This window comes from Oratosquilla oratoria, chromosome 29 (assembly GCF_046742065.1).
Source record: "Oratosquilla oratoria isolate Oo_2021 chromosome 29, ASM4674206v1, whole genome shotgun sequence".
NCBI classification, from domain to species: Eukaryota; Metazoa; Arthropoda; class Malacostraca; order Stomatopoda; family Squillidae; genus Oratosquilla; species Oratosquilla oratoria.
The window spans coordinates 23,967,009-24,027,956 of record NC_134805.1 but is presented as its reverse complement, the minus strand read 5'-3'; the positions used below and the strand labels follow the sequence as shown (position 1 = coordinate 24,027,956).

The 60,948-nt window shown below is 38.4% G+C and overlaps 2 protein-coding genes across 2 annotated transcripts; one reads left to right on the top strand and one right to left on the bottom strand.

Annotated features, from left to right (window-relative positions):
* Positions 1–409: 409 nt before the first annotated feature.
* LOC143040671 (ADAM 17-like protease) lies at positions 410–20,852 on the bottom strand. Its single transcript, XM_076211938.1, has 13 exons — positions 20,685–20,852; positions 17,228–17,381; positions 16,887–16,987; positions 16,562–16,683; positions 15,346–15,490; positions 14,524–14,720; positions 14,143–14,337; positions 9,326–9,464; positions 8,616–8,851; positions 7,810–8,251; positions 7,106–7,221; positions 5,051–5,247; positions 410–1,947 (listed from the first exon to the last, which is right to left on the bottom strand). The coding sequence occupies exons 1-13, from the start codon at positions 20,758–20,760 to the stop codon at positions 1,800–1,802; spliced, it is 2,268 nt and encodes a 755-aa protein (XP_076068053.1). The 5' UTR covers positions 20,761–20,852; the 3' UTR covers positions 410–1,799.
* A 390-nt stretch (positions 20,853–21,242) lies between these two features.
* LOC143040670 (ADAM 17-like protease) lies at positions 21,243–54,418 on the top strand. Its single transcript, XM_076211937.1, has 13 exons — positions 21,243–21,430; positions 26,592–26,745; positions 27,521–27,621; positions 28,235–28,356; positions 30,636–30,780; positions 31,163–31,359; positions 31,549–31,743; positions 38,030–38,168; positions 38,642–38,877; positions 39,100–39,541; positions 41,872–41,987; positions 43,498–43,694; positions 53,419–54,418. The coding sequence occupies exons 1-13, from the start codon at positions 21,355–21,357 to the stop codon at positions 53,672–53,674; spliced, it is 2,376 nt and encodes a 791-aa protein (XP_076068052.1). The 5' UTR covers positions 21,243–21,354; the 3' UTR covers positions 53,675–54,418.
* Positions 54,419–60,948: the final 6,530 nt, after the last annotated feature.

Here is a 60,948-nt window from a genome sequence, read left to right as displayed (position 1 = left end):
CACTACCAGGTCCATATGCACTTACAAAGACCCACATCTCCCTTCTCAGTTTCACCTTCATCCACATTAACCTTGAAGAAACCTCCTTCCACTTCACCACAAGCTTACCTATCTCTTCACTTACTAATATAGCCACCCCTTCTCTCTCTCCTCCTGACACCCCATTAGATTCCCAAACTCAAACTCACCAGCTAGTCCACCATCACTATACCTCCTTTATTTAGACACTCTGCATGACACCCATTTAATCCATATATCTGTAATGCCTCCCACAGTTCCTTCCTGTCTATCCTGTCATAAGCCTTTACCAAATCTATAAAGTAAAATATGTCAAAAAAGAATACTGTTTAACTCAAATCACACCTGAGTATCTTGATCTATGGCAATTACACAAATAAAACAAATCCAGAAAATTTCTATACAGTTATGTTGATTAAAAAAACAGTTTTATGAAAGCACAAAATAACAGTAATATATCTACTGGTGAATTCCTTACCGATATTTTCAAATTTGGCACAATGGTTATAACAATACAAAAGAAAATTTCTTTACATCACATGAACATGTTCTATAGATTTTTATCTATTCTTATGAAACAATAATATATTTCTCTTTTGAAAATTTCTGAAAAATTATGGCATGTGTGTTGAAATTAACTTTTTTTTTAATATAGAATTATTTTTGGGGGAATTTTTATGACTATTAATATTCATATGTAAAGCTTTGTTATCAGCAGCTCCTTTGATTTTTTTTTTTTTTTTTTTTTTGTATGCCATTTCCTACAAAATGAGGTAGCTAGACATAGGAAAGAAAAATCCTTCCCTTTAATTCCAATCTCATGACCATGAAAAGGATATTTTACTCTCCCACATATAGCTAAAATAGATTTGAATAAAACAATATAAACTGAGGAAAAGTTCCTTAAAACAATTTTTACATCGGAATTTTTTAAACTAATCTCTTCAATACAAGTCAAATTTTTGTGCGTAGCATCGGATGCCTGATGTATGATGATTTGATGATATGTCACAATACTTGGGTTACCAGATATAAAGTTACTGTTGTTTACTCACTCTCCTTCACACAGGAAATGTGATCAAGCCAGTTCACAGAATTCGGGGGTCACTGAGCTAAAACTACAAAATAAATATACAGTGAGACCTCTCATTAACGGACGTTAATAAGCTGTGTTTGCAGTGTTTTCGGTGTTTTGGAGTGGCTTTTGGGTGGCATAGTGATTGCACGCACTAAACAACAGCACCAAAAACACAGCGAAAACACCGCAAACACAGCTAATTAACGTCCATTAATGAGAGGTCTCACTGTAATCAGGGTGCAAAGGCCAACATCCTCGTATACCCAATTGTGCCTCGTGACGCCTACATAGTATGAAGAAGTTAAGACAAAACAGGATTTTTTTTTTTTCAAAAGTAAAAAGTATTGGGAAAAATAAAGTGAAATCTAATTCCCTCATTCAGAGGCATTTCATCGAACTATAACTCCAAAAAAGGTTATAAACTGTACAAAAGACTGTTTATTGACAGTATGTAACTCCATAATGAAGAGTAAGCTAACATAAGACCTACTGGTCCATAACACTGCTAGGTGAAGAACAGATATATAATATTTTTTTTCTCATTTGTAGCACACTACCTTATGAAGGAGCTCACTCATCCAGCCACAATTGATGGGTTTATAATCCCCAAGAACCAAAAGGAAATAGGAAAGCAAAGTGGGACCACTTTAATAAATAATAAATACATCTGTATTATCCAACAATGCTTTCTGCTCCTTGACATTCAAAAACACTTGCTAAAGAAAATCAATCTCCTCCAAACCTTGCAATAAAACTCAGTTTCCAGGGTGATGGTATTGCAGATTCCATGTATTCTTTCAAAGACCTTTTTTTCCCATCTCCAAATGAATTCTTCATACTCCCAAAACTTCCTGTAAAAGATGGAAAAAAAAAAAAAATAATAATAAATAAAATAAAATACACAATAATTCTACATGTGACTAGTTAAAATGTGTACCATTTCCATAGAAATGTGATTTCATGTATCAATTTCCATATGAAATCAATATGGCCACCCTCCTCACAAGGTTAGTGTCCATTAGTACATACATATACCAAAGGCTCTTTCCCCCTTACCAGGGGGGGTAGCCAAAGTTAAAATGCTTGTAGCAGGATCAGAGGAGGGATTGAGGAAGTTAATGACAGAGTTTGGGAAGGTGTGCAAAAGAAGGAAGTTGAAGATAAATGTGGGTAAAAGTAAGGTGATGAGATGTACAAGGGGAGAAAGTGGCAGCAGACTGGAGTGAGTATTTATGGAGAGAGACTGGAGGAAGTGGATAGTTTCAGATACTTGGCTGCAAATGTGGCAGGAAAGGGAGGAGTGGAAGTGGAGGTAGAATGTAGATTGAGAGAAGTAAGCCTTGGGGGATTAAAAAGTGTAATGAGAAGTAGACATTTGGGAATGGATGCTAAGAGATTATACGAAGGAGTAATTGTGCTGACAGCACTGTATGGGGCAGAAACATGGAACATAAGACAGGAAGAGAGGAGGAGTTTGAATGTGTTTGAGATGAGGTGCCTGAGAAATATGATAGGAGTTACTAGGCTGGACAGAGTGAGAAATGAGGAGGTGAGGAGGAGAGTGGGGGTGGAAAGGGAGTTGGGAGATAGGGTTGATGAAAGAGTATGGGGATGGTTTGGATACATGGAAAGAATGAGATAAGAAAGATTAGTAAAAGAGGTGTGGAAGGCAGAGGTGGGAGGAGTGAACATGAGGGGGCAACCAAGGATGAGATGGATGGGGTAAAAGGGGCATTGGGAAAGAGGGGAATGTCTATTGAGGATGGACGGGAGAGGACAGAAGATAGGGGTGAATGGAGAAGGGTTGTGTATGGATGATGCTGTGATGCATGAAAGGGAGTGGGTGGGGGATGGGGGGTGAGGGAGTATGTGTGAAAAATAAAGTGATGCAGCCTTAGGGATTTCCCCCAGTTTTCTCCATTTCTGCATGAGAGGATGGAGAGGGGGGGGTCACCGATTTAATGAAGTGGCCTTGCTGTGGATGGACTGTGTCTTGCAACACTGCTTCTGACCCAGGGCAGTGGACGAGATGCAGGGATGACGCATCATCCAGGAAGAGCCAAGATAAGAGGGAGGGAGGGGTGGGTGGGTGTGAGTGAAGTATATGGGGAAAGAATGGGTGGGAGTGGATTTTATGCCTTTGTTTTTTGGCTACCTCCTTTGTAAGGGGGAAAAGCCTTTGGTATATGTATGTAAATACGAAAATGTAAAAGTGTTAGGAATATTAAATCAAGGTCCAGAGAGAGTAATCGAAAGGGAACCAGAGACACATAGGAGTTATCACGTGGGTTAAGGCATCATTTTAATGGGGACAGTCTTAACCAACAGGTCAGTAAATCTGTCTCTCTCCCCCATTTCTCTTTTTTTTTTGTCTTTTCTTTCTTTATGTGGATATATTGTGAATAATAAAACAGTGTAGATAGAGTAGTTTAGGTAAGTGTGATTACTGATGTAATTGGTGAGTGAAGGATAATTTTTTACGGGGACAGTCCTGACCAACAGATTGTTAACTGGACATCTAAGGGAGACAGCCCACTGAAGTGTAGAATAATCAGACATACACATTAATTAATAGAAATAATGAGGGGAATGAGAGCAGTGTGGCCAATGTTGGGTCAGAAATTAGTGATAGGAAAAGAGATTGAGGCCTAAAGATGCTCATCCATACTTAGTACTATTGTGTCGAAAACACTTTTTTTTTTTTTTTTTTTATGTATTGCCCCCTATACTCTCATAACCCAGACAACTCAACAAACTCTCTTCCATGAATGCCTTATGGGTCGGACCTAGCAACCATGACCAGAAACCTTGAGGATGTAGGTCTATGTGAGAGAGGTTCTGGCAATAGACGAGTTAATTTCTGCAAGGAGGCACAGGAAAAGAGAGGTCCAGTTCAAATGCTCTTCTCTTTTATCTGTAAAAATTTTTACCAGCTGCCTGGGAGCCATAAGTCTCCCACAGAGGGACCCAGGGCAACAGATTGATTGAATAACGAAACATGCAAAGAAAATAGAACCTATAAAAACTAAGACTAAAAAGTTACACTTACCGTCTCCGTAATCCACACAAGGAAGGCATAAGAAACAATTGTCTTATAAAGTAAGAGAGTATCTGAAGAAAAAGTATCCTTGATCTAAGACAATACTGTGCACAAAGGCATGCTGGCACAATCAATTCAAAGTGTCTTTAATTACATGGTCTGCATTTTGGAGAGAAAAAAAAAAAAGTACATATCATATGCTCTTCTGTCAAACACGCATACCAACCTAACCTTAGGCTAGAGCCAATACATGTAAGAAATTCACCAAAGTCTGAAAATAATCTTTTCACAACCAAAGTAACATTCACAGAACAAAGAAAAATGTTATGAAGATGAGGATGAAAATTAAGATTGTTAACATATATTTAAATTTCTTTTTAAAGATCATGTTAAAATATATACTTCTGAAAAATTTATACTGAACTTTTTGCAAAGCCCAACCAGCAAAGCACATATTCTAGGCAACATTATTATCTTCTACATCAATCCCGTTATCTAAACTTGTTTCCCTCGTTTAAAATGAATTTGTGATATAATAGATAATGCTGAGGAAAAAGTTGGTATTAACAAATGGAAATGAAATGTGCATTATGTTTAAATGGTGGAGGGTGACTGCCATTTTGATATACAGATTTCTCTCTCTAATAACTACAGTTTAGGAAATCATATGTATATCTTTGTATGAATGAAAGACGCCAGCTGTATCAAATCATGTATGACTTCAAATCGCACTTGCATAACGGTGTGTTGTCGGAGCACATTGAGGAGCACCAAGAGTCTGTCTGTTATCAACTTCAGGTCTTTCTTGTGTGCTATGCTGGCAAGGAATAGGGAGTCTGCTACGTTTACTGTCAATTATCCTAACAGTGTCTGTAGGGTGCACTAACTGATTACTGTAATACCACTGAACGTACTTCCTGTATTCTTCCTGCCGTCTTCTATCCACGTAACTGAAGATGCACGATGCAGGAATCCAAATGATGACTGAGATGATGATAACAGTTCCAACAATATTGTCACGTAAGAATCTAAGCACAGTATTGATATTAATATCTTCAATGATGTCCCAGAAGTGTTTTACCACATCTTGGGCAGTCTTCTCGCATTCTCCCTGTCAAAAATGATACATAAATTAAATTGAAAATGAGTGAAAAGAAATGAGCATGTGAAAATATGTATACAGCAAAACAGGATGTAATGAAATAATTTGCTGTTCTTCTACTAATGTATTGTGTGGTGGAGATCAAGGAGACTCTTCATCCCTGAGGTGCTCAGATGGAAAGGATGGTTAAAAAGGTTTTACTTGTTTATAATGCGGGGGTGTGCTTTGACTTGGCCAACCTCCTTATGTCAGGGGCAAGGGCCTTTGGTATATGTACGTGATTGATTTGATTTAACATCACAAACTCTCCCCCTATTGGAAGGCTAGGACGGTGCCCCTCACAGAGGGCTTTGTAGTGTGGAATTTAATGAACCATGCCCTTGGTTCAACTTCGCCGGTGGCAGGATTCGAACCACCACCCCCTCGACTTTTGCCGCAAGTAACGAGGCCCCAACCTACTCAGCCAGCAAGCTTCCTATATGTATGTGATTTGGCTTAACGTCACTGAACATCCTATCTTAGAGAAGGGACATTCAATTTCCTCACCTTCAACACTTATCTTCCTCCTTCACTTTTCTAATTTCTCCACATAACCTTTACTCTGAATATCCCTTTCATCAGATAATGATCTGAAGCTCATTCTTTCTCCTTTGAACACATTTACATCCACAATTCTTTCAATTCACTACAGAATCCATTAATACTCACCCGACTACTCTCCCACCAATCACACCTCACCAACATATACTTATGCTTATCTTTCTTTTTGAACACTAATTGCTATCACTATTTCCCTTTCAATACACAATTCTAAAAATTTGTTCTGCTATTATTCCTTACTATCATCAACTCATCTCCTACTCTAGCACCAAGATCCTTTGACACCACTCTTTACATTTCACCCAAAATTCTCTACGCACTTCTTTAAATAAATCCAAAATGCTTCCCTTGCCTCCTCACCTTTCTTACTACCAGGGCTACATGCACTCATATCCTAATCTCATTTTCACTCATATTATACTCAATGACACTTCTCTCTACTCCACCATATGCTTGCCTACCTCATTGCTTACAGCCATTCCTTCCCTCCCACTATTAAAACTTCCTACCAAACTCCCAAACTCAAATTTACCTTTCCTCTACAATTTCGCTTCAGTACATGTACAATCATCTTTCTTCTCCCAATACGCATCTTTTCCTAATTGCTCACCTGTACCACATCCATGCATATTCAATGATCCAAATAGCAGGATTCTAGTTGAAATCTTCTTACCTGACCCTCTTATTTCTTAAATTTTTTGTAATAGAAAAGTGCAGAGTCCCCTCACTCTGTCCCATTTAATGATATGGCTATCAGAAGGCTATGACGGTGCCCCTCACAGAGGACTTTGTAGCATAGAATTCAATGAACCATGGCCTTGGTTCAACTTCGCCAGTGGCAGGATTCAAACCACCATCTCCTTGACCTTCGCCACAAGTAACGACGCCCTAACCTGTTCAGCCAGCAAGGGGTAACATACAGAAATTGCCCATTTAGTGCTCTTCTATAAAATGCATAGGGACATGGTGCCAGCATTTTCCCTTGCTGTGGGGAAAAATATAAATGCATAAATACAACTACCCCTCCCAGCTATCAGCTTTCTAAGGGGGAAGGGTCACCCTGTTCTCAGCTTTATTGCTTGGGTCAAGTACAATGTAGCAGGGCCCAATTCTCCCATATAAAGGCCCAAGTTGGTTTACCTCCACTGCTTCACAAGCTTGTGAGAAATTATACTATTAAGCCGAACAGATTGAATTTCTAAGATTAAAACTTAATGAGTAAGTACTGTTATGATAATCAAATTGACAAGATAGAAATATTTGATACCTTATTGCAGAATCCATGAATGCAAGGTGTGCCATCTGGTAAAATATCTGGTGGCTCTACAGGGAAGCAGGAATCATTCAATGTCCTTCTGCAGCACCGCTTGCATGCATTTTCAACTGGAAAGAAAATGAAACAGGTACAAATTTGAACTTTGGGGAAAAAAAAAAAAAAAAAAAAAAAAAGTTTGACACAGCTTTAAAAAATTAATTCAAAGGAAAATATGTATAGCCATTATTTAAGTTCATGTAAATACCAGGATGATTTTCTTTATATATATAACAGAGCCACCTGGATAACCCTTTGAAGAGTAAAGGTTTCATCCAGCTGGCTAAAAATGTCTAGTATTTGACAGGGACTTTGTAATGACAGTCAGCTAGTTAATTTAACATACATATGTACACATACCAGAAGGCCTTTTACCCTTATAAGCAAGGTGGCCAAGTCAAAGTACACACCCACCCTAAACCTATCTAAAAATCACCTGTTAACCCTCCCCCCATCTCACACACACACACCACAGTTTCTTGTGGATATTAAGTCATTCCTGTTCTCCACACTGCTAAGGTTAAGAGAAAATGCTGCAAGATAAAGCACCTCAACAGTAGGACCCAACATTACTTAGCAACTTTCCCATCATCCATTAACTAAAACTGCCTAGTGGTAGCCAAAAAACAACATCTACTTTATGTGTATAGTATCCTTACTTGTGTCACACATACAGCTCTGCAAGTTCCGAGTCTCGCAGAAAGGTAGACATTTTCCCTGGAAACATTTGCCCCTTTCAATGCATGGTGTGCCATTGGGCATTGGACTTGCTTTGGGACACTCTGCCTCAACACCAGTACACCTTGATACATTTTCACATGTTGCAAGCTGCTCCTCTCTGCATTCAACACCACCACTCATAAACTGACACCCTGTGCAACATGGGGAGTTACGATCACTGCACTTAACATCTGGGCGCAGTTTGCAGTTCTTGTCACAACACGGATCCTCATTATCTTGTCCAACAAGCCCAGCATCACATTCTTCCTGCCCTTCAACACGCTGGTTTCCACAGTAGGACTCCTCTGGTTCAGTAAAGCACCTTGATGATTTTGCAAGTAGCACAGCTCGAATAGCTCGTAAACTACAAGGTGAAAATTGCTGTAATGTGAATTCATGTACATGAGCAAAGATGTGGCAAATGGAATATATATATATATATATATATATATATATAAAATCACTAATCATAGCTATAAAAACAAAATAACAATGCATGATATATTACTCTTTTATAATACAAAGATGCATTCACTATGTAACTATCCATTTCATGCAATTGTAAGCCTTCTAGCAGCTGTACAATATCAAATTCCACAGTAATACATATATGTAAAGGCTTTTGCTCCTTAAAAGGGGTGCTGGCTGAGTAATACTTAATTAATTTGAGCAAATCTTAATCTTCTCCATAAAAACCCTATGTGATGTACTTCTTGACAGTGTAAATACTATATGATGCTCAAACCTTGTTGTTGATATCATATCCTGACACAGAATATGTATACATCAAGTATGATCCGCCATGGCTGGCACTTGGGCTGCAGTCTGGGAGGTCAGGATCATGTTCTGAACCCCAGTTGTGTCCAAACTCATGAGCAGTGACCAAATCTGCTTCTCGAGTGATGACACGCTGGCCATAGTGATTTCGGGATGAGCTGAGACCTGAGTTCAGGTAAAGAGTGTGGCCATTCTTGAAGTATTCTGAAAACAGAGAAACATGTACATATAATTTTGAAATAACAGTGCTTTTTATGCTGTATAAACTTAAAATTCCACACTATTATGTCAACCCTCAACACAAATACAGCTATGTACGTCCCTCTGCAGGTACATATTGTATCAGCACATGTGCAACCATCAATAACAATAAATAATATTGTTTCCAATTTCACTGTCTAGAAACCTGCAGCCCAATTATGGCTGGTAATGGTCCCTAAACCCACCCATCAATCTCTCTGGGAAGAAACTTTATAAAATATTGTCTGTTCTGTTAATGTTCAACTGTTTCTATGCCACTGGCTGAAAAAAGTCAGAGAAGTGAACCAACTCCCAGCTGTCAGTCTTCTATATGTGAAATGGTGGAAATACAGTTGAAAATGACAGAGATCTTAGGTCCAATTACGAGACCGAGTATGAGCCCCCACTATATGAAATGTATATTGTGTATCATCTTACCAGGTGTACATATGCCTCCAACTGAATTTCTTCTGGGTGACCCAACATATGCCAACCCCAAAATGCCACCCTCAAATTTGATATCTGTGAATAGGTGGGCTAAGCAGTAATCCTTGTGGGAATATTCTCTGCTGAAAACCTGTCAAGACAAAATTACAAATTTCATTTTCACTGTGCAAGTATAATAGTGTATGAGTACTAGAAAATAATAACAAATATGGTAGAACTGTCAATGATGATATAAAGGTAATATTGACTTGCATTAAAATAAACATCAACAAAATATTCAGAGTATATGGGAAACTTTGTACATGCTATACATGGTCAACTTTAAACCATTATTGCAAACAAGTGCCATATTTATTACATATACTGGCTCTTCTTTGTTCTATTCATGGAATTCCCACAACCTCTAGAATGCTGGCTACAACTACTAACTGGATACAGATGTCATTGTTATTTGTATTGTACAAGGGACAGTGGGAGAGGATGTGCTATGTCTGTAGTGTGATGTTAGCATCTTGGGCATCTGATGTCTGGTACGACTGATTTTCAACTGTTTTTTGTACCGAGTGGTGTCCTTAGCAAAGGCTTACAAGTGCCAATCATGTATGTCTAGGTAGGCTTTTCTTAAGTCTGTCAAAAGGTGGGTATTTATGGACCAAAGTGTTGATTCTGTTCTGCAATCTGAGTTTTATGATTTTGGTGAAAATATGCTTTTTTGATTTTGGGAGCAGGAAAAAGGTTTTGGTACATTTTATATCAAGTCTATCACCAGAGTAGTTTATTTGATTTCTTATTCTTCAAGTTAATTTACCACCTGTGTGATGAAATGTACAGGATGCCAGGTTTCAAGAATTCTAGTATAAATAGAATTTTTCAGCATGCTAATGCGAGTTCAAAGTTGGAAAAAATACTCAAAGTATTTAGCATTGTTGAAGAAAGGAGGAGTTTGAATGTGTTTGAGATTTGGTGCCTGAGAAGTATGACAAGGTTACTAGGCTGGATAGAGTGAGAAATGAGGTGAAAAGGAGAATGAAGGTGAAAAGGGAATTGATGAAAGAGTATTAGGATGGTTTGGACACATGGAAAGAATGAATTAAGAGAGATTAGTAAAAGAGGTGTGGAAGGCAGAGGTGGAAGGAACGAACATGAGGGGGCGAACTAGGATGAGATGGATGGATGAGGTAAAAGGGGCACTGGGAAAGAGGGGAAATGTCTGTTGAAGAAGGAAGAGAGAGGAGAGAAGATATGGGTGAATGGAGAATGGTTGTGTATGGATGATGCTGTAATGCATGAGGGGGAGTGGGTGGGGAATGGGGGAGTATGTGTGAAAAATAAATTGATGCAGCCCGAAGGGATTTCTCCCCATCTTCTCCATTTCTGCATAAGGAGATTGGGGGGGGGGGGGTAATGAAGTAGCCTTGCTATGGATATGCTGTATCTTACGACACTGCTTCTGACCCAGGGCAGTGGACAAGATGCAGGGATGACCCCTCATCCAGAAGGAGCCAAGATAAGAGGGAGGGAGGGGGGTGAATGGGAGTGGAGTATGTGGGGATGAAATAGGTACATATGTATTTAGTTCCTTTATGGTTTGAAGACAACAGGCTGCTGGAAACACCAGAACACACACACACACACATACACATACATGAGCTCGAGTTCTAATCCAGGAGGGTAGTAGCTGTCAATCATGAGTCCAACATGTGATCCAATACCATGGTGAATTACACAGTCAAATGAACCTGTATACATACATGTATACATATAAAGACACACACACAGGCAGACAGCAAATGAGGAGAAAGATTTGGGAGTGGTGATAAAAGACAACCCGTCACCTGACAGATATATCAGTAGGACTGTGGGAAAGACATACAGGCTACTGCTGAAGATTAAAGTTGCTTTTCACTATATGGATTTTATATTGTCGTGATATTCTTTTTTATGAGAAAAATTTGCTGCAGCCCAAAGGGATTTCTCCCCGTCTTCTCCTTTTCTGCATGAGGGGACGGATGGGTTCGCCGATTTAATGAAACGGCCTTGCTGTGGATGTGCTGTGTCTTGTGACACTGCCTCTGACCCAGGGCAGTGGACAAGATGCAGGGATGACCCATCATCCAGGAGGTGCCAAGATAAGAGGGAGGGTAGAGGGTGGAGGGGAGTGGAGTGTGTTGGGGATGGAATGGGTGGGAATGGTTTTTGTGCCTTTTCTTTTTGGCTACCTCCCTTGTAAGGGGGAAAAAGCCTTTGGTATATGTATGTACTTTCTTTAGTAGTTTTGTGTCATCTGCAAAGAAGCACATGCAACATTTCACACCTTCATCCATGTCATTTACATATACAGTAAACATTATTGGAGCCAGTACTGATCCCTGTGGGACACCACTAATCATTTCTTCCCAAGTAGAATTTTTATCTCTGAGCACCACTCTCATTTTTCTTCCATGCAAGAAATCCTCCATCCATTTAAATAGTTTTCCTTGTATACCTCTTGTTGTTTCAAGTTTTCTTAATAATTTTTTGTGTGGTACTTTATCAAATGCCTTTTATAGGTCCAGGAACACACAGTCTGCCCATCCATCCCTTTCTTGTATTATATCTATTAACCTTGAATAGAAACAGATCAAATTTGTGGCACATGACCTCCACTGTCTAAATCGGAGTTGTCTCAGATTTAGTATATTGTTCTCCAGATGTTTTGTCCATCTATTTTTGATAACTTTCTCACAAATTTTGGCTATTGTACTTGTAAGGGAGACCAGTCTATAGTTTGTTGGGTCTTCCTTGTTTCCCCCTTTATATATTGGTACAATATTGGCATTTTTCCAGTCTTCTGGTACATTTCCTTCTTTGAGTGAGGAATCTATTGTCTTACAGATTTTGTCTACTAGTTCATCTATACATTCTTTTAGTATCCAGTTTCCAATTCCATCTGGGCTGTGTGATTTTCTGACATCAAGGTTCATTATTTGGTCCTTTATTTCTTTCTGTGTCACAGTTATTTCTCTCATTGTGTGTGTGTTTTCTGGTTATGTATATTTTACACCAATCTTGGAAAATTACAATCCTAAGCCTGATTCTAGTCTATGAGAGTGTGACAGACAGATATAACAGAATTCTATATATAGCAAAATCTGTACTCCTATGATATATTTTGTTCAATAAGTGATATTTTGGTTTCTCCAGAAAAGTGACCAATGAGTGTTCATTAGAGCCTCTCATTTATTTCTAAGGCTTTGTTCTGAACTACTTTTATTTTCTTTCTGTAGAGGTGCCTCTGATGGGTACCTGTTTGTGGTGGTCTTGCAAGATGGATAGCAAAGCTATTCATTTTCAAAATTCATCAACCCCTTCACTTACATTAGGAGATGTAGCTTCAATGGGTTGACACACAGTCTCTGGACTGGCTCCAAGATCTCTATCAACTTCTATTGTACTTCTTGTACTTTTTCATACATGGAGAGCTGACAACCAGACTGTTCTTATCTCCCTACTACTCTCTGCTGGTTACATGGAAACAGTCCCACACTAACACAACACAAACAATATTCCAAATTTTCTTCCCCGAGAGCTCTGTGGGAGGTTCCAAGGACCACTACCAGTCACTGTGGAGATGTGAGTTTTCCACTTAGTGAAATTCAAGTGGATGTGATTTGTCTTGCTGTACTGCTTCTGACCCAGGCAGTGGGTAAGAGACAGGGATGATCCTTCATCCATGAGGAGCTAAGACAAGAGGGAAACAAGGGTGGTGGATGCCTTGACTTGGCTACCTCCCTTGTAAGGGGGAAGAACCCCTTGCTATACAGACAGATAGAAACTCAAGACAACAACTATTTATCTTACTGTTGATATATTTTTTCTTTTCTTTTCAGAAAAAATTGGCTACCTCCCTTATGAGGAGGAAAAAGCCCTTGATATATTGATAAATAGACAGAGAATCAAGTTGTGGATACAAAGTTATGTGTTGCGTGTATGAGTAAGGTCACTGGTTCTCTCTATCTTCCAAAGGGGAAAAAAGCCCTTGGTATATAGATAAATAGATAAACACAGTGATCTTTGGATGAGCAAGGAATGTTGACAGAGCAGGGTAGAAAGGGCAAAAAGTGCAAAAGATATGGGGAAAGGTCCTTTGATATGTACATGTACAAATGTATTGAATTTCTTGTTTACTTTTGATATATTTTCCTTGTTGACATACAAAAGTCATGAGACTATTATACAGCCATCTCAAGGCACAGACACAACCAGAAAACAAGCATTCCTTCACTGAATGCTAAACTCCAGACTCAACTATACTCTCCCAGAAATCACACAAGCAAGAGCGATACTAGTGCTGCAACTATGTTCAGGTCTCCACCCAGCACTTAAGCAGTAAGAATAAAGAACTGGCGTAGCAAAAGACACCAAATGCCCAAGATGCAACCATCACAGAAGACACAGAATACCTAGTACACTCCGTCCTTCAGTCATTCACTCCAAAGAGCAACATAAAATCTTTTCACTGAATGACTTATGGACTGAACCTCTGGCTGTAGCTACCTTCCTAGAGGCTGTGGGTCTCGTGCAAGAGATTGCCAGGGCAGAAGACTGATTGACTGACAGATCACTTGTCGGTTAGTAATAAGTAGTTTTGATAATTTACTTACTTTATTCATATACTTATTTGATTCATGATTTATTTTCCAAATCCTGTTGTTTTAAACTGACCATTCCTTGAAAATGAAAATAAGAAATAAATGAATAAATAACAGAAAATAAAATAAAACATAAAAGATATGACACAAGTAACAAGTACAAAAGTTGCCACATACCTCAAGAAGATTACGAACATCCCAGGATCCCCGTTCCATGTTGTAGTGTACCTGGTTGGTAGCAACTGGTGTCCAATCCTGGTGAACCAATATCTTTTTTATAACAAAACCCATGTCAGTGAAACCATCACCATCTGACAAGTCTTGCCACATTGTATCCTCATATATCTTATCCACACGGTCAATTAAGCTGATCTGAGCACAGGAAACACAAAGTGAATGGAAGACATAAGAACAATAAGAATAAAAATCATGGATAGTGTATATAATTTAAAAAGAAGAAAATATAAACCAGGCACAATATGTATTACATACACTTCATAGTTTTTAATATCAATTTCACAAATTCACAAAAAGATATTGTTGTAAGCTTCTTTCTACCAGATAGTTCACAGTTGCCTCGTGGTTTCCTCCCCCCATCTCTCGAAAGAATCTGTAGTCAGCGACTAGCAACAGTGGACAACGAGTCCTTTCTCCATTAAAGTTATATACTTCTGCCTGTTGCCTCTTCACACGGATTTTGATTTCAGGTTCTGTGTTATTTGTCTCAATCTTGTAATCTTCTGGGTCTGGAGCTTCTACAGAGAAGAAATACTTTGTCATGCCCAAGATAATGAACTAATATTCATATTTTTTTCCCTCTATCAAATGTCAATGTATAGTTATATAATAGCCACTAATTTCATAAGCATGTACTAAGCAGGTACACAGAAATAAATCATACAAATGCTATACAACTTCACACTTGTTTAGTGTCTATCTCTTCTCTGACTCTTGTAGTTGGTGATTTTTTTTATGAAGTCATTTAAAGTCTCACCACATACATATAATGATTCCCCTTTTCACTTCTATCACACATATCCCTTTCACTCCTTGTCCCACTTACACCAGACAAAAAATGCACTTCATTATTTTCACAGTAATATCAAGTGCACCTCTCATAAAACAGATCACTGCTTTTGTCTCTGCATTTTTCTCCAACTCTTTCATCATTTTCACAGTAATATTACAGGTTCATCCCAAGTGTACTCCTCTGCATTCTTCCCCAACTCTGTGTTTTATATGCACATTTTTAATTTTCAGCATCATAACCACAAGGTCTTATGGCTTCAGTCACCCAATCCATCTGCATTTTTCTTTGGTCTACTTTTCACTCATTTCACTATTGCATAGCTCAATCATTTAACAAAAATAATATCCTACCTGTTGTTTCATTTCCCTCCTTCACATAATCACACATTCTAGCTGCTTTGCCATTATGATATCCTTCCCAACTGTGCTTCACATCAGATCCTCTGTATACAATCATGGTCTCATCATCAGTGTCTGGTATGTGGCGCCAAGATGGCTTATTGGTAGGAAAAAATAAAATGAATAAATAAATAAATACATAAAATAAAAAATAGAGAAATGTGGATGTACTGTGTCTTGCTATATTGCTTCTGACTCAGGGCAATGGGTGGGATACAGGGATGACCTGTCATCCATGAGGAGCTAAGATGAGAGGGGGGAAAGGGTGGTGGATGGGAGTGGAATGGATAGGAGTAGGTGCATGCCTTTGACTTAACTGTTTCCCTTATAAGAGGGGAAAAGCTCTTTTTATATAGATAGAAAAAATAAAATATGATGCAAGCAGCTTTGCAGTTGTAACTCCTATAGATAGGTAACACCCTGTCTCTAGCATTTATAAAATCTTGAGGCTGCTTTAGTAATACATTCCTCCCTACCTTGAACTCAATTTTGATCTACTAATCCAAGTAATATAATTTTTATGACAGTCTTTCTTGATCATTACCTTATAATGTGTGCTGTTCACATCAAAATAGGACTAAAACCAAATCATATATTTATATCTATAGTATATACTTTTTAAACCAGGCTTCATACTGAGATATTGGCTACATATTACTATACAACCAATACTTTAATAATTTTAGGAACACCCCAGTGGACCAGCCATGCAGCATTCATCTATGTTCAGAGGCAAATTTCCACTTACAGATGTTGTGGATGTCTGTCACAACATTTTCTAACAGGTTATGTCTAAGGACTGTGTCAAAGGTTTTGGTCATAGCTACTGCAACCACTGCTGTTTTAACTGGAGGCATGATCTTGTTGAAACACACTTTTTGTGTGACGTTTGTAAGTAGTGTGCTGGTGGAGTAGACTTCTTTGAATACATGATTTTGGGTGGTGGATAATTCCTTCTATGATCATGTACAAGTTTTGACATCCCTCAACAAATTTCCCGCTATTCCATACATCCACAAAACATTTCAGACCCTCCCTAACCTCCTCCATATCATTCAATTAGTGTCAGGTAAAGAACCTAATTATAAAGGATATTTCTAAAATTTTGTGAAACAAAATCAATACCTTGGAGTGCTTAAAGATTCAGTGAACCAAAATCAAAGCATACCTCAATATGATATGTATCATCTGGTGTGTGGATTGTAGCTGTCATGACACCATCATCCAGGTGTGCAGTAACTTCTGACTTCTTCTCACCAAACACTCTGCCCTCAAAGAAGTTCTCATGATCTTTTAGGAAGGGACAACTATAATAATAACTTTGGTAACACACCATATTCGTATTAGCAGTTTTTCTGCATTTTTAAAAGAAAATATGTTATTTACCACTGAATACACAGTTTAATGTTATCTAAATATATTAGACAGATAATATATCCATGGAAATATTTCACATACATCCTCAATGTTGCACAATTAACAACCAAACTCACCAACGTTGATCAATTTTTCATTCCCAGCCCCATCCACAGCATAGGCCTTGAAATGTGGGTGAAGGAGGCCCTTGCGAGGATTTAAAATCAAACGAAAATCTCTGGGAAAAAAATAATAATAATAATAAAATAAATAAATAAATAAATAAATAAAATAAATAAATTAACTACATTTTAAGTATGGCCAATACAAAAATCAAGGATACATCATACATCTTGCTAATACATTTCTAATATCATAATTCAATAACTATTACTACACACCAATAAAAATATTACAGTTCATATAACAAGATTACTCCTGACTCCAAAAATTACCCCTAGGTAAAATCTTTCTTTACCTTCCAAGAGCACTGAAAGAGACTTCCTTGATCTTGTTGAGGGGATGATTACTCTCCTTGATCCCTCTTTTCACCACATGGTGATTGAAGGCAGCAGAAGGTATTGTCTCATAGTACTTCAAATTAGGATGAAAAGAAGATGACCTGAACAGTCCTGAAAAATAATAGAATTATTTTTTCCCATCCCTTAATATTAATTTGCAGGAAAAATATTACAAAAGTTATTATTTGTCATAAAATAGATACAAAAATATATAAATTGCTGTGCGAGTGGATGAGATGAAACTTCACAAATACCTTGTGAACATTATTATTATGATTTAGATTATTTCATGATACATTACTTAAGTTACTGAGGTATAAAATTTAATCATCATAACGGCAGTTTTTATTATTTATACTTTAACCAGTTTATTTATTTATTTATTATTATTTTTTTTGGGGGGGGGGAATCTGGATATTTATCTAGAAGTGAATACCTATGCAATATAGCCTTGGAAAATTAAATATTAATTGAAGGGCCCCAAAGGACTTTCACTAGCAAAATACATGGGCTCCAGGAATTGAATTACTGGGAGAGGCTGAAGGAGTTGCAGCTGTTTTCTCTCCAACGGTGGAGGGAACGCTATATTATCATCTACACCTGGAAGGTGTTAGAAAAGAGGGTGCCCAACACTTGTATTCAGGAAACAGTCCACCAAAGAAGAGGGAGGTTGTTGTTGTTGTCGTTCCCTAGACTGTCTGTCCGAGCAGTCCCGTCTCCCCAAGGAAGGCCACAGCCGAAACTGGGTTTTCCCACAAATCCTTTATAGAGTGTATGTTGTGTTGTTTGCGTGCATGATTGTGTATAATGCAGTCTTCCATTATGTGTTGTATGGTATGGGGTGAAGTGTTACATCCTGGGCAGCTGTTCACAACACGGTCGTCCAGCCTCTTCTGGTAGCTTAGAAGTGCTGGGTGGTGACCGCATCGCAGTCTGGCCAAGTGGACTCTGTCCTTACGTGGGAGAGAGGATTCAGAAGGGTGGATATCAGGGGGTCTGGCATGCAGCAGTGTGTTGTCTTTCAGTGTGTTAATGGAGCAGTGAGTGATATGATTATGAATATGTTTCCGGAGGCTGGTATTTGGTGGTTGTGGAGGAAGAGAAGAGAGTATCTGTGTGTAATAAAGGTCTATGGGTGTAGTTTTAATGTTTCTTGGTGTGTGTGGGTGTTCTGCTATGTAGTGTAGCGGGTGTGATGTGTTTGTGGTGGCTGCAGCAAGTGTTTGTGTGCCTCTCATGTCGAGGTGGTCCTTGACTTTGAGGACTTTTGTTTCATGGTGTAAATGGTCTGTAGGTGATGTATTTGTGCAGCCTGTAATTGTTTTTAGGGCTTTGTTTTGTATGATTTGAAGGGTGTTGTGGTGTGTCTCACTGAGATTAGGAGCCCATGCAGGACTCGCATAATTCATCACTGAGCGTATGCATTGTTTGTATATTGTTATATTAGTTTCTTTGTTTTGTCCAAATGTTGTTGTTGTCGTTCCCTAGACTGTCTGTCCGAGCAGTCCCGTCTCCCCAAGGAAGGCCACAGCCGAAACTGGGTTTTCCCACAAATCCTTTATAGAGTGTATGTTGTGTTGTTTGCGTGCATGATTGTGTATAATGCAGTTTTCCATTATGTGCTGTATGGTATGGGGTGAAGTGTTACATCCTGGGCAGCTGTTCACAACACGGTCGTCCAGCCTCTTCTGGTAGCTTAGAAGTGCTGGGTGGTGACCGCATCGCAGTCTGGCCAAGTGGACTCTGTCCTTTCGTGGGAGAGAGGATTCAGAAGGGTGGATATCAGGGGGTCTGGCATGCAGCAGTGTGTTGTCTTTCAGTGTATTAATGGAGCGGTGAGTGATATGATTATGAATATGTTTCCGGAGGCTGGTATTTGGTGGTTGTGGAGGAAGAGAAGAGAGTATCTGTGTGTAATAAAGGTCTTTGGGTGTAGTTTTAATGTTTCTTGGTGTGTGTGGGTGTTCTGCTATGTAGTGTAGCGGGTGTGATGTGTTTGTGGTGGCTGCAGCAAGTGTTTGTGTGCCTCTCATGTCGAGGTGGTCCTTGACTTTGAGGACTTTTGTTTCATGGTGTAAATGGTCTGTAGGTGTTGTATTTGTGCAGCCTGTAATTGTTTTTAGGGCTTTGTTTTGTATGATTTGAAGGGTGTTGTGGTGTGTCTCACTGAGATTAGGAGCCCATGCAGGACTCGCATAATTCATCACTGAGCGTATGCATTGTTTGTATATTGTTATATTAGTTTCTTTGTTTTGTCCAAATGTTGTTCCAGTGATTGACTTAAGTGCGTTAAGTCTAGGTGTGCATTTGTTTTTTATGTTTGTGAGGTGTTGTTTGAAAGAGGGAGGTTGTGCTATGTGAGGACTACTCCTGGATCAACACTCAGCATCAAGTCCAGAATACACAACAGCTTCTCATTCAGTGGGCCAAGATTGTTTAACTGTATCCCGTCCACACTGAGAAACATAATAGGGGTGTCTCCAGACACCTTCAAAAAACATCTGGATATATGGTTGGCCAAAATACCAGACCAGCCACCAACACCAGGATACACCAGCCCCAACGCCAACCGACTGATCGATTGGACCATTGATGTGAGGGACTGCCTGGTCATAGTGGGACCCCAGTCTAGCTGCGTCGATCACCGATAAAAGTCATCAAAGTGTAATTTTAAAAATTATAATTCATCAACATAAACATTTTTCTTAGCAGAAATCAGTAACAGAAAACATTGATAAGCTATACACAAACAAATGAAGTCGTACCCGCTCCTCTAGATGATAGAGTTGGAGGTCAAAGATGATGATGACAACCCTGATGACCTCTAGAATTATAGGTACTGCATTACTAAATGTAGGTTAGATTAGGTTAGGTAGGTAGTTTAGGTTAGGTTTGAATAGACTAATTTATCATACTTTAATTTCTTTGACCTCTGCATCTACCAAAACAGAGATGGTATCTCAAACAGTCGAAGCAGCTATGTTTATTTGTGTATTGCTTTTAACAACTTTTTCTGTTATTGGTTTCTGCCAAGAAACACGTATACAAAATTAACATTTAAGTTTCTATTCTTATATCACGTAGGTGTGCACTTCTAAAGTTTTACCAAAACCAGTACACATTAAAATAATACAGGGAGGGAGGTCTATTGTCCTGCTAGTAAGGAGTAAGGGGATATCACCTTAGGCCTTAGGGGCTGTTATCCTCTGGGCAATTGCCCTACACTCGTTTTTTTTTCAAACCTCAGCAAACTATAACGGGTATCTGTATTCAAAGCTCATCACTGGGCATTAGTTCATTGAAGCCAAGAAGTAACATTAGTTAGATAATATGAGTCATATTGAATTAAGTCCAGTAGAGTAGTGACTAGTGTAAGTGTACATCATAATCATCCTCTCAGGCCTCCCAACTCACCTCCTGTTAGATCTAGTTCGCAAGAAAAATGAGCAAAAGATAGCAGCACCAAGACACCAACTTTAAATGCCAACATGTCAAGCTTATGTTTTCCGTTTTAGGGTCTCTATGCACAATTAGAAAAAAGGCCACACAAAGCACACATCCAATAACGCTTAGTGCATCCGTTTGTTGTTGTCTCTTTGGTAGTGATATTGTTGTTGTCGTATCGAAAAATAAACTGATGTATTATGAAAAATTACTGCTTACATTGAAGTCGAGGCCTACGACAAAACTTCTATTGGATGTTACATACTGAAATACTTAAGGCTTTAAATTCATCAACATACTCATTTTCTTATGGTAGATTTATAATCAAACTGGTTGCTTAAATTTTGCAACAAATTTTCTTCTTTCAATTTTGAGGATTGATTTGCCCAGAAAAATTGATAATATTATATATCGTAATGTACATTACTAAAATTGGTAGTACAACTACATTATTCTCATATTTCTACCATATACATCAATTTGTTTTTCGATACGACTGCAGCAAAATATTAAAGCGACAACAATAACAAACGGATACGGTATGCAAGGCAGTGGATATTGTCAGTGTATAGGCGGTCGATTGAAGTTTTTATTTTAACGAGTATTCCAAAGAATCCAAAACCTAAGGAATAAGCTGGAGATGTTGGCAATTAAACTTAGTGCCCTGGTTCTGCTGTCTTATGCTCAATTTTCTCATGAACTAGACTTAACAGGAGGTAAGTTATGAGGCTTGGGTGGCTGATGATAAGACCACTCTTACTCTACGTTCTCCCTACTACACTGATTTTTGCATATCGGTAGACTGTTGTTATTGCTTTATATCTACAGTTCGTTTTGCAGACTTGTCTAGATGTTAGTGCTGTGTCTAGGACCCAGTTTTACTACAAAAATATGTAGTTTATTCTTAGTGGTATGAACCATGGTGTAGTATGTTGGGTGTTGCTGATCATACTGATACTGTTGGACGTCAGTCCACTATATGAAGATAAAAAATTAAAAATTATGAAAAAAAATTGAAAACCTGCAGAAAAATAGTTTCAAGTGTTGGCAACATCTCAAAGATTTAAACTAATACGACAATTGTTAATGAATAATTATAATTTTTGTGATTTTAGTATAAATATCACATGTTGGCAACTGGCATCAGATGATGAAAACACAACAATGTATCTTACTTGTCTTACTTGTCATAGCTTTAGATGGATACATCACGGCCAGTTTGGGGACATGCCACTTCCACACCTCTGCCCAATCTTCTTGTATTGGAGTTGGTCCACAATGCTGTTGGATACAGTTCCCCTTGAGGTTGGGCCATGTGGGACTGGAAGCTTGTCTAGTATGTTGGATAACAACATGTCCAGCCTCCTCTTGAAAAATTCAGTACCGATACCTGACATGTCTCAGATATTTCTCAGGAGACAGTTGAAAAGTATAGGGTCAATACTGTTGAAGCTCTGCCTGGATTATTGTGATCCAATGAGGGCCACTTATCAATGACCTACAGTAGGTTCTACCAAACCTGGGGTGGTATTGGCCTTTGATGCCCTCCCCTTCATTTTGTGATGGGTTTGGTGCAGTGCCTGCGAGGATTTTCCAGGTATAGATGATACTATATCATTCCCATTGTCTTTGTAGGGAATACAACCTGAGGTGTTTCAGCTGCTCCCAATAGTTCAAGGAGTCCCTGTCTAGGTTCCTTGTGAAGAACCTTAGTGCCTGCTCCAGTTCCTGTATCTCCTTTACTTTGTGGGGAGACAAAAACTGACAATTGTACTCCATTTTTGACATTACAAGGGTCTTCTACAGGGGGATGAGGTGTTCTTATTTTCAGGTCCTGAATGTGTGAAGGATCCAGGTGCTTATTTTTCTTGCCACCTTGGTAGTGAGGTTTATGTGTGCCTCAAAGCTGCAGTCATTATTGACCATAACTCCAAGGTCCCTGAGCATTTCCTTTTCCTCTATTTTATCTTTGCCCACTGTGTAGTTGTATTCCTTCAGGTGTTCATTTGTGCTGTATTTTATTACATATTATTTTTACTTGCCCAATACATTGTCTCCAGGTCACTCTGTAATTTCATTAGATCCTCCCTTACCCTCAATCTTGAAATTCTGGTGTTATCAACGAATGACAAGACTTTGGATGAGGTTACCTTTAGACCAATGTCATCTATCTTTATCAGAAATAAAAGTGGTCCTAGCACTGAACCTTGAGATACCCTACTGATCACTGATGATTTTCTCGACCTTGTGCCTTCGACAACCACTGTTTGAGATAAAAAGGTTGTTAGGAATCACATTGGTCCACTATTATCTGCTGACGGTCAACTTGAATATTCAAATGAAGGAATGTGTAATCTCTTAAACAATTATTTTAGCTCGGTATTCGTAAACGAAACACCTCAAAGTGAATTCCAAACTGAAACCTGTGAAAAGTCTGGGGTAAACTTACTCACTACGGTAAATATAACAAAAGAAACAATTAAAAGGTGTATAGACAAACTCAAAGTTAATAAAACACCAGGGCCTGACGGTTGGCATCCAAGAATCTTAAAGGAAATGAAAAATGAGATTGTTGTTCCATTAGAAATTATTTTCAAGAAATCCATCATATCCGGAGATGTCCCAAGAGAATGGAAGCTAGCTAACGTTACTCCCATATTCAAAAAAGGTGACAAAAAGAAACCAAATAACTATAGACCTATTAGTTTGACTTCGATCGTAGGAAAAATAATGGAAACTATCATCAGAGATGCTATCGAATATCATTTAGAAAGTAACCGTTTGATAAATGATAGCCAACATGGTTTCAGACGGAAACGTTCTTGCGTGACTAACTTACTCGAATTCTACAACACAGTTGTCTCGAATTATGACAAAAGAAACAATATAGATTTAATATATCTAGACTTTGCAAAAGCTTTTGATACCGTCCCACACGAAAGACTACTTACTAAATTAGCTTTGCATGGAATAAGTGGTAGCCTATTAGGTTGGACTAGTAATTGGTTGAAAGGTCGAAAACAGAGAGTTGTTTTAAATGGAAAAACTTCTGGATGGAAAAGTGTTGCAAGTGGAGTTCCTCAGGGTTCCGTTCTTGGGCCACTTCTATTCATAGTATATATAAATGATATAGACCATGGACTAAAATCTACTGTTTCCAAATTTGCTGATGATACAAAACTGTGCGGAGTGGCAAATGATCACTCAAACCAATTAGATATTCAAGAAGATTTAGATCAATTACAGCAATGGTCTGAAAAGTGGCTAATGAAATTTAACACAAGTAAATGCAAGGTAATGCACATAGGTAAAAATAACAGCAAGTACGATTACAAGTTATTTGGAAATTCGTTAACAAAAGTGGATAGTGAAAAAGATCTCGGCGTAATTATCAGTAACGACCTCAAATCATCCAAGCAGTGTATTTCAGCCTCTGAGAAAGCAAATAAGATTCTGGGATTGATTGCGCGATCTTTTGATTTCAAAAGTCCATCACTCATTAACAAGCTATATAAATCGTTAGTTCGTCCACATTTGGAATATGCTGTTTCCGTATGGTCACCGAATCTCATTAAAGACATTGACAGACTGGAAAAAGTACAACGGCGAGCCACAAAACTGATTCCAAATATCAAAAATAAATCATACGAAAATCGACTTAAGCACATGAATCTGTTTTCCCTAAAAAAGCGTAGACTCAGAGGTGACTTGATACAGGTCTTTAAGATTTTAAAGGGAATTGACAACATCAAAAGTGACCAAATTTTCACATTGAATGAGAATCAGACAAGAAACAATGGTCTCAAACTGTCCGGAAATAGATTCAATTTGGAAGTAGGTAGAAACAACTTTGCCAACCGTGTAGTTAATGAATGGAATAAACTTCCTGCACAGGTAGTGCAATGTAGTTCAGTTCGAAGCTTTAAGAATCATTTAGATAAATACCTAAGTAAGATGCTGTAATTATTATAATTTATGTTATATTATTTGTTTTTGTTTTGTTATAATTTGTCTGTCTGATTTTAATTTATTATTAGTTATATGTCAATTTATTATCATTTACTATTTACCTGTTTGTTTGTTATTCAACTATACCAATGCATTTATTTATGTATTTTAATTGTTATTTACATTGTCATAGTTTTAATTTATTATTAATATGATTTTTTTTTTTTTTTTTTTTTTTTTTTTTTTTTTTCGCATCCGACCTAGATATGGATCAAAAGGTCTCCTGTCGGCATGCTTTGCCTTTGTAATCCTTTGTAATCCTTTGTTTTCTATTACTTAGGAATTCACTTATCCAGATCCCTATTGTACCAGTGATTCCTGTATTTTTCAGTTTGTGTAGAAGTACTCCTTGATCCACTTCATCAGATGTTTTTGGAAAGTCTAGGTAGACTACATCCACATTTCTCCCCTTGCTCACATCATTCACTATGTTTGTGTGGTGGCCAAGGAGTTGTGAGATACATAACCTCCCCTTTCGGAACATGTGCTGCCTGGGATTTAACTGGTCAGTGCCCTTCAGAAATTTCACCAGCTACTTTCAGACAGCCAAATTTGGTGCTATGTCATTGATTGCTGCTATTATATCTGCAGTTGTTAGTGCAACTGACAAAAGCATGTGTGTTCCCCCTTGAGGTTCTTCAAAGAATGAAGATGGGTTATTAATTTTCTTCTCATCTGGTGGGCTGAATATACTTTTGTACTGGTGCTTAAGCATGTTGGCAACTGGAGAACTGGGAAACCAACCGTAGGAAATCTGGTTGGTATGTATGAGAGTGGCCAATGAAACCAAATCAACAATGCAAAATACTGTATTAATCACAGTGTGACAAAGCAAGACAAAAACAAGCGTGCGTTCGCTTCGTAAGCAGAACCAAGACTGATTCCAATGCCAAGCCATGCCACCAGGCTCAGACTTGGCAGGAAAAACATACACGCTTAAATGAACACTTGGTTCTCACAATAACATATTAAATATACAATAATAGATAAACAGTATTACAAATATGTATGTACAACACACAAGGAATATTATATATCACTATTACAGATTCTCCATTGTCTTTCATGAGTGGGCCCATGGTGTATGTAGGTTTGAGTTTCTTTTTAATGAAGGAATAGAAAAATTTGCAGTTCTTTTCAGTGTTTGCTATGCTCTTGATTCTTCCCAATTCCTTTGCTCTTTGTGTGATAGGATGAGCTTTCTTTCAATATTCTCAAGATCCATTTTGAGTTTGATGATGCTGTGTGGGTGTGATGTTGTAGTAAGCTTTGCTCTTATCTTGGATCTCTGCGTCATTAAGGTTCTCCTGTACCGAGGGATCTGTTTATGTGGCCTATTGTTCTTTGAAATTCTGTAGGGTATATTGTTCATGCATACTTCCAAGCATCTCATCATGAAGGTGTCCAGAGATTCTTATGTGTTTTTATCTCTGAAAAGTGTCATCTCTTTTACTGATATAAGCCACAGACATGGAAGGAGAATTCAGTTTTCAAAATAAGTATACAGAACAGGCAAGCCTTGTGATACAATCATGTTGTTTTCCTGTAACAGCAGTTTAGGGAATGTATGTATAAATTAAAATTTGTGCTTGGCAATGGTAAAGAAAAATACATTTACAAAAATTGGTTGATCAAGTAGAATTTTTTTTTATTGAAACTATAAGATCGTGTGGGTAAGGAAACTGTATAGTATGCAATTGTACGAGTATTGAAACATTGTTTAAAGAAGGATCAGGTATTAGGTTTTCCTGTATATGAATTTGTGTTATTAGTGTATTGAAATAGGAAGTTTGAAGGTCATGTTCAGGGTGGACACCACATAAATTTTATGACAAAATTTTATCCATGTTTTTTATCACCATTTTCCAGGGCTTTTCAAGTCTACAGCTTCTCACCCAAACTTGAAATATTATGAAACAATACCTTCTGCTGCCTTCAACCACCATGTGGTGAAAAGGGGGGTCAAGGAGAGTAACCATCCCCTCAACAAGATCAAGGAAGTCTCTTTCAGTGCTCTTGGAAGGTAGAGAAAGATTAAGGATGTCTGGTCTTGTCATTTATATTCTCAAGTTCATTATAGTCTCCTTAAATTTCCAATTACTGTGTTTACAAATTTTGTTTCATTTAACTTGTTATCACGGTGGGATATCCTGTATAAATAGAGAATTTTATAACTGAGACACAAATTGTTTCATATAGTTAATGGAATAGATTCATTAGACTGGACTGAAGGAGAAGTATACCTCAGTGTTAACATAAGTGATGGCTCAGTTTTCACTGACACTAAATCTACAGCCCCATACTGGTTGGCACTTATTTTTTAACCCATCCAAAGATCTACCTGGAAAAAAAGAATGGGATTTTGTTTGTATTGTAGTGGTGTGGGGCTGTTTCTATTTCACTGTCTTGTGACAGTAGGGGGGTTAATAGTCTTTGGGTGCCAGTTCTTGTGAAAAGGTGGAGAAAATGCAGTCAAGGTTGATAGATATTTTGGACCTGATCTAGAAACTGAGTGCCAGTTCCTTTAGCTACATGTAGGTGAGGGAGTTGGCAGGTTGCAAAGACAAATAGCAGAGATTGATATCCCTGACATCTATCCCATAACATTGCCACTTGTAAATACCTGTCATTGGTATTGAAGCCAGTAGTTATGTCACCCTTTTATGTTTTAATGTTGTGGTATTTGTGTATTGGTTGTCCTCTGATTATTGTGTATGAAATGAATTAGAGCAATGTGTCTGTATCTGACATTGTGAATATTCAAAATGTACTTGAATACCATTTATTTCTTTTGCCAGAGATTTCCGTTTGATTTTAAATCCTCGTAAAGGCCTCCTTGACCCACAGTTCAAAGCCTATGCTGTTGATGGGGCTGGAAATGAAAAACTTATCAGAGTTGGTAAGTTTGATTATATTTTTATTAACCACTTTGACTCCATTGTTGTTGTCGGATAATCCATAATGTCAGTGAATTATGGCACAAGATTTCTGAAGGAAACCAGTCACCTTCTTCGGATCCTATCAGAGTCCCCTACCCAGATATATTATGTTCATATCTGTGCTTAAAGTGCTGTACAGTAAGACATGACTGACACAAGTTACTTGCATTAATTGGGAACAGAGGGGTTAAGACATTTTCATGTAACCCTTTTGACTGAAGGGTATAGCCCTTTCACTGCACTTGATTACATATTCTAGCAGCTCTCACAATTTTATTCAGCTGAGGAGACCCCTCAGGCAGTCTTGATGAGCCCATCTACTGTTTTTGATGACTTGTGTATTGTTTCTGCCTTCACTCAGTTGAAGGAGAATCCTTTATCAGTCAAAGAATTCAGATTACTAGCATATTGTTGACACAATATCTATAGAGGTTAAGGGTATTTAATAAATAGGTATAATTAATTATCTTACATTGGAGATATTGATTTGTTAGTTATTTGTCTAAAGCAGGTAGGTTGTTAATGACAGTAAAAAGGAAAGATATATATACTAAGGTTTTCATTTTCTGAAAGACCATGAGAACTTCTATGAGGGAAGAGTGTTTGGTGAGAAGAAGTCAGAAGTTACTGCACATCTGGAGGATGGTGTTATGACAGCTACAATCCACACACCAGATGACACGTATCATGTCGAGGTAGGCTAACATCATCTTTTTACTTGGGAAACTGTAATGTTATAACGCATTTGTAAATATGCACTTAAAACCCACTATTGGAGAAATAGTATCAGAAGTACAGGAGATCTGTATATTTCGACTACTATCTGTGTCTTGCGACACTGCTTCTGGCCCAGGGCAGTGGACAAGGTGTGCAGGGATGACCCGTCATTCAGGAGGTGCTAAGATAAGAGGGAGGGTGGGGGTGTGTGGAATGTATTCAGGGATGGAATGGGTGGGAATGATTTTATGCCTTTTTCTTTTTGGCTACCCCCCTTGTAAGGGGGAAAAAGCCTTGGTATATGTATGTATACTATCTGCTGAAGAGTACTACAGATAGTAGTCGAAATATACAGATCTCCTGTACTTCTGATATTATTTCTCCGATATAGGTTTTAAGTGTATATCTTTTTACTTGCTCTGATTTTAATCCACTAACTTTCAGGGATGTCTAAGATATTGTTTTCAGTTCCAAGGTTATTATTGTAAGGTGATATACCATATATTTTTTATGTTTCCATTTCCTTCCCATGAATTACTGCATATAATCTGCTCGTGTCAATACCTGAGACCATATTAAGTTATAGAAATTATAGATGGGTATAGATGGTTAGATTGATATTTTAGATTCTTAATTTTTTCCTCTTTGTCAGTTTCTCATAATTTTGTTAAGTAGGCCATTTAGCATGAAAGTAATTGTTAGAAAGACATATCAGTATATAAAAATGGATAGATAAGTGCATCTTATTATTTTGCTGCTGGCAGGTATAATACAAATTGATTATAATGTAAACAAAAATGCTTTCAAGTGAAAAGTAATTTGTAAGGAAAGAGCTCAAGAAAGTGCAAGGTATTCATTAAAACTTAGGAAAGAAAAAGACTGCATTGAAAGTTAGGGAAATAATAGTAATAATTTCCACAAATTCCACTAATTGGAAAACACAGCCTCACAATGGCTGGCAACAGTCCTCTGTCAGATCTCTAAATAAAGAAACTTTGGACTGTTTTCTCTGTAGTAATAGTGTGGGACTTTTTCTATGTCACCAGCTGAACATAGTAGGGAGAGAAGAGCAGTCACTGGTTGTCTGCTGTCCAAGTGTGAAAAAGTATAAGAGCTACAGTTGAAGTTTATAGAGGGAAATTTTGGGCCAAATCTGGAGACTGGATTTATGCTCCTCAGTGCTACACCTCATGGAAGCATGGGGTTTGTGGGTTTTGAAAATGGGTAGCTACACTGACCACCATGCAGGACCACCACAAACAGGTACCTGTCATTGGTCACTATCTATCTATCTACATACAAAAGGTTTTTCCCTCTGAAAAGAGAGGTAGCCAAGCCAAAAGGCATGTACCCACTCCCACCCATTCCATCCCCATCCACCACCCTTTCTTTCCTCTTATCTTAGCTCCTAATGGATGATAGGTCATCCTTGTATCCCACCCACAGAAGCAATACAGCAAGACACAGTACATTCGCAGCAAGGCTACTTCATTTAATCGGTGACCCCCTCCCATCTCCATCACCTTGTGCAGAAAAAAGAGAAGATGGGGAGAAATCCCTTCGGGCTGCATCAAAGTATCATTTACACATAACCACTCAACCCCCTACCCCCCCCAAGTCAAGAAGTCATTGGTCCCAACTGGAGGGAAATGTTGATAAAATATCATAGTAAACAACGCATCAATTTTATCATAATAGATAAAAGTGATCAATAGATAGAAGTACATACATACCAAGAGGCCTTTTTCTCCCATATAAGTGGATGGGCAAGTCAAATTTTACACTCATCCAAAACCCGTTCATTGGCTCTCACATACCTATATTAAGGTATTAGTGACATTGATACATGCATTCAATACTTGGGGGACTGCTTTATGGCACTTCTACAGACTACTGTCTATTTTAGAGTAAATTCTTTAGTCACAAAAGAATGGTGAGACTTTGATGTTATGCTTATGCTGAACCACCTTTCTGTTGTCCTCTTGAACCTATTTATTACTACTTTGAAGACACCACCTCTTCTTTTTCTTATCCCCCTGTAGTGGTGGTGGGGTTATGTGAGAAGAATGCCTCCACCATATTCTGATACAAGTTTGTCCTAGCAGGCAGCTAATTGGGGCAAAGTGAGCATGTGAAGAATCCCCAGCTGTGTATTTTTCTCTTGCAAAATGTCAAAAGGGAAATAAATTAACTTATTACAGGGGTTTCCAGTTTTGAAACTATTAACAACTTTTCAATTCTTTGTTACACCAATCAGCCATCATGGCGCCACATACCAGACACAGATGATGAAACCATGATTGTATATAGAGGCTCTGATGTGAAGCATAGTTGGGAAGGATATCATGGTGGCAATGGTCCAAGAATGTGTGATTATGTGAAAGAGGGAAATGAAACAACAGGTAAGATTTCATATTAGGCACTTTGTTTTTTAAGTAAAGTTGTGTGTACTGATGTGTATATATGTGCTATTGGAATGAAACTCTTTTCTGAGGTGGATATAGACAAGTGAAAATTTAAGTATATTTTTACATTGTAGAAGTACTTTGCAAATGAAAGCATGAAGTATGTTTTGCTCATAATTCCCAACATATTTCTTTAATATATTTTACCATCATTTTTTCATCTATTCATTCTCCCTCTATGCACTCCTATCATTTGTATTCCACATGTATCTAAAGGCCCCTTCACGCCATCCACTTCTGCTAGGAGTAAGAAAATATAATTATTTTTTGCAGTATTTTTTGTAATTCATGGTTGACATAGTATCTTTCTCCTCTGTAGACGCACCAGACACTGAAGATTACAAAATTGAAACAGATGGTATGGATCCTGAAATAAAAATTCGTGTGAAGAGGCAGCAAGCAGAAGCTTATAACTTTAATGGAGAAAGAACTCGTTGCCCGCTGTTACTAGTTGCTGATTACCGGTTCTTTCGGGAGATGGGCGGCGGAAACTACAAGGCTACTGTGAACTATTTGGTATGAGGAGGCAAAAAACCTGGTCTCTCGTAGAACTAAATTTATTCAGTATATATCCTATACACTTTCAATACATTGTTATTGATCTAGTCACTTAATACTTGGTTTATAAATTTCCTGATATATTATCTACAATTTTATTCTTATTTTTATTTTGCTTCATTCTCACTTCATGTATCCTATGTTCAGATCAGCTTAATTGATCGTGTGGACAAGATATACGAAAACACAGTGTGGCAAGACTTGACAGAAAATGATGGTTTCACTGGAATGGGGTTTGTCATAAAAAAGATCTTAGTTCACCAGGAATGGACACCGGTTTCCACCAACCAAGTGCATTACAACATGGAACGAGGATCTTGGGATGTTCGCAATCTCCTTGAGGTGTGTTGAAAATTTCTTTACTGAACTCTTATTCTCTGTTTACCTATTTGACATACCAAGAGCTTCTTTCCTATTATAAGGAAGGGAGCCAAGTCAAAGGCATGCACAATACAAGAATTTAAGACAAACTTGATCTTACGAGATACAAAAACGGGTCATCACGGGCATAGCTCCCCTTCCCGTATAATACAACTAGGTAAATACAACTAAGTAAATACACATTCCACTCCCATCCACCACCCTTGTTTTCTCTTATCTTAGTTCCTTTTGTATGAAAAGTCTTCATTGTCTCATGTCCACATATATATATAAATATATACCAAGGGCTTCCCCCCCTTACAAGGGGGGTAGCCAAAAGCCAAAGTCAAAAGGAATAAATCCATTCCCACCCATTTATCCCCACCCACTCCACTCCCATTCATCACCCCTCCCTCCATTCCTCTTTTCTTGGCTCATCATCCCTGCATCTCACTCACTGCCGTGGGTCAGAAGCAATGTAGCAAGGCACAGCACATCCACAGTGAGGCTGCTTCATTTAATTGGCAACCCCCCTTTCTGCCCCCTCATACAGAAAAAGAAAAGACTGGGGGAAATCCCTTTGGGCTGCATCAAAATATCATTCACACATAACCCCCCCCCATCCCCCACCCAATCCCTTCCATACATCACAGCATCATCTACAAATAACCATTCTCCATTCACCCCTATCTTCTGTCTTATTCCTTCCTTCCTCAACAGACATTCCCTTCTTTCCCAGTGCCCCTTTTACAACTGGCTTATCTCCCACTTTTCTCCATTTTCTTTAACCTTCTCCAATCCCTGGCCCATTACCCTTACATTTACCTCTTGCACCACCCCATTCATGTATAAATTGAACAGCCAAGGCAACATAATGCATCCCTGGTGAAGTCCCACCTTTAACTCAAACCACTCACTCTCCATTTCTAATTCTAACACAGGATTTACTACTCTCATAAAAACTCTTGACTGCTCTTAACAGCTTTCCTCCTATCCCATATATCTGCAATACCTCCCACAGTGCCTTCCTGTGTACCCAGTCATAAGCCTTTTTCAAATCCATAAAGGCCCAAAAAACATCCTTATCTTTTCCTAAACCTTTCCCACATATCTGCCTTACCACAAAAACCTGATCCATACAACCCACCAATTTCTCTCTCTCTCTGTCTCTCTCTCTTCTCTCTATATTTTATATATATATATATTTTTTTTTTTCTAAATAGAAATGTAGTAACACATTTGTAAATAACACACAGGAACCCACAGTCGGAGAAAGAATAAACTTCGAATAAAGAATAATCCTATATTTCGGCTATCAACTGTAGCCCTCTTCAGGAAAGTATATAAGATAGAGAACAGAGGGGACTTATAAACTACAGTAAGAAGAGATGTGGACAGTTGACCTCACTCAGGCGCGGGGCAAACTGGGGTGGCGGAGGAGGGAGGGGGTGAGGAGAGGGGAGGATGTAACGTCCGCACCAGCTTATTTACTGCTGCGCGTGAGATTATGTCAGGTGTCCACTGCCCTTTAGAAATATTAATATTAGGGCATTCCTCAATTAATGCTGATTCGACTATTTTCCTCCTGAAACCACAGTGGGACTTGAACACTAATCTGGCCTTACCCCAGTCGAAAGAATGATTCTTATTTTTGACATGAAGAAATACAGCCGAATTTTCTTGCCCATACCTAATTGACCTTTTATGTTCTGCCAATCTAGTCTTCAAGTCTCCCGGTTTGACCCAAGTAAACCAAATCACAATCTTTGCAGGGCAAACAATAAACACCAGGTGACTCAACTTCCTTCGGTTTTTGTTGAACGTTCACAATTTGCTTACGCACGGTGTTAGGATAGTGATAGGCAATAGTGAGACGTTCACGAGGAAACAATTTAGTAGAAGAACTGATGGTATTATTGAATGGAATTTTTAAAATGTCCTTAAAGGAGCGGTGAAAATTTGAGGGGACGGAAGTTTTAAAATGGTTGGCCCAAGTCTTACTGAGGGCTTGGTCCAGAAACCAAGGTGGATAAGCCAACTTCTCAAGTTGACATTTGATCACCTCAATCTCTTGGTCCAGAAATTGAGGACTGCAAATCCTGAAAGCCCTCAAGAAAAGGCCAGAGGCAACACTTTTCTTGACATTGTCAGGGTGATTGCTAAAAAAGTGGAGATAACTGCCTGAATGGGTGGGCTTACGGTATACTGTAAAGAATAAATTATCATCAGTTCTTCTTAACAAAATATCCAAGAAAGGGATTTGGTGTCCTTCTTCCCATTCAGTTGGGGCCCATTTGAAGTGTTCCATGATAAATTGAACCAATTGACCCCGAATCTTAAATTTAAAGTTGAATGGGAAGAAGGACACCAAATCCCTTTCTTGGATATTTTGTTAAGAAGAACTGATGATAATTTATTCTTTACAGTATACCGTAAGCCCACCCATTCAGGCAGTTATCTCCACTTTTTTAGCAATCACCCTGACAATGTCAAGAAAAGTGTTGCCTCTGGCCTTTTCTTGAGGGCTTTCAGGATTTGCAGTCTTCAATTTCTGGACCAAGAGATTGAGGTGATCAAATGTCAACTTGAGAAGTTGGCTTATCCACCTTGGTTTCTGGACCAAGCCCTCAGTAAGGCTAGGGCCAACCATTTTAAAACTTCCGTCCCCTCAAATTTTCACCGCTCCTTTAAGGACATTTTAAAAATTCCATTCAATAATACCATCAGTTCTTCTACTAAATTGTTTCCTCGTGAACGTCTCACTATTGCCTATCACTATCCTAACACCGTGCGTAAGCAAATTGTGAACATTCAACAAAAACCGAAGGAAGTTGAGTCACCTGGTGTTTATTGTTTGTCCTGCAAAGATTGTGATTTGGTTTACTTGGGTCAAACCGGGAGAGACTTGAAGACTAGATTGGCAGAACATAAAAGGTCAATTAGGTATGGGCAAGAAAATTCGGCTGTATTTCTTCATGTCAAAAATAAGAATCATTCTTTCGACTGGGGTAAGGCCAGATTAGTGTTCAAGTCCCACTGTGGTTTCAGGAGGAAAATAGTCGAATCAGCATTAATTGAGGAATGCCCTAATATTAATATTTCTAAAGGGCAGTGGACACCTGACATAATCTCACGCGCAGCAGTAAATAAGCTGGTGCGGACGTTACATCCTCCCCTCTCCTCACCCCCTCCCTCCTCCGCCACCCCAGTTTGCCCCGTGCCTGAGTGAGGTCAACTGTCCACATCTCTTCTTACTGTAGTTTATAAGTCCCCTCTGTTCTCTATCTTATGTACTTTCCTGAAGAGGGCTACAGTGGATAGCCGAAATATAGGATTATTCTTTATACGAAGTTTATTCTTTCTCCGACTGTGGGTTCCTGTGTGATATATATATATCTATATATATATATATATATATATATATGTATATATATATATATATATATATATATATATATATATATATATATATATATATATATAATTTAGGAAAGTCCCCTGTGGGGCTACAGGGAGAGGGATGCCTGGTCCCAATCCCCGTCCCGTTTTTCTCGCCTCTTATGATCCAAGTTGTTGTTGTCGTTCCCTAGACTGTCTGTCCGAGCAGTCCCGTCTCCCCAAGGAAGGCCACAGCCGAGACTGGGTTTTCCCACAAATCCTTTATAGAGTGTATGTTGTGTTGTTTGCGTGCATGATTGTGTATAATGCAGTCTTCCATTATGTGTTGTATGGTATGGGGTGAAGTGTTACATCCTGGGCAGCTGTTCACAACACGGTCGTCCAGCCTCCTCTGGTAGCTTAGAAGTGCTGGGTGGTGACCGCATCGCAGTCTGGCCAAGTGGACTCTGTCCTTACGTGGGAGAGAGGATTCAGAAGGGTGGATATCAGGGGGTCTGGCATGCAGCAGTGTGTTGTCTTTCAGTGTGTTAATGGAGCGGTGAGTGATATGATTATGAATATGTTTCCGGAGGCTGGTATTTGGTGGTTGTGGAGGAAGAGAAGAGAGTATATTTGTGTAATAAAGGTCTTTGGGTGTAGTTTTAATGTTTCTTGGTGTGTGTGGGTGTTCTGCTATGTAGTGTAACGGGTGTGATGTGTTTGTGGTGGCTGCAGCAAGTGTTTGTGTGCCTCTCATGTCGAGGTGTTCCTTGACTTTGAGGACTTTTGTTTCATGGTGTAAATGGTCTGTAGGTGATGTATTTGTGCAGCCTGTAATTGTTTTTAGGGCTTTGTTTTGTATGATTTGAAGGGTGTTGTGGTGTGTCTCACTGAGATTAGGAGCCCATGCAGGACTCGCATAATTCATCACTGAGCGTATACATTGTTTGTATATTGTTATATTAGTTTCTTTGTTTTGTCCAAATGTTGTTCCAGTGATTGACTTAAGTGCGTTAAGTCTAGGTGTGCATTTGTTTTTTATGTTTGTGAGGTGTTGTTTGAAAGACATGGATGTATCGTATGTTACTTCACACCAGAAATCCAAGGCCTCATCAGACAACGTGACACACTTAAACACGATACCCCCACACCTATCCCTCAAAACATAGCAGACCAAATACAAACACTAAACACTGTGATTGCCAATAAAATACATGAACAAAAAACACAAAATTGGCAAAACTTTATCAATACACTTGATCACAAAACAAACACCAGCAAATTGTACAAAACACTCAACAGCATCACACTATCCAACACTAACACTACACGCTCTCACGCAGCAATAATCACAACAACAGATAATCTACCCTCAAACAGACAACAAGCAAACGCACTCATACGTCATTTTGCACAGACGAGCCATCTTACATCTCACCCTGACGACCGACGCACCATTCGACGTAAGAAAGACTTTCCCACAGACTCAGACTATACACCCTTCATAGACAGTCAGACAAAACTCATAATGCATAGTCTCAAGCACTCATCTGCCTGTGGCCCTGATAACATAAGCAACATCCACCTAAAACACATTGGACCACAAGGTATACACGCACTCACAAACATTGCAAACTACAGCTATTCACACAACACTATACCCGACATCTGGAAGCATGGTAAAATAATCACCATCCCAAAACCGAACAAAGACCCAACAATCCCATCATCGCACCGCCCAATCACACTTCTCTGCACCCCCTCTAAAGTCATTGAACGCCTAATACTTAAACTTGTCACACCATATATTCCCCTTGCTGACTCACAACACGGTTTTAGGCCACTACACTCCACAAACACTCTTCTGACAAACCTCACACAAAGAATTTTTGATGGCATCAATTCAGATAGGCCCCACCACAGAACACTTCTTATAACATTGGACATTAGTAAAGCTTTTGATGCTATCCCCCGCCACAACCTAACAAATAAAATATATAACACAGACATGCACAATAACACCAAAAGATGGCTGGCCAATTATCTGGCAGGCAGGAATGCTCATGTGTCATATAATGGCCAATCATCGCACATCAGAAACATTAAGAACGGAGTACCGCAGGGCTCAGTTCTATCCCCCACATTATTTAATCTATACATGCATGACTTACCCACGCCAGACACCTCAGAAATATGATCCAAGTGGAAATACTTGGTGGCAGTATTCTTTTCCCCCCACCCAGGGCAGATGACAAGGTGGAGGGGTGACCCGTCATCCAGGAGGTGCTAAGATATGAGGGAGGGTGGAGGGGGGAGGAGTGTATTTAGGGATGGAATGGGTGGGAGTGGTTTTATGCCTTTTTCTTTTTGGCTACCTCCCTTGTAAGGGGGAAAAAGCCTTGGTATATGTATGTATCTATCTATCTATTTATGTATATATAATATATATCTATATATATATATATATATATATATATATATATGTATATATATGTATATGTATATATATATACATATATATATATGTATATATATATATGGGAAAGGTGGAGGGGGAAACACGGGTCTTTATCTGATTATCGAGTTTATTCCTGACCGGTTTCGCTTACAATAGCTTCTTCAGAGGAGTGTTTCCCCCTCCACCTTTCCCATAATTTGTCCCAATGTCTCTACATATATATATATATATATATTATGTATGTATATATATATATGAATTCAGTGTCCTTAATGAAGCCATATTAGGGGAGGTTATGACTAGCCAAGTAATTATACAGATCACATGTATTATTTTTTTGTTCACGGCTTTTAACCCAATGAGTACATTTATTTAATTTATTATTTATCTATTTATTTACTTTATTAATATTATATTTGTTTTTTCTTGCAGGTTTTCAGTAGAGAATATTCCCACAAAGATTACTGCTTAGCCCACCTATTCACAGATATCAAGTTTGAGGGAGGCATTTTAGGGTTGGCATATGTTGGGTCACCCAGAAGAAATTCAGTTGGAGGCATATGCACACCTGGTAAGATGATGCACAATATACATTTCATATAGTGGGGCTGATACTCAGTCTCCAAATTGGACCTAAGATCTCTGTCATCTTCAATTGTATTTTCACCTTTTCATGTACAGAGGACTGACAGCCGGCAGTTGCTTCCCTCCTCTGACTTTTTTCAGCCAATAACATATAAACAGTTGTACATTAATAGAGCAGGCAACATTTCATTTCATTTTTTCCCAGAGAAATTGATGGGTGGGTTCAGGGACCATTGCCAGTCATCATTGGGCTGCAGGTTTCCAGACCATGAAATTGGAAGCAATATTAATTATTGTTATTGGTGGTTGTGTGTGTGCTGATACAATATGTACCTACAGAGGGACGTATATAGCTATATTTGTGTTGAAGGTTGACATTATAGTGTGGAATTTTAAGTTTATATGATATAGAAACCACTATTATTTCAAGATGATATGTACACGTTTCTCTACTTTCAGAGTACTTCAAGAATGGCCACACTCTTTACCTGAACTCAGGTCTCAGCTCATCCCGAAATCACTATGGCCAGCGTGTCATCACTCGAGAAGCAGATTTGGTCACTGCTCATGAGTTTGGACACAACTGGGGTTCAGAGCATGATCCTGACCTCCCAGACTGCAGCCCAAGTGCCAGCCATGGCGGATCATACTTGATGTATACATATTCTGTATCAGGATATGATATCAACAACAAGGTTTGAGCATCATAAAGTATTTACATCTAGAAGAAGTACATCATTTAGGCTCTCTAGAAAATAAAGTCACTGGTTTAGAACTCATTAATGGCATTGAATATTGCATGTATGGTAGACTTGCAGTGATACACAGTATGTGATCTTGTTGCATTTTATTATTTAAAAAAAATTCCTTGCTTCAATTACAAGGTGTTTGCTTATGTATACAATCTCCTATTTCAGCAATTTTCGCCATGTAGTCTACGAGCTATAAGAGCTGTGTTACTTGCCAAGTCATCAAGGTGCTTTACTGAGCCAGAGGAGTCCTACTGTGGAAACCAGCGTGTTGAGGGACAGGAGGAATGTGATGCAGGGCTTGTTGGACAAGACAATGAAGATCCCTGTTGTGACAAACACTGCAAGCTTCGTCCATCTGTTGCATGCAGTGATCGTAACTCTCCATGTTGTGCAAGATGTCAGTTTATGAGTGGGGGTGTTGAATGCAGAGAGGAGCAACTTGCAACATGTGAAAATGTATCGAAGTGTACTGGTATGAAGGCAGAGTGTCCCAAGGCAAGTCCAATGCCTAATGGTACTCCATGTGTTGAAAAGGGCAAATGCTTCCAGGGACAATGTCTACCCTTCTGCGAGACTCAGAATTTGCAAAGCTGCATGTGTGACACAAGTAAGACCACAGTGCACATAACTTTTAACCTGTCTTTTCTTGCCCCGTCTGCATGATATTGTGAGGTAAAATCTTCTCAGTAGAATGCAGCTGATACTTAGGGTCTATATAGGGTGCCCCTATGGACCAGAGTCACATATCATTTTGTCGATGATAGAGGAAATATCCATTCATAGGGAAATTGTACTTATTATATTGTAACTATCCCTCCATTATGCTGTCCCTCCCACTCTTGATACTGTCCTGTACCACTTCTCTGAATATACATTTCCTTTTTTGCCAAACCTAAAAAATCAAAGGCATAAAGGCTCTGGGAGTTTTCCAATAGGAACCCTAAGGTTTGGGTCTTTTAATGTTCATGGATGTAATACAGATGAGAATGTTTGTGAGAAGAAAGATGGATGTCTTGGCTTTGAGTGAAACTAAGTTGAAAGAGAGGGGCAAGTTTAAGTTTGGGAGTGTAGTTGGGAGGGTGTCAGAAGAAAGGATGAGGGAGAGAATGGGTGGCTGTATTAGTAAGTGAAGAGATAGGTAAATGTGTGGTGTAGTGGAAGGAGGTTTCTTCAAGGTTAATGTGGATGAAGGTGAAACTAGGAAGGAAGATGTGGGTCTTTGTAAGTGCATATGGGCCTGGTAGTGAGAAGAGTGTAGAGGAAAGGGAGGCTTTTTGGATAGATTTAGATGAGTGCATAGAGGGTTTAGGGAGAAATGTCAGTGTAGTGGTATTATAAAGGAAGAACAAAATAAAACAGATGTGAATTGGGGGAAGAGCAGAGAAAAAAACTTTTTTTTTCTTCCAGAGCCATTTTTTTTTTTTTTTTTTTCACCAGAGCCATTTTTTTAATTACCAGAGCCATGTTTTATACTTCCAGAGCCATGTTTTTGCAGGTTCGATTTCCTCCAAACTATTGGAAGGCTAACTCATTACTCATGTGGAAATACACGACAAGCCTTGCAATACACCGTTAGAGTACCATCACTGCCCCGATCCACTTCAAGCCAATCTAGGTTCTATGAGCGTATAGTAGATTCATGCTTTACTGGTTTTCGTTTTCCTTGGCCCTTGCCCATAGAGTTTGAATTAGGCTTTGCTGGTCCAGAAGCGGTTCCTGCCATCAAAACACTCTCCCTCGATTCTGAAAAGACTGAATCTGAGGGCAAACCATCTTCACTCATCTTTACTCGCTTCACTAGAAATCGCTCCATGATATACGATCATCGAAAGTAGCACGATAGTCGTGTAGAGTCTAGTCAACATGTACTAGTATACGCGCGCATGCAGCTGATACGAAGCTAGGCTAGGTAAGCCATTGAATTCTAGCAGCTATACTGCGTACACATACGTACGTACATCAGCAAATTAAAGTTGATTGATTTGTTGCGTTTATGATATCGATTGATAATGCAATGATTGATCACAGTTAAGTTGTGTTTGCTCTGATCCTTTCATCAATGGTGATGGGATTCAGGGATTGCTAAATGATGGATAATGCATGAAAAACGTTGAATCTTGCCGCGGGAGCAATTTTTTTGTGGGGGATCGCTCCCGCTATTAGATTTGCGAGAGCGACATTGGAACTTTCCCGAGCGAAATCGCTCGTCACTCCCGTGTATTTTTTTCGCTGGGGAAGAGTATGGCAAAATTTTGAAAGTAATAAAAAGATGTTTTGGAAAGAAATTAAGAGGGGAAAGGGAGGGAAATCAAGTAGAGAAGAAAAAGTAAAAGATGCAGATGGAGAGATGATGATGGAAGAAACGGCAGTAAGAGGAAGATGGGCAGAGTATTTTAGGGAGTTGCTAAATGTGAAGGAGGATAGAGAGGGAAAAGTAGCTGCAGTGGGAGATGCTAAGAAAATAACAGTGATGAATGAGGAAAATGGAGAAGAAATAAGAAAAGATAAGGTGAAAGCAGTTATTAAAACGATGAGAGTAGGTAAGGCACCTGAGTTAGATGAGTGTCGTGTGGAGTGTCAAAAAATGGAGGTAGAGTGATGGTGGACTGGCTGGTGAGGTTGTTTAATGTTTGTTTAAAAAAGAGAGGAAGAAAAAGAAAGATGTGGAAAGAGAAGGAGAAAAAGAAGGAAAGAGATACTTTTTGAATAGAGATTAGCAAGTGTTTGTGTATGAGTTGGGGAAGTAGGAGATCAGTGTTGTAGAATTCCTCTGCCCCATAACACATGCCTAGAGCTTACATAATGTCAGTTATGTCATTGTATCTATAACTACATTTATGATTTATGGTGTTATTATGATGCAATTCTTTAGATATAAATTTCAATTTTTTCTGGTTCTTTTATTGCTTTTGAACAATAACATATTGTTCTTTTCAGTTGAAAATGCATGTAAGCGCTGCTGCAGAAAGACATTGAATGATTCCTGTTACCCTGTTGAACCAGTAGACATTTTGTCCGATGGCACACCATGCATTCATGGATTCTGCAACAAGGTTACTATCAGATATCTTCATCTTGTAAACTTGATCAAATTTATTAAGTCATAGATTAAAGAATGGTTGTAAATGGATAAAGAAATGATGTAGCCCCAAAGAATGCTCTTGCTTACTCCATAATGTTTTGAGTGGATGGAGGGGTGGGGAAATCACCATATAAGGAAGTGGCATGGGTAAACCAATTCCACTTATCAGGCTCAACTGTGGAGACACTGTCTCACTTCATTGCCTGACCTGACATTTTAGCCTTTCATCCATGAGTTGCTGAGATTGAAGTTGGCAATAAACGAGTTTTTGATGGGTGTGGGGTATATACATATGCTTTGACTCAGCCCACCCCACCCCACCCTAACTGGGGGAAAAGGCTCCTTAGTATGTACATCCAATCTGAGTATCGAACTCTTTAAGCATGGAAGCATACTTAATAGCTTTTATTCTAGCATGCATAAGGTGCCTTGCCACATACTTATACATCTTGTGCCTTACCATGGGAAAGCAAAGAGGTGATGAGATAGGATCTATCTAATTACCAAGAGCTTTTCCCCCTTATAAGGGAGGTAGCCAAGTCAAAGGCATGTACATACTCCCACCCATTCCACTCCCATACACCTCCCTTCCCCCCCCCCCCCCCTCATCTTGGCTCCTCATGGATGATGGGTCATTCCTGTATTCTGCCCACTGCCCTGGGTCTGAAGCAATGTAGCAAGACATAGTACATCCAAAGCAAGGTCTTTTCACTTAATCGGTGACCCCCCCTCCCCCCCCCCGGTCCCCCGTCCCTTCATGCAGAAAAAGAGAAGAATGAAAGCCCTTTGGGTTGTATCAAATTACCATTTACACATAAGCACCCCCCTACCCCCATCCCCCACCCCTCCCTTCCTTGCATAACAGTATCATCTATACACTGTCTCCATTCATCCCCATCTTCTGCCTACTCCCTCCCTTGCTCAACAGACATTCCTCTCTTTCTCAATGCCCCATTCACCTCATCCATCCATCTCATCCTCAGTTGTCCCTTCAAGTTCACTCCCTCCACCTCTGCCCTTCACACCTCTTTTACTAATCTTTCATCACTCATTGTTTCCATGTGTCCAAACCATCCCAATAATCTTTCATTAGTCCTATCTACCATCTCCTTTTCCACTTCCACTTTCATCCTCACCTTCTCGTTTTTCACACCATCCAACCTAGTAACCTCTACCATACTTCTCAGACATTTCATCTCAAACACATTTAAACTTTTCCTCTCTGCCTCTCATAAATTCCAAGTCTGCATTTGTAGAATTGAACTCAGACTGAAGAACGTCAGTTGAATGAAATGGTCTTTCAATAGTTGGAATAAAATAGATTCACCTTGTTGAAGAGGTTAGAGTTACAATTGAAACTCTCATTGTCAGAGGTACTACAAACTTCTTGTATTGACTTAGTTGTTACTTTGCTTGAGGATTTTCATGTGCTTTTATCTTTGGAGTCTTGTGTTATTACAACATCATTGTTTTTTTGACAGGGAAAGTGCGAGAAGACTGTGCAAGATGTGGTTGAGCGTTTCTGGGATATCATAGAAGATATTAGCATCAATACTGTGCTCATGTTCTTACGTGACAACATTGTTGGAACCGTTATCATTATATCTGTCATCATCTGGATCCCTGCATCATGTATCTTCAGTTATGTCGACAGAAAACGTCAGGAAGAATACAGAAAGTATGTTCAGTGGTATTATAGCAACCAGTTGGTACACCCATCTGACAGAGTTAGGATAATTGACAGCAAACGTAGTAGACTTCCCAATCCTTGCCAGCATAGCATACAAGAAAGACCTGAAGTTGATAATAGACAGACTCTTGGTACTCCTCAGTGTGCTCCGATAACACAACGTTATGCAAGTGCAATTTGAACTTTTGCGGAGGTGGTTTGATGATAGCTGGTGTCTTTCATTCATACAAAGATATACATATGATTTCTTCTTATTTAACTCCTAGGCACTCAATAGCAGAATGGCAATGATGATCATTCATTCCGATATGAACATACCAGTAATGCACTTCACATCCATTCGTCAGTATTGGACTTGTCCACTACAATCCCCATTTTGTCACTAATACATCTTACATGTACATACCAGAGGCCCTTTTCACCTTGTAAGTGAGAAATAAAGAGGTGAGGTGGAGAGTAGGGGTGGAAAAGGAGATGGGAGATAAGGTTGATGAAAGAGTATTGGGATAGTTTGGACACATGGAAAAAATGAGTGAAGAAAGATTAGTAAAAAAAAGTGTGGAAGGCAGAGGTGGATGGAGTGAACATGAGGGGGTGACCAAGGATGAGGTGGATGGATGGAGTAAAAGGGGCATTGAGCAAGGGGGGGGGGGATGTCTGTTGACGAAAGAAAGGAGAAGACAGAAGATAGGGGTGAGTGGAGAATGGCTGTGTGTGGATGATACTGTGATGCATGGAAGAGAGTGGGTAGGGGATAAGGGAGGCTAGGGAGTGGTTATGTGTGAAGGATATTTTGATGTAGCCCAAAAGGATTTTTTCCCATCTTCGATGTTACTGCATAAGGGGACAGAAAGGCATTGGGTTGCTGATTAAATGAAGTGCCCTTGCTGTGGATGTGCTGTAGTATCTTGCTGCATTGCTTCTGACCTAGGGCAATGGGCAAGGTGCAGGGATGACCCATCATCCTGGAGGAGCCAAGATGAGAGGGAGGGAGGGGTGGTGAATGGGGGTGAAAAGATTGGGGATGAAATGGGTGGAAGTGGAATTATATATATAAATATATCTATATATATATATATATATATATATATATATATTTATATATATATATATATATATATATATATGTGTGTGTGTGTGTGTAAGAGGGTGGCTGAGTCAAAGCACACAGCCACCACATACATATTAAAACCTATTCAGTACCCCTCCCATCTCAGCATTTCAATGTATTACATTGATGTAATACACTTTGATCCAAACAAACAAATTTTGTTAGTGGGATTGTATGAAAACTATGGGTTTGTGTTGTGCAGGTTAGGCTTTGCTAAAAGTTCATGTAGATTTTTACAAAAGTGTATTTTACTATACATCTTTATATGGGGGGACGGAGAAGGGGGGTCGCCGATTTAATGAAGCGGTCTTGCTGTGGATGTGCTGTGTCCTGCGACACTGCTTCTGACCCAGGGCAGTGGACAGGGTGCAGGGATGACCCGTCATCTAGGAGGTGCTAAGATGGGAGGGAGGGTGGAGGGGTGTGGAGTGTTTTCGGGGATGAAATGGGTGGGAATATTTGTGTGCCTTGTCCTTTTTGGCTACCCCCCTGGTAAGGGGGAAAAAGGCCTTGGTATATGTATGTATGTATTGTACTATAAAAATCTTAATTTTCATATTTGGGCATATGGAAGGAGTGAGTGAAGAAAGACTAGCAAAAAAGATTGTTGAAGGTGGTGGTGAATGGAGTAAAGTTTGGGGAAGAACAAAAATGAGGTGGATGGACAAGATGAAAAGTACGTTGAATGCAAGAGAAATGTTTATGAACCTGGGAATGGAGATTGCAAGAGATAGGTGTGCATGGAAAGTGATCATGAATGTACAAGGTATTGGTGTGGCCTAAAGAGATTTCTTTTTGTGTGTTCAGTAAATCCTCATGTGGATTAAACAGGAGGGTCACCATGTAATGAATCGGTAGGGGTAAACCAACTTGTGCTGTTGGGCTCTATTGTGGAGGTGCTGTGTCTCGCTTGCCTCTGACCCAAGCAATAGGTTGGAGATGAGGATGACCTGTCATCCACAAAGAGGTAAGATGGAAGGGACAACAAATGGGTTATTGGATGGGTGTGGGGGATAAGTGGAGGGCGGGTATATGCTTTGACTCAGCCGCCTCCCTCTATTAGTAGGAAAGAGTCTTTTGGTATATGTATGTAAATATTCTCACCTTATTTTCATCCTCATCTTTATAGCAGTTTTGTATGTTTCTTCATTGAATGTGTGTGCTTTTGCTTTCAGAGTTGTCGATAGTGAACACTAGATTTAGGATTCATGAATGTTTATCTCATTTTGCTCTTGCAAATTTTGGTATTTTGCATTAAGAAATGAACACAAACTCTAGTAAACCATCTAGTCTTAACCTCATTTTGTATTCATGTATAAAAATATTGTGGGAAAGAGAATGAAAGGAATAAATTGGGAGCTAATCATTGTCTTGGGTACAGTGTAGACAAAATTAGCTCAATTTTGAACTAACATTCCAGTGAATTAACCTATTACAATTTATGTAGTTAGTCATATGCTGGCATATTGTTGTTTCTGTCATTAGCAGGTATGTATTGGTGTAACTATTTTCAACTCCTTTCAATCAGTGGTATATAATACTAATGACCCACTTTCAGAGAAGTATGGGCGAAAGTAAAAAGATCCATATATTTTGATCACTAACTGTGATCCTCTTCAGCAGATCTGCTGAAGAGGATCACAGTTAGTGATCAAAATATACGGATCTTTTTACTTTCACCTATTCTTCTCCAAAAGTGGGTCATTAGTATTATGTTACAAATGTGCTACGACATTACTTTGTTGTCATTGGTATATGTTTCAGATATTTTATTCTTGCCAATGCCTGACAATTTTATTCTGTTGAGTGATGTTCTGTGGGCTAAAGGAGGTTACAGTTATTTGAGACCTTCTTCAGTCAAAGGACTTCTCCTCAACTGAATGGAATATTATCAAGTGCAAATTTTAAAATATTCAGTCTTGTTGAAGGAGGTGGTAATTTAATAAGACTTCTCCTCAACTGAACAGAATATTAATTATCAAGAGCAAATTTTAAAATATTCAGTCTTGTTGAAGGTGGTAACTTAAAAAGAGATGGAAGAGGACAAGTCAATTTTCTGTCTTACTCATATTTTATTGATTTTATCTGTATCAACATGAACACTGTAAAGAATGGTATATGGTAATAATTAGTTAATGATGCAGTAAGGACTTTGTGTATTAAGCATAGGTGGGCATTGTAAATAAATTTCATTTCTGCAGTTGCAAGTCTGCAAACTTCTTGACATTGCTGTAATGCAAATGTAAGTCTGCAGACAAGAGCAGTTTTGTCTTTCACTGCTATGACATTAGTTTTGTTTTATTCTGAACATCATCAGAGGATTTTGATATTTTACTAAATTTATTATATTTTCATATTTATCGGGTTGATGATATATAATTGACATTAATTAGATTAGTATATTAGACTGCCTTTAACAGAAAAATGGGTAGATGATTAAACCAACTTGTGGGTATGGTTTGCAGTTCGCAGAAGCATTTCAGTATAAGCAAAACTACAATTATTTCTAATGTTTAGTGCAATGGCAAAACAACAATCAAAAAGACAATTTTACACTTGCATAGTTAATGGTTTGCAGAAGGGCCCACCTCTAATAGTAAGTTGAGCAAATTCAACCATTTCAATTACCTTTTATAGATGATATCTTGTATTTCCTATTATCATTAATTTGATTGGAAAATATTGTGTTCTTACTATACATTAGTTTGTTCATGCCAAAGCTTATAAGTTTTAAGGAAAAAAGTACAAAAACTCACTTAACCCTTATGCATCCAGGGGGGATTGATTACTCCATAAATAACTTTTTGTACATTAGTGGAGAGAAAAACTTTGATTGTTCTTGATTAGAATTAGAAATGTGGAGGTAAGGCAGGGAGTGGGGATAGAAAGGGAGTTGGTAAGTAAGGTAGGTCAGAGTGCTGAGGTGGTTTGGACTTATACATACATACATATTTTCCCAGGGCTTTTTCCCCCTTACAAGGGAGGTAGCCAAAGTCAAATATAAATCCACTCCCACCCATGTCATTGCCACATACTCCACTCCCATTCCACCCTTCCCTCCTTTTCTAACACCTTCCCCAAACTTCGTCACCAACCTCCTCAATCCTTTTTCTGATCCTGCCATAAGCACAGTGTCATCAGCAAACAAAAACTGGTATATCTCCCGCTTATCTCCACCTTCTTTAACCATTTCCAATCCCCAGCCCATTACCCTTGCGTTTACCTCTCACACCACCCCATCCATGTACAAATTGGTATTGGGCTTAGAAAAGAATGAATGAGGAATGACTAGCAAGGAGAGTTTGGAGAACAAAAATGGATGGAGTGAGCTTGAAAGAAAGACTAACATTGAGGTAGAGGGGACTTTGGCTGCATGTTAACCCATTCACTGCCGTTCACATTACATACATTTGTTCTGGCTACTGTCAGGCAACTTTATTCAGCCAAAGTATTGATTGTGCTACAGAAGGGTTAAACAGTGAGCTTGTTAAACAAGTATTTACCTGTGTCTTGCTACATGGCTTCTGACCCAGGGCAGTGGGCGAGATGCAGGGATGACCCATCATCCAGGAGGACCCAAGAAAAGAAGGGAGGGGTGGAGTATGTGGGGAGGTTATAGGTGGGTATGGATTCATGCCTTTTGATTTTGGCTACCTCCCATGTAAGGGGTAAAAAGTCCTTGGTGTAGGTATGTATGTACTAGTTGTGGATATTGAATGTATATAAAGTGGCATACATATTTTCTCCTTGCTGGTCAAATTCTAAGATGGTAAATACAAGGGACTTCATTATTCTGGGAGATAGGGTTGATGAAAGAGTATTAGGATGGCTTGGACACATGGAAAGAATGAGTGAAGAAAGATTAGTAAAAGAAGTGTGGAAGGCGGAGGTGGAAGGAGTGAATATGAGGGGGCGTCCTAGGATGAGATGGATGGATGTGGTGAAAGGGGCTTTACAAAAGAGAGGAATGTCTGTGGAGGAATGATGGGAGAGGACAGAAGATAGGAGTGAATGGAGAAGGGTTGTGTATAGATGAGGCTGTGATGCATGAGGGGGAGTGGGTGGGGGATGGGGGGTGAGGAAGTACGTATGAGAAAAAATTTGACACAGCCCGAAGGGATTTCTCCCCGTCTTCTCCTTTTCTGCATGAGGGGATGGAGAGGGGGGGGTCGCCGAATTTATGAAGCGGCCTTGCTGTGGATGTGCTGTGTCTTGCGACACTGCTTCTGACCCAGGGCAGTGGACAGGATGCAGGGATGACCCATCATCCAGGAGGTGCCGAGATGGGAGGGAGGGAGGGAGGAGGGTGGAGGGAGTAAAATATATGGGAAATGAAATGGGTGGGAGTGATTTCTATGCCTTTTTCTTTTTTGGCTACCCCCTGCGTAAGGGGGAAAAAGCCTTTGGTATATGTATGTACTTCATTATTCTCTAATTCAAATAGTGTGTGGATTGGTTTGTGTGTGTGGATTGTTGATACTCTGAAGGTTGCAGATCTTCAATAGAGACCAGTGGTGACAGATTGATAATTATATCACAAAAGCCTTAGTTTAAATTTACAAATGTAAAGATTAGAGGGGTTTTAAGAAAAAAAAATATAGGAAGAGTTATTTGATGGTAAATGGTAGGAATCCCTTAATCATCATGCAGTGAGGGATGCATGTGGGCTAAAACACTGGAGCTATTTTGTACTTTATTTATTTATTAACTATTATTATTATTTATTATTATTATTTTTTTTTTATCATGTTTCTGATATTTTTGTACCTGAAATATATTCATTTTGGAAGCCTTGCTCACTCATAGATCATAATTTGTAGCTAACTGGAACTTATTTGTACAAATGAAAGTTTTATATATACAAACATGGTATGTTTTTTTACACTAACTGCAGCAATTTTTCTTTCTAATATGTACTTGGGCTAACCATAATTTCATGAAGGCACAGCTGTCATGTTCTTTGCTACACATGAAAAAATGCATATTCCTAGAATGTAATAGTATATGCTTAAGGTTAAATGAAAACTTTCTTTTTATAAGAAAGCACATCCATTTACTTATTTTCTTTTGAAAATGCAAGTTGTATAACAAAAGGCATGACATCACCTCATTGCTTGAATTAACTGTGTGCTCATTTGTCCCTTGTCCAACATTGTCCTTGGTCTTGTCAAGTGCATTGTCTCCCCTAACACTCTGTTTTCTGTTTGGTAAGACAATTATTGCCCATGCCTTCCTTCTGTGGATTGTGGAGAACAAGGTAAGTCAAAATATCAAACTTTCATCATATCTTGGTGATTGTGAATCTCTTAGTCAATTGTCTTTTCATGTTTAATTAGCAGTATATCCAGTATAATTTTTTCATGCTTTCTACCTTGTAAGCAACTTTCATTTCTGTTGGAGTTTGTAGATTGAAATTTTATCCTTTGGTTTTTACTTAGATTTTTAAAAGATCTCTGTAAGTTTTAAGATAGATTAGCCCACACACATTCTCTTCTCTGAAATGTACCACATGCTTGAAATATGTTTCATTCACTGTATAATTTGCTTCTTTTTAATTTAATTTCCACTGCAATACATTACATTTACTATATTATATATATATATATATATATATATATATATATACACACACATATACCACTGGCTTTTTATCCCTTACAAGGGATGTAGCCATAAAGCACAGACATAATATAGACTCCCACCCATTCCATCCCCACATACTCCACTACCATTTACCCTACTCCCTCCCTCTTATCTTGGCACCTCCTGGATGATGGGTCATCCCTGCATCTTGTCCACTGCCCTGGGTCAGAAACAGTGTCGCAAGACACAGCACATCCACAGCAAAGCCGCTTCATTAAATTGGCGACCCCCCCTCTACGTCCCTTTCATGCAGAAAGGGAGAAGACGGGGAGAAATCCCTTCAGCCTATGTCAAAAATTTTCTCACGCATACTACCTCCCCCCCTCCCCCTCCCATTCCACCTCATACATCACAACATCATCCATATACAACCATTCTCCATTCACCCCTATCTTCTGTCTTCTCCCGTACTTCCTCAACAGATATCACCCTCTTTCCCAATGCCCCTTTTACATCTATCCATCTCATCCTTGGTCACCCCCATCATATTCACTCCTTCCGCCTCTGCCTTCCACACCTCTTTTACTAATCTTTCTTCACTCATTCTTTCCATATGACCAAACCATCCCAATACTCTTTCATCAACCCTATCTCCCAACTCCTTTTCCACCCCTGCTCTCCTCCTCACCTCCTCATTTCTCACCCTATCCAACCTAGTAATTCCCACCATACTTCTCAGGCATTTCATTTCAAACACATTCAAACTCCTCATCTCTTCCTCTTTTATGTTCTTTGTTTCTGCCCCATATAGTGCTGTTAGCGCAATCACTCCATACAATGTCCTCTTAGCATCCATTCTGAGATGTCTATTTCTCATTACACTTCTTTCAATCTACATTCTACCTCCACTCCTCTCTTTCCTGCCACATTCACACCCAAGTATCTAAGGCTATCCACTTCCTCCAGTCTCTCTCCCTTAACCTCTTCATTACAAGTCAAATTCTCATGGGTAGTATTAGCTGCCTGATGTATGATGATGCATTACAATACATACATACATATACCAAGGCTTTTTTCCCCCTTACAAGGGAGGTAGACAAAAAGGGAAAGGAATAAAATCATTTCCACCCATTCCATCCCTGAATGCACTCCACACCCCTCCACCCTCCCTCTTATCTGAGCACCTCCTGGATGACGGGTCATCCCTGCACCTTGTCCACTGCCCTGGATCAGAAGCAGTGTCGCAAGACACAGCACATCCACAACAAGGCCGCTTCATTAAATCGGTGACCCCCCCTCTCCGTCCCCCCATTGCATAAAAGGAGAGGACGGGGAGAAATCCCTTTGGGCTGCGTCAAATTTTGCTCACACATACTACCTCACCCCTCACCCCCCCCCCCTGCCCATTCCACCTCATCATCCATTACAATACTTGCATTATAAAATATAAAGTTACAGCTGTATTACTCATTCTCTTTCACTCTGAATATTAACAACCACAGAAAATATAATCAGGCCAGTTCACAGAATATGGGGGTCACTCAGATACAACTACAAAATAAATATAATCAAGATGCTGATGCCGGCATCCTCATATACCCACTCACTTCTCATGACGCCTACGTAGGCATCATCATATCAAAGGGATTAATACTTACATCCAATTTGCTGCCACTTTCTCCCCATGTACATCTCATCACCTTACTTTTACCCACATTTATCTTCAACTTCCTTCTTTCACACACCTTTCCAAACTGTTACTAACTTCCTTAATCCCTCCTCTGATCCTGCCACAAGTGCAGTGTCATCAGCAAACAACAACTGCTTTATCTCCTATTTTTTCTTCATTTTCTTTAACCATCTCTAATTCCTGACCCATTACCCTTGTGTTTACCTCTCACACCACCCCATTCATGTATAAATTGAACAGCCAAGGCGACATAACACATTCCTGGCAAAGTCCCACCTTTACCTCAAACCACTCACTCTCTCCATTTCTAATTCTAACACACGCTCTACTACTCTCATAAAAAATCTTGACTGCTCTTAAACAAGTTTGCTAATCTACTAGATACAGCTTTATCAGGGTGATATTGTTCCATTATGAATTTTGCCCCACTTCCTCTCCAATTGGGTTGATTGAAAACAGATATTTTGGTCTGCTGGAGTAAAAAAATTCTAAATTTTTTGGTGATACGTTCGAGAACTAAGGTTCTACTGTTATTGATACCTTAAATTTCACTGAGTGGAAAACCCACAGCCTTACAGTGGCTTGCAAAATATTCATGCCCTCCCATAGATCTTTTTGGGAAGAAACTGCTTCATACAGGACTGTGGGTACAATCACTCCACACAATTTTCTCTTTATAACCATCTCTAAAAATCTATTTCTCATAACACCTTGTATTCCACTCAGACATTGACTTGCAACATGGAATGCCAAATGCTTAAAACTTGCCACTTCCTCCTGCCTCTAAATCTTCTTAGATTCAATATGCCATCATCATTCTGTGTGGGTTTTTTTGTAAATGAAACCCAAGCCATTGAGTATACATGTTATGTATAATTACACTTAATTAATTGTGTATTTTATACTACTTAGTGTACATACCATCATTTGATTACTTTTAATGTTCTAGTCTCCTCTACCAATAGTAGATAAGGATTTGTATACTGTAGTTATAAAGTTACTTTAAGATCTATCTGATGTGAATGGCTGGCATGGGGTTTGGTTTAATGTTGATGGTCTGTTTTACAATTTCTTTTATGGAAGACTTTCTGGTGTTTGCACCTCTGAAGAATTGTACTGAATCATACTTCATTTGCATGATTTTGATGACTATTCATTTGTTTATTTAGTTAGATATGGTGTACAATTTCTTATACATGGAGAAGATCCAATTAGTTTATAGTTTTCTTTTGGTGATACTGTTCTGTTGGAAAATAGTGCACATACAAATATTTAACCAGTTACATTTACAATGTGTTGATCAATACTTTTTTCTGCTTCTTTTACAGGCAAGTTCAGCAATATGAAGAGTTTATCCAAAGATGGAAGGAGAGGGTTTTGGAAAGGATACCAGGAAAATCATGTCAGTTCCCAAGAGCACTGGGTTTTGCTGGAAAAGGTGGAAGAAGTGGATTTTCCCTAGCAGATGTTGTTGACAGTGCTGTTGAGCACAAAGGATTATTGGCTGATGTAAGTGAAGATGAAGAGACAAGTCAAAAACCTAAGAAGCCAAGTTTTCAGCGCATGGCCACTGTGGAATTGTAAACATTTTGTAATTGTGTCTTGCATATCAAGACATCTGTACAAATTTTATCATCAGTAGCAGTAGCTTTTAAAAAGTAACAATGTAATTTTCCAAAGAACTTAGAAGTTTTGTAATTTTCCAAAGAGATCTAAGAGATTTTAGAAAATGATTTATCATATACTTATAGCAGATAGTTTTTTATAACTTGACAGTGGCTATCATAAGCAAAATGGAATTGTATTCAACTCTGCCTGTTCAAGAATGAATTGCCTATCTTGGTCCTACTAATGGACTTATAATCGTTTTGTTTGGATCTCACCTATATGATTTTATTCATATTGGTATTCTTAGTCGAACCCTTTAACAGGTAAAGTGGACTTGTAATATATTTTTTCTGCCTCTCATAAGATAACACTTTGTTCAGGTCTGGAGTGTTTCTGGTATTTGCCAGATCATTTTATTCAGTTTTGGGGACACCTCTTGCCCTGGATAAAATTTATCTCAATGGTTAGGGTAGACTAAATCTTTTTATGATTCTTCTTAAGCCATACCACCACTTAAGGAGGAAAGATAGGTCATGCAAATAAAGAAAGAATAGTAGAAGGTATTTGGTCTAAATCTCAGCATTCTGAAGAAGATGCACAAGGAATAGAAAGCAGCTAAGGTTATCCTTGTGATTCTTTTACTGGGAATCTTCAGACTTGAAGTACAATAGATGGTGGTCTCCTGGGTCACCTAAAGCTCTCTCAGAAAAATGTTACACTGTTGCAAAACACATATGTGCTACTGTATGTGTTAAAGGCTTGGTAGGAGGTAGGAAGAATATTGAACTTGTATGTTATTATTATTTTAATAATAAGTTAGGGATAAATACCAATAATCAGAGTGATTCCTTTGAGACCACCATTTGAATTTCAGTGAATTACAAACAGATATTGAAACAGTTGCTCAATATCACTGTGTATTATGGTGTACTTTTGGTTATTTCATATGCTTATGCACAATTTCAGATGTGTGGACCTATTTTAGCTTTAATTTTTTTTATTTATACTCATCAATTTATATTGCCAGGAATCATATTTTGGGTTATAAGAACAGGAACCCTATTTCTCAGAATTCAACTAGTTGCACATAAATGTTTTGAGAAATGTTTTCCTGATGGGAAATATTTAAAAAAGTGCAAATTATCAAGAAAGATTTCTTGTCTCCAATTTCTACCATATACAGGGATACTTGTTTTCTTGTGGCTGATACCAAAATATTGAATCAATTGTGGGGCATCCCTTTTGTACTAAGGAGTATTTCATTTTGGTACAATGCCTGATGTTTTTGTTCTGATGAGTGGTACCTCTTCAGTAGTGAAAGGGTTGATTTCCTGTGGTTCCTGATTTTACCAAAAGTTTGTCACTAGTCTTATATTAATTTCTGTATGATAATATATTGTTATTTTTTTGTGGGTACATATAATTCAGATGTTATTATAAGATGCCAAAGTTAGTGAGGAAAGACAATGGGAACTTATTGATAAAGGAAGGGAAGTCGGGTTGGAAGTGACAGTCATAAGTAAGAGAAACTGAAAGGTGTTGATGATGTCATGAAAAAAATAGTTATGGAATGAGTCAGTTGGGACAACAAATTACCATCTAGCACACGAAACATCGGACATTATAATATGTACAATGCATATTTATATGAGCAAGGGAAGACTAGCAAAAAGACTGCTGATAGCAAAAGAGGATGGAGTGAACTAGAGAGAAGAGTAAAAATGAGTTTGAATGATGGGATAAAGGGGGTACTGGATGCACAAGGAAAGTCTTACCAAGGAAGAGAGAGTGTATAAGACAGGAGTGAATGGATAAAGGAATCGTCATCATCAAGAGGGACCATATGCCCAGGTAGTCCATTCCTTCACTCACATGCCATCATCAATCCTCATGGTTTCTCTTGTGGTGTAACCCAAATGGATGTTCTTGTCTGCTCAGTAACTTATTTTAGTGAATGAGGAGGAGGCTTTTTCCCCTCTTGTAAGGGGGATGGCTAAGTCAAATTACGCCTCCACTGCATACCCGTTAAGACCTTTTTAACACACCTTTGTATCTCAGCACCTTGTGGATGAAGGGAAAGCCATATCCCTGTTACACCAAGGATAACGAGTCACAGCACTTCCAGAGCAGCACACGGCAGCTGGAACTGATGTACCCTCACCCAATACTTAAGAAATATTCATAACTCCTGGAAAGTTTACTATATCCATACTTATTCTGTTATTTACATTTTCGTACATATTTAGTGCATTATCCACACTTTTTGTGTGTAATTGTGGCATCTGTTGGAGAAAGACTTTTTTATTTACAAATAAGTATTTTCTAAATGCCTTTTTTCACTTTTTATGAGGGTACTGAATCTATACACTTAATATCTTTGTCTTAAATACATTACTTATCCAACACTTGGATATTTTTTAAGTCCCCTTGTTCATTTTGTTTCCACAATCTCCTTGTTTTTATTTTCTGTTGGTGTATTTTCATCAATGAATCTTAATGTTGCCCCACATGTGGTTTTAAACTAACAATTAGAATATCCCCCCTTTTTTAATACAAAAACAAAGTTGCAGCTGTGTGTTTGAAGTGTTAGAAGTTCTTATCCTGATATGTTCTCATATGAAAATCTAGATTTTAGCTATTTACTCCTAATTAATTTAAAACTTGTTACATTGGTCTTGACAAGAGATACTGTAGCTGGTCAAATTTCACAAACTTACTTTGTTTCCATATGTACCATTTGGAAGTGTAGCATATAAAATTTATTATCACAAACTAGTGCCTCAGAATGAAACATGTTTACTGCATTGTCATGTAATGTTTTTTTTTTTTTTTTTATTAAATAAAGTATGTTGAAAGTAAATGTATGTTTGTTTTAACTATGTTTGTCCTTTGGAGATGTTAAACTTGGGGCATTCTTTGATTAGGGCGGATTCAACCATTTTCCTCCTGACACCATAACCAGTGTTAAAATCCAGTTGCAATTTCAGGAGGAAAATATCAGCCTCAACTTCCACTATAATTATCATATTTAAAAAAAATCTATGCCACCCCCCACAATTTTTTTTTTTTTTTTTTTTCTTATTCTTCAAGGAGATGAAACAAAAATAAAAACTTATTCAATGGCCCAAACGTCCACGTATTGTCACCCCCGTGGCCCAAGTTGCAGGTTCGCGGCCCAATTGTCCGGTCAACGTAGGTTCTGATATAATTACACACACACACATACACACACACACACACACGCACACTTTTGTCGGATGGACGGCGAGGATTGGAGTTCTGAAGAAAAAGTGAAATATTCGTGGACCTCAACGCAAAGGAAGTACCAGTTGTATTTACAGGGAAGGGGATAACTTGTGGTGTCGTGGGAAAGTGAGGAAAAAGGAGAAGGGGAGGGATTACTGAGGGAAATGGAAGGAAATGAGGAAGGGGAGGACTTGGCCCAAGAGGCCAGATATCTTGTAAACAAACGAAGGACCGATGATTCTGGTGATGGGAATAACAAAATTGTAAAGATTAGAAATATAGATAAGAGCAGCACAATGGAAGGTGAGGATAATAATTTCCAGGGATTTAATGAGGGTGGGGGGGATACCAACCTCCCCCGATTGAAAAGACTAGAGGAGAAACTTGATAAGATGATCGAACATTGGGAAGATAGGTTCGGTAATGTAACCAACATTGCGCAGAGAGTTGAAAGATTGGAAGAACTAGAGAAGGCGAACAAAAATTTAACTAATGAAATAGAAGAATTAAAAAGACAGTTAAAAGAAGTAAAAGAGGAGAATGAAGAATTAAAAAGGAACAATAAAGAGGCCATAGCAAAAGAAGCACAGGGTTGGAGAAAAATCCAGGAAAACAGTAAAGTTGCATTTACTGATATAATTAAACAGCAAATGAAAGAACAAACTGAAGACTCAGTTATCAAAGTGATGAGACAGAAGGAGAATACAGTATAGTAAGAGACTTAGCAAATAAAAAGAAATGTATGATTATATTAGGAATGGAAGAGAAACATAACCTAGATAGAACTTCAAGAATCAGTGAGGAAAAAGAAAAAGTAAGCAGTTTACTAGAATTAGTTCAGGAAGAACCTGAAATAATGAAACAAATCGAAGAGATGTTTAGGCTCGGAAAATATAGTTCAGATAAGACCAGACCAATTAAGATTAAATTCAGATCACAAACAACAGCAGAGAATATCTTAGCAAAAACAGGGAAGCTAGCAGCAAGTGAACAATATAAAAAGGTATGGATAAAAAGAAATGAATAAAGAGGAAAGTGAGGAAGAAAAAATGAAAAGGAAAGAAACTAAAGAAAAAAACGAGACCAGAATGGAGTCAGAAAAACAAGAATTCTACTGGAGAGTAGTGAATATGAAATTGAGGAAATGGACCATAACAGAGAGAAACAAAAAAGAAACAGGGAATACAATGGAAATAACAGAAAGTTAAGAGTGTCCTACACAAATATAGATGGATTAATAACAGGACTGAATGAACTGAACGAGCATCTGAAGGAAAAAGGACCGGACATAATGGGAATTGTAGAGACAAAATTAAAGGGTCCACTACCACCCAACAGCATAGGACACAATGCATATAATTATTGGATTAGAAACAGAGAGATAAAACAAGGGGGTGGAATTATGTTCCTGACTAAGAAGGATATAAACGTGAGGTGTGTCACATATGGAAAGAATAGAGTAGAGAGGATTATGATAGAAGTAGAAGACAGAGATGAGGAGAGTAGAAAGTTTGTAATAAACTACGTGCCCCCAAAAACAGCCTCGTGGGAAGAGAGTGAACATAAAAGTATGTTAGAAGACACAAGAATAACATTAAACAAGATAATGGAAGATGGAGGAAGAATAGTTATGATGGGCGACTATAATTGCAAAGAAATCTGCAGGGAAGAGATGACCGTAAAGGGTGTAGAAGACTCATGGGGAAATGTTCTACTTGAGATGATTATTGACCACACAATGACACAATGGATTCAAGAGAACACTAGGTATAGAAATGAAGAAGAACCATCGAGACTAGACCTAATAATCACATCAGAACCTGAAATAGTGGAAAAGATAGAATACCAGGTACCAATAAGTAAAAGTGACCACATATTGATAGAACTAGAACTAAATGAGAAAAAATACATGAATAGAAATGAACAATATAGAAAAGGAAGATTGATGTATGAAAAAACAAATTTTGATAAAATAAGAGAATTCTTTCAAAGTGAAAACTGGGAAAGAATACAGAAAGAAGATACAACAGTAGAAGAGAAATGGAATATTTTGACAAAAATTTATAAAAAAGGAGTGGAAAAGTATGTCCCAAGACAAAAACAAGAAAAAGAATATGTAAAGTGCTGTTACAACTAAAGTTGTAGAGTGTTAAAAGACAAAAGTGACAAGGCTTGGACCAAATTGAAGAAATACAAAAGACCTGAAAAATGGAAAATATACACTTGTTATAGAAATGAATATGTACAAGCGTGCAGAGAGGAAAAGAGAAAATATGAAAAAGATGTCATAGAAAAATGTAAAGATCAACCAAAACTATTCTACAGATTTGTAAACAACAAACTGAAAAACAAACAAGACTTGGAGAAATTAAGACAAGGAGGAGTTGAATACACAGAGGAAATAGAAATGACGGAAATTATGAACAAGCATTTTAAATTAGTGTTTACAAGGGAGAATATACAACCGGAAGAGATCGAATGGAAAGAGAAAGTCCCCCCTATGGAAGAAATAGAAGTAACAAAGAATGAAATAATGAAACACTTGAATAATCTTGATGTTAGAAAATCGCATGGACCAGATGAAATAGCAAACTGGATTTTGAAAGAATGCAGAAATGAACTGGCAGACAAAATACATAGCATAATGAATAGTTCCTTGAAAGAAGGAAAAGTTCCAGAAGATTGGAAAAAAGCAAATATAGTACCTATATATAAAGGAGGTAATAAAGAAGACCCTACCAACTATAGACCAGTCTCTCTAACAAGTACAATAGCAAAAATTTGTGAAAGAATTATCAAAAGTAGATGGGTAAAATATTTAGAAAAAAAAAAAAAACAGCGTGCTAAATCCAAGGCAATTTGGATTCAGACAAGGACGATCATGCGTCACTAATTTAATATGTTTCTATTCAAGGCTAAAAGATATAATACAAGAAAGAGATGGATGGGCTGATTGTGCATTTCTAGACCTAAAAAAAGCTTTTGACAAAGTACCACATAAGAAGTTGCTTAAGAAATTAGAAACTGAAGGAGGAATACAGAGCAAACTGCTTAAATGGATGGAAGACTTTTTGCAAGAAAGAAAATGAGAGTAGTGATAAGAGACAAACACTCAAAATGGGATGCCGTAATAAGCGGTGTTCCACAAGGAACAGTCCTGGCCCCAATAATGTTTGCTATATAAATTAATGATATGGATGAAGAAATTGAAAGTTATATGAGCTTCTTTGCAGATGATGCAAAACTATTAAAAAAAGTGAACACGGAAGAAGATTGTGAGTCACTACAAAGTGATCTAAATAAAGTCTGGGAATGGAGTAGGAAGTGGGAGATGGAGCTCTACACTAAAAAGTGTAGTATGATGGAATTTAGAAAAAGCGAAAACAGAATAACAGGATCATATAAATTGGGAGAAGAAGGGATAAAAAAAGTAGAAAATGAGAAGGACCTGGGACTCATTGTTATGAATAATATGTCACCTGAGAAACATATAAATAAGATTTTTGGAGAAACTCATAATTTAATAAGAACAATTAAAGTGGCATTTACATACCTGGATGAAGAAATGGTGAAGAAAATTCTAATCACTCTGATAAGACAAAGATTGGAATATGCTGCAACAATGTGGTCACCAAGTACAAAAAAATGTATAAAAAAACTTGAAAGAATACAAAGAGCAATTACAAAATTGGCACCAACACTCTCAAAACTATCATATGAAGAGAGACTAGCAAAACTTGAACTACAGACACTAGAACAAAGAATAGAGAGAGGAGATTTGATAGCTATTTACAGAATCATGAAAGGCATAGAAATTATTGATAGAGAGAATCTGATAAAATGGGATGATAGAAATACAAGAGGGCACGGAAAGAAAATCAAGAAAGACAGCTATAGAAGAGATGTGAAAAAGAACCGCTTTCCTCACAGAGTAATAGACAGTTGGAACAAGTTAGATGAGAAAGTGGTGTGTGCAAAAACAATACATGAATTTAAAAATAGTT

Excerpts from the sequence above, each read along its gene's own strand:
- LOC143040671 (XM_076211938.1), bottom strand. The coding sequence starts at position 20,760 with ATGTTGGCATTTAAAGTTGGTGTCTTGGTGCTGCTATCTTTTGCTCAT. Across the intron at positions 14,338-14,523 it reads AGGCAACTGTGAACTATCTG|ATCAGCTTAATTGACCGTGT; the intron begins GTAGAAAGAAGC and ends TCCTGTGCTCAG. Across the intron at positions 9,465-14,142 it reads ATGTTCGTAATCTTCTTGAG|GTTTTCAGCAGAGAATATTC; the intron begins GTATGTGGCAAC and ends TTGTCTTGACAG.
- LOC143040670 (XM_076211937.1), top strand. The coding sequence starts at position 21,355 with ATGTTGGCAATTAAACTTAGTGCCCTGGTTCTGCTGTCTTATGCTCAA. Across the intron at positions 26,746-27,520 it reads TCTTTCAGTGCTCTTGGAAG|AGATTTCCGTTTGATTTTAA; the intron begins GTAGAGAAAGAT and ends TTCTTTTGCCAG. Across the intron at positions 38,169-38,641 it reads TGGAGGCATATGCACACCTG|AGTACTTCAAGAATGGCCAC; the intron begins GTAAGATGATGC and ends CTCTACTTTCAG.